This window comes from Lytechinus variegatus, chromosome 17 (assembly GCF_018143015.1).
Source record: "Lytechinus variegatus isolate NC3 chromosome 17, Lvar_3.0, whole genome shotgun sequence".
Taxonomy (NCBI): domain Eukaryota; kingdom Metazoa; phylum Echinodermata; class Echinoidea; order Temnopleuroida; family Toxopneustidae; genus Lytechinus; species Lytechinus variegatus.
Genome location: NC_054756.1, coordinates 20,639,411 through 20,707,939, shown reverse-complemented (window position 1 = coordinate 20,707,939; position 68,529 = coordinate 20,639,411). Strand labels below are relative to the sequence as shown.

Genomic DNA, 68,529 nt, shown 5'->3' with positions numbered 1-68,529 from the left:
GACGGTTAGGTAGAAAATGGATACTCCAAGTCACATTCCAGCGCCTCTCCGTGTGGTTCAATGTATTTCCCGAAAATACACACAAATACATGACAGTGGAGGGAGGAACCCGGTCTATAACTTATAAACCCCTATAGTTTCCAATAAGTAGAAATTGGTCGACAAAGAATATAGAAATGTGCCTACCTTAATCAAATTCCATTTCTGCTTGCCATAATTAGACATGATGCATTCCGCTAGACGCTAAAGACCTCAAATGCTTTAGCTCGTTGTGTTGATGAAAAAGGTCACTCATATCAAATAAAAGGGGAGCTGCAAGCTTGTTTGATGGATTATGATATTAGATGGGAGAAAAATTAATTTCATTGGAACGGAGAGAGACGAAATTAACGGGAGGTTTGAATATAAAAGCATAAGAGGGCGCTCTTTGAAGGTGAGCAGCTGGGTTTAGGTCGCTCATTGGCTTTTAGAGTCCATGACAAAAAATACAGTTAGTGTGAAACCCGGGTTTCACGTTAAACAAATTGAAATAGGACTCACCGAAACGCATTATCATGAAGTTCTCAAAATGATTCAGGAAAAGACCAGCAAAAGCCAAGAGGCTGAAAGACAGACCAGAGTTAAAAGAGAGGAGGCAGAAATCCGAAACTGCCATCTTGACGAATTTGCATGAAATGTCTATTAGAAGTAGTCCACACATTTGGCGTATATGTGTATCACCCGCATACATTTGTAATTCCGAAGCTTCGTTATTCCAAAGGTTCGTGTTTCCGAAGGTTCGTAATTCCGACGGTTCGTTAGTCCGAAAACGAAATGAGGTTCGTGTTTCCGAAGGTTCGTAATTCCGACGGTTCGTTAGTCCGAAAACGAAATGAGGTTCGTAATTCCGAAGGTACGTTAGTCCGAAAACGAAATGATTAACGAACCTTATTTCGTTATCGAACTAACGAACCTTCGGATCGAACAACGAATCTTATTTCGTTTTCGAATTAAAGAACCTTCGGATCGAACAACGAACCTAATTTCGTATTCGGATTAACGAACCTTCGGAACATCGAACCTTATTTCGTTTTCGGATTATCGAACCGTCGGAATAGCGAACCTTCGGAATAACGCCACAAATGTTCGGATTAAGGAACCCTTTTACGTTTTCGGATTTACGAACATCGAGGTATAGGCAATTTACGTGTTTCGGAATTAGGAACCTTCTGAATAAAAAAAACTTTCGGAATTACGTGTAACCGCATCACCAGTGGCATAATCAGTCAAAAGAATTGAGGGACTGGAAATGGCGTATTGGGTAGCACTTTTAAAAAGTTATGAGCAAAGCAAGCGAACAAAAAAATACATTCTTTCATGACAAAAATCAAATCTTGTGATAGATTCTAAAATAATATTAAGATTCAGTCAGTATATTTCACCCTTCTCTCTTTTTTATTTCCTTTCCTCTTTATTTTTTATTCGTATTTTATCAATGAATGAATTTTTTGTAGGTCCCATAATACTCCTGGGGGTTGTATCACAAATAGTTAAGTGTGACTTAGATCCGTGCTTAAATCCTGGGGGGAAATTGACCAAAAAAGTGGTGAGGATGTGCCGCGGGCGAGACAAAAAACGGGGGCCGTGGAGCGGGCTTATTGTAAAAATGAGGGTCCTCGCGCTCTCGCAGAGGCGATGGTCGGACAGTCGCCGCTTTTCACCAAAATTGCAGCTCATTGTAGCGGATCAACGCGAATGGAACGGCGTAACGAAAAATATGCAAAGCTCTGGAGTGGATTTCTTTCTTCTTTTTTCTCGATAAGAAGAAAATGCTATGCTTTGGAGCGGCTTTCTCTGTTCTTTTTCTCAATAAGACAAAGATGCTATGCCTTGGAACGGAAATTTGAGTGTAAAAATGGGGGTCCCCTCCGCGGCACATACCCACTATGCATTATATACTGAGTGCCCCCCCCCCCCCGGGCTTAAATGCCGATGCGCACATGACTTGTTTCTATTAAACGCGCAATCTTGCTGATTAATGTACAGTACCACGCGCCCTCTAAGCAAGATTTGACCAATGCGGTGATGCCTTTGATATACCACACACAACTTGAATGTGAGTGCGACTCCAATTAAGTTAGACTTAAATATTTGTTATTTACCCCCCTGTTTATATCCCCATGGTTGTTAGCTTTCATAGGCTTACTGTATATCCCGAACTTTTAAAATGGAAAAAAAAATGTTTTACAGGTAAAGATAAAATCATTCACATCAAGACTAAGAAAATATTCAAATTAATATTTTTTAATCTCATATCTAAATCACGCAAATAGTAACATTGGAAAGCAATGTTCAATATTGAGAGTCTCCTAGTACAATCAATGGTACTAAAACTAATGTATACATTTGTACATTATTACTGTTACACATAATGAATGTAGAATTACCTTGATAAAGGGATTTATTATTGATGTGTGGCAACTTTATATTGTTTTTCTAATTCCTTTACAAAACTATTTCTAGTCAAACATCGTAATCATGCAATAATAACTCTAAGAACGACTCACCAATCAAAATTTGTGAATTATATTATAAGAAGCTTATCAGCCTAGTTAACTATACCAGCTTGCTACATACTTCAGTAGATCTTTAAAATCACAACAAGGTGCAAAGTTTTTTTTACTTGCACAGTGTACATATAAACATCAACAATAAATATTAAATTGTAGTAAATCATTTGAAAATTTTGTGAAATAATTGCCAGAAAATCTGTATAGCAACTGGATAAAAATGGAAGTAAACATTAATTTGTAACTGATAATGAATGACATGAAATGACATTCTTTCAGTATGAAAAGTGTTTAATCATCGTACATCCAGAGCAAAGAAACAATCAATTATACTTGTATTGCAGACAGAACAATTACAATTGGCATATTCCTGAAAAGGTTTTGATTTTTTAATGAACCAAGTGAAATTTTCTTAGCAATAAACAGGGGGCGCGTAACGGTTTTCAAAGTGGGGGGGGGGCTGACCATGCAAACAATTACAATCATGAGTTAATTTTTACGTTTCTGTACACAGTTTTGGAAAAAAAAATGGGGGCTGAAGCTATTGATTGGTTAAAGATCAATAGCTCCAGCCACCACTTTTTTTCAAAACCGTGTTGCGATTGATTGCAACTCTTTCTGCACGCATACATTCGTAATTCCGAAGCTTCGTTATTCCGAAGGTTCGTATTGCCGAAGGTTTGTAATTCCGAAGGTTCGTAATTCCGAAGGTTTGTTAATCCGAAAACGAAATAAGTTTCGAAATTCTGAAGGATCGTTAGTCCGGAAACGAAATGAGGTTTGTAATTCCGAAGGTTCGTTAATCCGAAAACGAAATGAGGTTCGTAATTCCGAAGGTTCGTTAGTCCGAAAACGAAATGATTAACGAACCTTATTTCGTTTTCGGACTGACGAACCTTCGGAACAACGTACCTTATTTCGTTTTCGGATAAACGAACCATCGGAACAACGAACCTTATTTTGTTTTCGGATTAACGAACCTTCGGAACATCGAACCTTATTTCGTTTTCGGATTATCGAACCTTCGGAGTAACGCCACAAATGTTCGGATTAACGAACCCTTTACGTTTTCGGATTCACGAACATCGAAGTATAGGCAATTTACGTGTTTCGGAATTACGAACCTTCGGAATTACGAAGTGTAACTCTTTCTGCAACAGGCCCCTGATCATTATGATCGAGTCGATGTTGGAGTCTTTGATGTAAATCAATTACTTTTAGATGCCTATTTTAAAGGCTATTAATTTCATACTTGCACACGCTCTATCGCATTGCTCATGTAGTCAACTGAATATTAATGCAATGTTTTATGTAGAATATTTCACAATTCTTTATTTGATGAATCCTGAAGTGGATGGAAAGAGTTTATTGTTTATTGTTTTGTTGTTGTTTTTTAGTTCGTTTATTGTTTATTCAATAAGGGGTAGCCCATTCAACATCAGTTGATCTCCCACGGGGCCCCTATAAACAAGAATGCAATAACAGAAAATATCTACAGATACAAACATTCAAAATAACATATGCAAAAAAACAATAAAAGCTGAATTGCGAAGACATCAAAAATAAACATTGCAAAATCAGGGAGATTATTTCAATGGTATTCAAACATTCAAATACATGAATTTTACAAAGTAGCAAGTGCCAGTGTAAACCTTAATTGTCAATCGACTTGAGATAATTTTTTTAGATTATATTTAAATGAATTTGAATGTGACGATTCCCGTATGATGAGGAATATTGTGTTCTCCAAAAAAGCTTTATACATAAAAATATTTATTAAAAAAAATTATTCCTCAGAATAAATCATGATAATGTTCTGGGTGAATGTGCACGACAAAAACATTTAAATAAGTTATTTACAAAATATTGATTTTGCTTATTTTATTTATCTTTAATTTATGGTGATACGCTATAAACTTGAGGAAAACGCTATACATGTTATCGAACTTGTCCTGAACACAATTTTTCCCTAATTTACTTATTAATGAGTTGCAGTCTATAAGAAAAGAATGGTTTTAAAACGTGTGTATAAATCATAGACTATACTACATGAATACCACTATTTATACGAATAATAAGGATATGATTTCTCAGTCTCACTACATTACGGACAACAATGTAAGTATGTGTGTGTGTGTGTGTGTGTGTGTGTGCGTGTGTGTGTGTGTAAGTGTGTGTGCGTGGATGCGAGTAATGGGTTTGGCAGGGAGGGGAGTGAGCTTCAGGCGTGAATAAATTGTATTTTCTCAGGGGACGTCCGACAGGTACATGTAGGTCTGTCTCCTGTCCAGATAACCCTACCAGCCTCTACGCAGACCAACTCATAGCAGAGCTCTTACTTGATTGTGTTTTTGTGTGGCTTGTGGGGAAACGAACATTTCAACTATTATTATGATATAGTCCTTGGGCTCTGCTAGATGAGTTTCTGTCGATTACCTTACCATATTTCGGATGTTGATTGTTCATCATTTCCTACTAGACTGTGTTGTAATACAGAGCCTCCATTTCAGCTCACAGCAACTTACCATTGATTTCTACATGGGCTATACTCAGCTCTTTCACTGGATTCACTCAACCCTGCTCACCCATTAACTGTGACAATTGTAAGTGTTCAGTTCATGAGACAATTCTATTCATCATGTCATTGCAAGTGTTCCTTTATATGCTTACCTTGCTACGTAGACGTTCCAGAACATGAGATTGGTTGGACGCATATCTCCCATCTACGCTACCTCTTCCATCCCACAGCTTCAACACAGACAGTCAGCTGGATGCTTATCTGCTCTTGACATAACCCAAGAGGATGTACATCACAAACTTGATCTGCTTTCCAAATTCAAGAGTGCTGGACTGGATGGTATCCATCCTTGCATTTTACGGGAAACTGCACCTTCGGCGTGTACACCATTGGCCTCATCTGCACTAAGTCGGTCAAAGAAGGCAAGTTTCCCTTAGCATGGAAAACAAGTCACGTTGTTCCAGTTCACAAGAAGGGAAACAAGTCCGGAGCTACTAATTATCGATCAATATGTTTGACTTCAGTACCACGTAAGATCATGGAGTCGCTGATCAGAGACAAGATCGTCGAACATCTGATGGAGAATGGATTTATCGGCGATTCCCAACATGGATTTGTCTCAGGAAGATCAACTGTTACACAGCTGCTCCAGACACTAGAGGACTGGAGTCCTTACTGGATCAAGGAGAAAACGTTGATGATTTTAGAAAGGCCTTTGACAGTTTACCCCATCAACGACTTGTGACAAAACTAGATGCATACAACATCCAAGGGAGCTTCAAAACTTGGATTGCTGATTTTCTCAGTGGCCGAACCCAGAGGGTAGTAGTAAACAATGCCAGATCTTAGTGGTGCACGGTAAATAGTGGGGTGTCCCAGGTTAGCGGGCTCGGCCCGACATTGTTTGTGCTGTACATCAATGATCTTCCTGATGTTATGGAATCCACTGCAAGGATCTATGCAGATGACACTAAGGCCTTTTCTTCTGTCTCCACTCATAATCAATGCTAACTTTCCAAACAAGTTTGCACTCACTGATGGACTGGTCCTCAAAGTGGCAACTTTAGTTCAACGACGATTTGAAATTCCACAAGCAAGTGTCAAATGCTGTCATTAAGGCAAACATGATACTGATCAGCATCATACGTACTTTCAGTGTCTTGATTCGACCACTATCCCCAAACTACTTAAAGGATTAGTGCGGCCATTCCTGGAATATGAAAATGTCATCTAGTCACCACAGTACATTGCTGATGCTAAGGCTGTCGAGAGAGTTCAGAAGAGAGCAACAAAAGTAGTCTCCAGGATCAAACATCTTCCATACAAGGAAAGGCTTGAACACCTGAACTTACCATCCTAGGAGTACAGAAGAAAGGGAGGTGACATGGTTCAATTGAAGATCACTCATTAAGTCGACAGTCTTAGCCCAGACCACTTTTTCAACTAGCTGACAGTACTACAAGAGGTCACATGTTGAAACTTGTAAAGCCAAGATGCAGAACAAATGTGAGAAACCAAGCTTCTAGTCACCAAGTAGTCATGATTGGAACTCTCTCCCAGCTGAAGTAGTTGAAGCTTCCACGGTAGACACCTTCAAAATCAGGCTAGACCGACACTGGAAAGATAAGCATTATGATTCCCACTACTCTAATGAGATATGAGAAGTCAATTTTCACCAACTTGCCCCTCTGTCTCAGCATGAAGGAAGCTGACAAGCAGATAGACCTGGAAGCTCGACTGCTGATTCAGCATTCTTCCAGTATTTGCGGTAAGGTAAGGTAATACCCGACCAACAAGATGTATCTTCAGTATCCGTGGCATCAGTATACTCACCACCAACTAGTACTGATGTGGAAAGCCTTATCAGATATCTCACAAAGACTGTTGATGATATTCTTCTCAAGCACCCTTTGGCAGGTATTATTATCTCTGGTGATTGAGCTGATGGATCAGTGGGCGATCGATTTGCTAAGATGTTGCTCTCATATCAAAGATAGGATTCCGCTCTTACCATAAATATCGATTTTATTTTTTTTTGTAAACACGTATTTAATAATTGTGAAATCTGTCTATGAAAACAGGTTTTCCTCCAGGGGGACAGTCAAATATATTGCTGTACACACGCGTGACCAAAAAAACCGCGTTTAAAGGGGTGTTTTTTAGTTTTGGACGCGGTTCGCGCGTGGACTCGTCAAGGCCATCAAAAACACACATTTTTAAAGAAAAAGATGGTTTTGAAAGACTGGTCAATGGTCAATCGCGGGGTCAAACGTATTTAAAGAAGGGTTTTTTCCACAAAAAGCTTTTTTTTTAAGATTAGCCAAACTTGTTCAGGGTATGTTTTTCCCCGAGGTCATATTTTGGCGACAACTTGTATAGGGGCCAAAATGTGTAAATAAAGCCAGCGAAAAACTTGTTTAGGGGGTTAGTTTGCACACAGAGGAAAACTCGTTTAGGGGGGTGTTTGGAAATTACTTGGTCACGCGTGCGTATAGCAATATAGTTAACTGCCCCCCCCCCGGGGGGGTTTTCCTTTTTGTGTGACGCATTGTCTAATATATGCATAATACTTTTTTTAATATGGGCTCGGATTTCGGGAATGCTTACGTTTGTGTTTACTATGTCCAAAAATAAGCCCGGTTTGTGGATTAAATTCAGGATATCGCATTACGTGCACTCATTCCCACATTCGATGTCAAAGTTAAATGAGTCCCCCCCCCCCCCCCCCTATTGGCATATATGCGTGAGGGTGTATGTCTGTGTGTTGTTTCTGTGTATTTGCAGGTGTTTCTGCATTGAAGTGTGTGGGTACAGGCGTAGGGATGCGTCCATGAATATCCGGATGTGCCTGGAAAACAACAGAAAATACTATCAAAGAGCAAAAGGCAATGGAAACTTTAAATGAGTAGTTATGGTTGTTGACTAGATTAGTTGTTTATACCGAGTACTTCAAATCTCATAGACGGGTTCTTCCGATACTTCACAGGATGAAATCGGACAAAGCGTGCAGTAACGGGATGAGGGAATAATGTCGTCACATACGAGTTTCCATCAAAGTTTCCTGGATATGTCTGATGTAGAAAACACACGAGAAAACAATAACATACATGTATTATATTAGCATCATTGTTGATTTTATAGTAATGATAATCACACACTTCCTTAAAACAAAAATTCTATGGTTAGCATCATCAATTTTATTTTGAAAAATCGATATCCGTACCTTATTTCTTATTTCATTTAATTTTTTTTATCAACAGTAGTCCTGATAAAAATAGAATCTAAATTAATGCAAACTAAAAGAAGCATTCAACAAATCGAATGTATTAAAAGTGATTTAAGACCCCTGAAATCGATTTACAGCATACATTATTATCATACACATAGGCCTATTATCATTATTACTCACTTTCCTCACGCCACATTGGTCTTCCAGTGCAAAGATCCAATTGGTATTGTCCCTTGAGTATGAGATATGTAACGACGTGACCATTTGACCAGATGCTTCGCGAGCTCGTCCTTGACTGATTACACCAGTAACCAAAGTTTCATTGTTAAGTTCAACCTTTAGAAAATTCGGAATGTCGAAGAGAAGAGGATAAAATGTAAATACAACTAGAGAAAACCTCTTCACTGGTTCCCGAATGCACACATCGGCATTGTGTATACAGTGCGTATAAAAAATACACTTAGATAAAAATCCTGTAAAATTATACATTTGTAATATCCTGAAGATTTTTCCATGGTTTAACATTGGTACAGATCCATTTAAGCAGATGACGATATAACTGTCAAAAAATATTTCAGCTTGAGTGAGCACCACTTACTTTTGAAAAGTTAGTGAAAAATGATTTGCGCAGAACCTTGGAATAGTTATGCGAATAAAAGTAGACCTTAATCATGAAGAATACATGGAAATAAGCTAGTAAAATTGATTTGAAGATATCTTTTACCTTTTCTAATTGGTTTCTTTGCACAAAACACTTCGAAGAATGCCACTGCACCCCACCCCACTCCCTTACACACCGAGGCCATCGTGACGATAATTGCTTTACACTGAGCTGTGATTTACATGAAATGGCTTAGGTTTGTTTTGATTTTGTTAATCATTGTCAAGCTTGGGGAAAGTGTGGAGAAATGAGTGTTTAATGAAAAATGAAATGTAAACCCACTTTGAATACTAAAAACTAAATGAAAAATGCTGGAGATATCCGATATAATTTTTTTTGCAGATTCAGTTATGTCCTCAGATCCACCCGGCACAAAAAGGGTAAAGGTTGTGCTTGCTAAATGCTAAAAGTTTAATTTGGGTGGCAAAATTGTTACAAAATGCTTGAATGTATCTGTTTGATTTCAATTAATGAAAAGTGCAAGGGAATGTATGAGAAATGTTTCGCAGGGTAAGTTTGATTTCGCCTTTTCCAATCCACTCAGCGTGAAAACGAGCAATTCGGCGCAAACAGATTTCAGCAAGCTTTACAAAAATGGACAGTGCTCACTCAAGTGTAGCATTATGTCAAAACTTTTACTTTCATCGGAAAGGTGAGACCCAGACCCAAGATTGTATGTAAAAAAAAATTACCCACATGTTATATATTTTTTTAATTCCCAGGGCTTTTTCAAAGTGTAAACTTTTTTATACGCACTGTAGAAAAGCAATAGTCACTATACACTATGTGTGTGTATTATGAATGAAATATGACTTGAATCAATGTTGACAGCATCTTTGTCACTCATCGTCGAACTAGCTTGCATATTCATGTATAATATATAACCTTGTAATTCCAGTTTTTCATTGATTAAACGGAGGTCAGATAATCATATAAATTGGAATTGGAAGTATAAAAATGTTCATTATTACATATTACGTAATTGGTTCTCTAGATAGTTTAGTTAACATTGATCACCGATAGCATTTTTTTCATCAATTTAATTTTCAAAAAAAAATCTGTTTTTCGTTGTCAATCAATGATTCCGTATACTACACTAGCATCTGAGGAATGCAACAAATTTTAGTGCTTAATATATGCACAATTCAGTGATATGCAAATGAGAGAGTCGATGATGTCGATCACTATTTCCTTCATTTTTTTACTATAAGAAATATTTCAAGTTTCTCCATATTTCCATGTGAAAATAAGTGTTATTCCTCCCTGAACATGTGGATAATAATTGTTTCATAATTGCATATCATTGAGTTGTTCAAATAACTGTTTTGTGACAAAAAAATGAACAAAACTTTAAAATGTCATAACTTTCTTATTTTACATCCAATTTTGATAGAATTTTCAGCATTATGCTTGTCGATTGTTCTCTCGTCATTAAAATTGATTTCTGTTTAGGGTGGACTTGACCTTTAAACTGGTTTGCACTAAAATACGGTTTACGAACGTAGATAAGAGCGGGCTCTTATTTGGACTCTCGCAAAGACAAAGAATCGACTAAATACGTTACAAGTAGGAAAGTACTGAAGAACAATAAATACTAGAAAGGGGTTCAAATTATAACAGAACTGATCACCGAATCGTTTCCTTTCCCCTTATTTTTTTTCAATTACTGGGATAAAAGATTAGGGAGAGAGAAGGAAAACAGGGAAACCCAAGGATTCGGTTGTGTTACTCTATCAGGCTTACTCCCGTTATTTAGAAATGACGTCATCTTGATGTAATCTCCTCACCCCCCCCCCCCCACCCTGTCCGAATCATGAGAATAGTGAATTTTCTTTTAAGGATGTTCAGCGACGTGGGTGTATGGCCGCGTTGTTCGTGTTATCAGGAGTCATATCCAAAATTTACTTCTTGATGTCAATCAAGAAATACGATATTTTTTTCTTGGTATGAAGAATTCAATTTTCTTATGTCAAAAAGTGAACTTTGATGTCACGAATCCTTGTTCGTATTAATGAATGTTAAAGGTCTTGCAATAATAGAGTAACGAAGTGTGACGTCATCAATTTTCACTTTTTATGTATCAGCATTTTCGATAGCATATTTCGGTAGAGCATGATGAAAACACCCCACAACCAACATTTGGTGGGAATTGGTCCATCGGGCCCCAAGTAATGACCTCATGAATACATAATTACCCCCATTAAAGTCAAAGTATTTAGAACCATACAAATGATACACTGGCTTCAATGGGGCGAATTATGTATTCATGGAGTCATATCTAAGGCCCCCATGGACCAATTCCCACCACATTTTAACTGTGTGTGGGGGGGTTCATCATGTTATACACAAAAAATTGTTTCAAACACGCTTAAATGTTTAAAGAAAATTTATGACGTCATCACTTCGGTTCTCTATACCGTGTCTCTTAAAGCCTACATATCGCAGAGCGAACACAGGCTATCGACGAAGGAATACTACAACATGAGCTAAATTATATTCAGACACGTTGAAAAAAATTACTTTCACCCATTTGTTGCTATCTGCCTTAACGGCGACCCATGCTCCGACGGTTATGCCAAGATCTTCGGGTGTATTAAGTCTGCCCCTGTAAGGTTCATGGTCGGCTGCAAAGAACGATGAGGCAGTCAAACTGCTGTCTGGTATGCGACCGTCCTCTACTCCGAGCCCCTCTCCTAGCAAAGGAGGACGACATCCAGGTTTGCCTTCAACGTTCAGTGCCGCTGAAATGAATAACAGATCAGTATAAAAGTTGATAAGGAGTCTCCAATCTCGATGATCAAAATATATGGCAGTCATTTGAATAGAATTGTATCTTAATTATAATTCATAAATGAAAACCAATTTCAAATTGGCTAATTAGTTCTTGGTACCGCCGCGCCGGTAAATTTGACTTTCAAGTTGTGCAGCGCTGATGCTGCGCTAGCACTTGTCCTGCCTGGGGCGGCGGCCGCCCGCGCAAAGGTCAACACATCACATACAGTTCTGCGCTGGAGTGGCCGTACCTCAAGTGATGTTCGTGTACAGTGTAGGTTTCACTCCACTTCACTACACCTACCCGAACATCAAGGTACAAAACTCGCTCTGATACTCCGGAGTGACAAAGGTGGGATTTTATGGGGGAAATATAAAACTCATGTAACAACATGGCCTTTTAAAGAATATCAAGCCAATCAGAACTCTGGATTTCATGCAAGTACAAAATTTCAGAAATCTCGCCTTGTACCTTGGTGGGAAAAGTGTGTGATCTTGACCCGATTAAAAGGTGTTGCATATCCAGAATGCCATTGTAAGAAAGTGGAGAAGTTCAGCTTTATGGAAGAAAATTCAGTTTTGAGGCACATTTTCAGGCCAAAAAATTACTTATTTATCAAAATATTGTATACAAAATAAATGACCAATGTGAAAGAATAACATTTACTCTATCTGATCGTGCAATGATACTTCATTTAACTAGAGGTTACATGTAAAACAGGTAAATTCTCAAAGAAAGAAAATCTCACAAATCACGAGATTTTGCAAGGAGGAGGATTCATCCACGAGATGATCTGGATGAATCTGGCCCTTTTGCTCATTAGCACAGGGACCTGCGGTCTGACGTTAATCTATTGTAGGCCCTGCATTTCGAATATCTCCAGCCAGCTGTTATAGGAGAGGCTCGCCGGCGGCTCAGGGGGCATAAAACATGTATACGATGATGACCATCAGTCGTATTGTACATGCATGTATGGTGTGGGGTGTCGCGTGAAAGAATTTAGCACACGAAAAACAGATCTATCTACTAATATGACTGGCGAACCATTTCTATTATGAATAGCGAACCTCTTCTACTATTAAGACTGGCGAACCTCATCTACTATGATTAATGGCGACTCTCATCCACTATTATGACTGGCGACCCTTATGATCAACGAACCCTTTTCCTCCTTATTACTGGCGACACACTTCCTTGATTATGACTAGCGACCCTCTTGTTGGATTATGAATGGCGACCCCCCATCGTTGATTATGACTAGCGACCTCTATGAACAAAGACCCTTATGAATAGCGACCCTTATTGCTATCATGACTAGTGGTCCTTATGACTGGCGGGTGGACCCCTTCTGTACATACCTATGACATCTGTTACAGGTCCAAACCCATATAGTTCCATCCTCATAGCTATACGGCCGTAAAATGTCTTTGGATGAATCCGAAAAAATCGCCCAACGATTGGTCTAATGAACATATGAGTCACGTAGCTATTTCTATCATCATTTCCTGGAAATACCTAGAATAAAACAATTATTCAATAAAATATATAGTTTGAAAGAAAATTGGACGGTATAGATTTGTGACAGTTTCTCACACAATGTTGACAAAATTATTGTTTGGAATATTGCTTTATTTTTGCTATTTTTTAGACAACATGACTGAAAGTTTATCATCAGATTATTTTCTACGGTTGTACGGTCATATTTTCACCCCTTTTCTCATTACCTCGACTGATCCAGTGTACACATTTAGATAATCAGTCCAAGTAATGTTGTCCAAACTAGAAGAAACGACAAATGATGTGACCCAATGATTGTAGTTGTGTCTTCCCTGAACGGTTACAGCCGTTATTATATAACTGGACTCGAACTGGACCTGCATCCATTGATACTCATCGGAATTGAATGGAATCCAGGCACCATTAAGGTTCAACCGACCATAACGACCGCAGTGCAGGTTAGCTTCATAGCAATCCGACTCAGATATTGCCGAATGCGGTAACGCACCACTTTCAAGGCCAAGAGGTCTACCAGATACATTACACGAGTTCACTGTGGTAAATGGCAAGATACACGTTATTAAATCAGGGTGTGAAAAATATTGAATAAGATAATGAATAAACTAGAATTATTGGTAATACATTGCGTCCTAATTTTCTCATTTCATTTTAGTTCACATCGTCATATCTTTTCCCACATTATACTGCGAGGACACAACATTGCTTAAAATATAGCAAGGTATTATACCTTGTGGTGCCAGTGTAGTTGGCAAGGGATGGTCAAATCTCTAGGACCATTTTAATCATATTAGGCCTAGGATTTTTCCAATTAATGAAAAAAAATAATAACAGCGATGATTATTATTCTAATATTAAAACTGCAACTTATACTGTAGTATCATACCAAAATACCCTGAACACTGGTACATGTCTACTCCTCCCCTCCCTATTTACTTCTTATCATATTGGAGCATTTAAATACATAATTGACTTAAAGGTCAAGTCCAACACAGGAAAATGTTGATTTAAATAAATAGAGAAAAATCAAGCTAGCATAACGCAGAAAGTTTCATCAAAATCGAATATAAAATAAGAAAGTTATGACATTTGAAAGTTTCGCTTATTTTTCAAAAACAGTGATATGCATGACTCGGTGACATGCAAATGAGACAGTCGATGATGTCCCTCAGTCACTAATTGGTTTTGTTTTGTTTTTGTTTGAATTATACAATATTTCAATTTTTACAAATTTGACAATATGGACCAACTTGACTGAACCATATAGCATTAATAAATGCTAATTCCATATGTTCAGGGAGGAATTATTATTGTTTCACTTGACAATGAAAAGAAAATTAGAATATTTCATATTTCATATAATGAATTAAAAAAGTAATAGTGGATGATGTCATCAGTCTCCTCATTTTCATACCGACTAGGATGTGCATATAACTGCTTTGTGAATTTTAAGCGAAAGTTTAAAATGTCATAACTTTCTTATTTCACATCCGAATCTGAAGAAATTTTCAGTGTTATGTTGGTTGGATTTTTCTCTTTTTATTCACATAAATTTTGTGTTAGGGTGGACTTGTGCTTTAAGCTGTCTCGATGATGATGGTGATGATTATGTATTTGATAACAAAATTAGTGGTAGTAATAGTATTTCGGCAATAGTCGCGTAGCAGATATACTCACCAGGGCAACATATTAGGGCTATCGTCTCGCTTTCGTTGATTCCACCAACTCTAGTCTCGAACCAGCAGTCAGTTATGTTCATGACGTCATCAGGACACACCACTGATACAACCTCAGAAGGGGGGTCGATGAAATCATACAGCGCACCGCTTACAGTAGCAAATACTCCTTGTTTGAGATGAGGGAATGTAAAGAAAGCAAATCACAAGCTTTGTCGAACAAATATACGCATGCATTCGTATTTCCGAAGCTTCGTTATTCCGAAGGTTCGGATATTCCGAAGGTTCGTTATTCCGAAGATTCGTAAGTCCGAAAACGAAGTGAGGTTCGTAATTCCGAAGGTTCGATAATCCGAAAACTAAATGAGGTTCGTAATTCCGAAGGTTCATTAGACCGAAAATGAAATGATTAACGAACGTTATTTCGTTTTCGGACTAACGAACCTTATTTCGTTTTCAGATTAACGAACCTTCGGAACAACGAACCTTATTTCGTTTTCGTACTGTCGAACCTTCGGAATAATGCCACAAATGTTCGGATTAACGAACCCTTTTACGTTTTCGGATTAACGAACATCGAGGTATAGGCAATTTACGTGTTTCGGAATTACTAACCTTCGGAATAAAGAACCTTCGGAATTACGAACCTTCGGAATATATACATATACTACATATGTACACATATACTGTATTTACATATAGAACGAGTTACTGAACACGATGCTTCCCGTACATTGAATAAAAAAATGAACGATTGTATCGTGTAAACAGTTACTACAAGAACTAATCAGCCTTCCCTTTACCCTTGAAATCATAAAATCATATTTTGATAAGATACCAGAGTCTTCAAGCGTTGAAGTATTACAGTTGTACATTAATCTTGATATATAAAACGCTCCGATCAATTCCTTGCCATAGAAACCTACTTGTTAAAATTATACTTTAAATAAAATGAGCCACTACCTTTGATTCCACGAACCCGAACCTCTTTTTCCTATTCCCCATGAATATTTTAGTAAATAGGGGCACTTGAATGAAGAGTGAACCGGCAGGCCGTACATACAAATATCAAAATGTAATGATGAGGATTATCATGATGGTGATGATGTTGATGATGATGATGTACATGATAGTGATGATGATGATGATGATGATGATGACGATGGTAATGATGGCAATGACTAGGATAACATCGATGATCGGCAAATCATATAAAGTGTTAAGTACCTTCAAATCCTAGGTACTGACAAGCCAGCTGAGACAGATTCATGTTCCATTGGTGTTGATGTATCAGGAAATACGTGTTAGAGCGCAGACGGGATGTCAGAGCAAGTGGTCCCTCGGATATATTATCACCAAGAAGCTTTACAGACAGGACTTTCGTGTCTATACATATTGATACAAAACTACAAAAACTGAAAGATATGTTAATAATAGCACCTTTGACATTATGGTTAATGGATTGTTTGGTGTGAACGTAATATAGAAATCTAAAACCAAAATTCTTTTAAGAAAGTGGATTTTGTGTTTGCTATACCGAATGAGCGAAGGAAAATGACACCACATAAATCAGACAAAAAAAATCCTATATTGGGACACAATAAATCACCACGCCAAACTGAAGACGTTAATTGTGCCTCGTAGATTCAGTATTGAAATTGAATGGGATTTATTTATTATTTTTTATTATTAGCTCATGGACGACGAAGTGTATGATATAATATTGCAAGTAAATTGATTCACATCGTGGCAAAGGAAATAAAGGCTACAGTTATGGCTATGAATATGTTAGGATTAGGGTTGTGGTCACTTACCATTCTCGCATTTGTTACCATGGTAACCATCGAAGCAGAGACAGGAGAATCCAATTTCTGTTTCCTCGCAAGTTCCTCCATACTGGCAGGGATTCGAAAGGCATGCTGCAAAAGCAGAACGAAAGATAGAAAAGAATTATATTGTTTGTATGACATTTAAGAATTTGTGTGCTGAAAAATACACCATGCCCATAACAAGTAGCACAACGAACATTTAGATTAAACTGGTTAGAAATAATATCATATGAAAATCTTTTTCAATTGTTGTATGATCATATAGCAACCATGTCTCCGGACTCGACCATTACATTCGCTAACCTCCCTTGCATAACAGTTGACACTGATTTAATGCAGGAGGGGGACTGATTCATATGACTCCACTTAATGTCTTATCAGGAGTCTGATACCTCCATGCTACCCACGATATGACACTTCTTGTTTTGAAGTAAACGTCACATAATTTCCCCCCCCCTCCGAAAAACGACAATAATCATAATAAGTAAATGAACTTGAAACAAAAATAACAATAACATCAAATAAATACACTTATTGATTGACTGATTAATTCATTAATCACAAAATAAATAGACAATTATTCATTTGCAAACCGTGTCTTAGTATGCCATGTAAACACATTTCATAGTAAGTCTTCAAATTGATAACTAAAAAAATAATGGGCCTATCATTAATTATCGAATATTGCTGTCCCTAACATATTTACAAATTGTAACATTGACTTAAAGGTCAAGTCTACCCGCATACATTCGTAATATTCCGAAGGTTCGTTATTCCGAAGATTCGTATTTCCGAAGGTTCGTAATTCCGAAAGTTCGTTAGTCCCAAAAATAAATGAGGTTCGTATTTCCGAAGGTTTGTTAATCCGAAAAAGAAATGAGGTTCGTAATTCCGAAGGTTCATTAGTCCGAAAAAGAAGTGATTAACTAACCCTATTTCGTTTTCGGACTAACGAATCTTCGGAACATCGACCCTTATTTCGTTTTCGGATTATTGAACCTTCGGATTAACGCCACAAATGTTCGGATTAACGAACCCTTTTACGTTTTCGGATTAACGAACATCGAGGCATAGGCATTTTACGTGTTTCGGAATTACGAAGTGTAACCAAGTCTACCCCGGAAAATTTTATTTGAATAAATAGAGAATAACCAAACTTGCATAACGCTGAATAATCCATCAAAATCGGATTAAAAGGAGAGTTATGACATTTTTAGTTTTGATTTTTTTTTCACAATTCAGTGACATGCAATTTAGACAATCGATTATGTCCTTTAAACTAGTTCTTCATTTTTTATTATTTGAATTAAACAACATTTCATTTTTTACATATTTAACAATGAGGATAAAATTGACTGAACCATGTAGTATTGAACATTGCTAATTCCACATGTTGAGGGAGGAATTAATCGTTTTTCACTTGATAATGAGGAGGAAATTAGAATATTTCATATAATAAAATACAAAGGAAATAGTGAGTGTATGACGTAATGCTGTCTCAGGGTGACCAGATTTCACAAAATGAAATACGGGACAAACGACAAAAAAGATCAACAAAGAAGGCTATATACACAGTGATGTTAGCCTTGTGAAAAAAAATATAAAGAATTGGAATGGAGGGTGAACGAAAGAATGAAGGAGAGAAAGAAAAAAAACGAAAGGAGATGAATTGAGAAGAAAGAAAAAAATGAAGGGGAAAATGAAGGGAAAAAAGAATAAAAGAAATAGAATAAAAGAGTCAACGTCATTCTTTGAATTGATGTAGAAAGAAAGAAAGGGAAGATGAATAAATGTGTAAATTCAAAGACAAAATAAATGAGAAAAAAGGAAGAGGAAAGAAAAAATGAAGGAAAGTCATGTTTTCTTCATTCTTTGAAAGTAAGAAACAAAGAAAGAAGAAAAACAGGAAGGGAAGAAGGAAGGAAGAAGGGAAAAAAGGAATAAGGGAAAAGAATAAAAGGAATAAGGGAAAAGAATAAACGAAAAATAAACTAAAGAATGAAAGAAAGAAAGAAAGAAAGAAAGAAGAAAGAAAGAAAGAAAGAAAGAAAGAAAGGAGGAAAAAGAGAGAGGAAAGAATGAAGGGAGGAGAGAATGAAAAAAAAAGAAAAAAATGGAAGGAGAGAACGGACGAAAAGAAAACGGAGAAGGGGAGAAGGAAGCAAAAAAAAGTTTAAGGAAAAAAGAATGAAGGAAATAAAACTTTGAAAAAGAAGGCAGGTAAGAGAAATAAGGAAAGAAAGAAAAATGAACAGAGAGAGAGAGAGAGGAAGGATCATAAAAGAAAGATAGGAAATAAAGATAGATGGAACCAAACAGGGCAAGCAGGAAGGATATATAGAAGGATAGAAAAGAAAGAAAAGTTTAAACTTCAAGCAAACAAAAAAATCCAATCATCTCACAAAAATCATGATATTTGGTGCTTTTTAAATATATCTTTCAAATAAAAAATAAAATGTTTCAGAAATGAATACAATTTCAAAGTGAGACATTGTCAACTTAAAAATTAGATGAAACATCGCGGCATGATACACAACAAGACTCAAAACGAAAGCTGTAACAACTAGATCTAGTTATGAAAACTCATAAAACTTCTTTCTTCGATCACATCTCCAAATCAGTAACCTGAGAATCCATAATATAATACAATTTTCCGCCGATTTTGTGATTATTTTGGTGGAAAAACTGTTTATCATGTCATTGTTTGCACCATTGAGAATCTGCTCCGATCCTAATTGCCTATAGCCAGTACCTGCCGCACACAGGCGGGAGGCCAGTTTGCAATGTATTGGGTTAATTAGCAAGAAAATCACCGAAGAACTTGCAAAGGTTTAATTATCAATTTTAATGTTGCCTCTGTTTCGTTATCCGTTATCTGTTGGTTACTTGATGAAAATTCGTCAATTTTAAATGTATTTACTACATTTTGTTCAATATTCTGAAATACGGGACAAATAGGCGTCCCGGGAAGGGTTTGTCGGGACGCCGGGACACAGGAGCAAAATACGGGACGATCCCGGGAAATACGGGACATCTGGTCACCCTGTGCTGTCTCCTTATTTGCATACCGACCACGATGTACTAAATAACTGTTCTGTGAAATTAAGCAAAACTTTTAGATGTCTTAACTTTCCTATTTACATCCGAATTTAATTCAAAAGATAATAATAAGTGTTCTACTTGTTGGATTTTTCTGTTTTTATTCAACTCAACTTTTTGTTGGGGTGGACTTGTTATTTAAGCGACAAACGGGATATTTCTATCAGGTCAGTTACCATTATTACAATTATTTAAACGTCTTCTTATGTGGATAGGGCCCGAGTAAAATTAATGTTACCGTAGTATTGAAGTATTGGCGTATATGAATACTGGATGGTCAAAAAACCTTTTCAAGGTGTCGCAGGAAGTACATGGGATTGCCAAGAAAAACATCGACTTACTCTTCAATATTACCATTCGCAGTTTAAGTGGAGGGTAACGTTACAATAAAATATATAAAAGAAAGGCACGATTAAGAAAAGGTACAAATGACAAAAAATTTAAATTTAAGACTCTATTCAGTGTGTTTGATTGTAATTTGTGTTGCATTTTAACAAAAAAAAATAGAAATGAAAATTTACAGAACATAGGAGAAATAATAGGGCCTACAACCAAGGAGACAGGAAAGCACTATCATGAGTAACAATGCTTGAATGAATGTCATCTGTAAATATTGGTAAAGGAATGATCATTATTCTGGAAAGGTGTCCGTATGACATTAAGGGTAAAGAGCAAATCTATAAAATATTCACGTCCGACCCCATGTATGTGAGACCTTCATGAAATATTCTGTCTCTGATATCCGGTTTTTATGACAGTCTGCAATTTTCTCGAAGGACCATGACTTGGTAAGTCTACGGAGTGAATTAAGAAATGGGAACAATGGGGTGGAACGTGAAAAAGGGTTGAATATTTTATGGAATCACCTCAAACATAACATTATATCATCTGGTGAAGAGGCAAATGTACGAAAAAGTATTTGACATTGACTAATAATCAATTTAGTAATTATTCGTCTCGGGTTAACACAACCAGGTCTGATGACAATACAGACAACACTATACAAGATCAGACGATTCAGCTACACCCTGAATGAAAAAACGGCAGTAGTGGACCATGACCCGGAAGAGAAAAAGCATTGGAGGGCACAGCATTGTTTACAAATAATACAGTACCCCTCCAATCATTTTGTCTTCTTCGGGTGACGGTCCGCCACTGAAAAAAAAGGTGATTAATCATCACTCTTCGGGTCTCGTGTCAATTATATTGAATATCGACGTGTATCTTGTTAAAAACCTATACAATGCCGTAATCATATTAACGCATGAGACAAGTGATCTGCATCAGAGAACATTATCTTAATTAATCAATCATCCTTTCATGGCAAGTTGCGTCGTCTTGATGAAGAATGCATGAGTATACATACTAGAAAGAACAGTGTCATTCGACATCTCAATAGCATGAAAAATCGAAAAGGTGAAGTACAGATCTGAATATTCTATTGCTGCAAAACATAAGATCGTGCACCATTTTCAAAAGTTTTTTGTCATCTAACTTGTATAAATCCGTATTTACCTTGTAAATTAGTTTTGAGTACCCAACAAAAACATAAATTAAATACATAAATATATACAATTACAAATACATACATATATACAATTACAATGAGAGGATCAGCCTCGATGCTCCCATTTTACACAAAAATGTCATTTTAGTGCAAAAGAATCTTAACAGAAAGCTTTAAATAATTGTTCAAAGAGGGGTATATTTGATGTAAAAATTCTTTATCCAGCTATAATTATGTTTTATTTCACATCCTATACTTCCTTGAATCACTGTACTGTTCAGTGTAAGATGCAAGATATGCTTACGCTTATGTTCCTTTTTCAGTGTTTGGTCTCTCTCTCTCTCTCTTCCACTCTCTCCATCACTATGTTTTTTAAACTAATCATCATGGAAAATTGAGACATTTAAATTTGGTTTTCCATGTGTGATTATAAGAAAATAGAAGTAGAGTAGAGAACCCCGCTCATATAGCAAGTGTAGCTATCATATTTCCAAAAATGACTCTATTTCGTTTTCACGTTTCTGTTTTAACACCAATCTTAACTTCAAGTGCAAACGGAAATCGCATGAAGACGGGTAGGAAGCCTGGCAACATAATCACCTTTTCATTTAATAATATGTTGTTTTGAAATACAATTTACCCAGTTTTGTATGTTAATTCTCATTTCAATCAATTTTACTTTCAGTTTGCATATTAAACAATACGTCACATGAATAGCATTTATGATGCGCCGATTATCTAGTTGCCTTTTCTGTATTAGTCCGGCTTTAGCTCCCCCCATCTCACTAGGATGGCGATCATGGCGACCATGGCGACCATGGCGATCTGTCTAAATCCCGCAAAGCGTAGCAGAATCGTCCTCGAATTCTATTTTTAGCCTGCGAGGCGATTGCACTACAACTTCACTGCGACGGACCTGCGCTGAAGGCGATGATAATACGCTGGTAGTACGACGCTGCCACTCTCTTGCCACGATTTGAGGCAGATGTGATGCGCTGCTTCTGCGATCAAAGCGACCGTACAACGAGGCCCATACGCTAATTAGGACCTCGGTACGGTGGTGCTACGAATGGAACGATTGTGTTACGTTCATGATGGGTTCTTGAAACGATTTCAAGCAATCAGCATATTGATCGCGGCACATGAGACATTTTTCAGTCGATTGCCAACCTCCGACCAAGATGGATGTCCAGAATTTGGTTGGACTTATACATCTTAGCATTATACAACAACTTCAATTAGAAGTTGAATACGAGGACCTGATACGAGGACAGTACAAGGAGGAGGCCAAAAAGATACTGGGTCCGATCCTGGCTGTCACTTAAGTCATAATTATATTAAAATTTCACTCAAAAGATGTCGATGAGCCTAATAGTTAATATGAAGGATGCATCCAGAATTTCATAAAAGAGCATAAAAATGTTTTATATTTTGTTTATTTTTTTCCACAAAAGTGTGTCACTCAAAATTTTTAGGTAAATTCCTTTCAAATTTGCTTTCAAGAAGTAGTCTACTGATGTGAGAGCACTCATAAGGGGGGGGCACAATGCCAGAATCCCCATAAAGTGTGCTTTCCCAATCAATACATCAGTGATCGAATCATTAAAAATTTAATATTGTTTACTGTCACTGTAGTTAGAATTCATTCTATTTTTAAAACATATTCAATTTATATATTTTTGCGGAGGTAACCCATTTCGTCATCAAGACATGCGAGCGTCTTTTTTTTCTCTCTTTCAAGCTGGCTCAGCAGTTAGATTTTCATCCTCCTACTATACCTCCTCCTCCTCCTCCTCTTCCTCCTCCTCCTCTACCACCACCAACATCAGCCGCGCAGCAAAAGCGCAACGCGAATGCCTGCAGCGGGCTGAGAACGTGTGCCACATGCCACCCAAAGGGAAAGCGTCGTGGTGGAAACGGTGTGAAGCGTGTCGAGCGCAAGGCAGTCGCCTCGTAAACGGAAGCAGCGTAGCAGAATTGTCTTGGGAACGGGCCTGAAAAACACGGGCGATCGGTGCCGCTTTTAATGCGCTTCTACTACGCTTTGTGCGTTGGAGCTTCGTTACAGCTAGGAATATGTCGTTTGTAATACGCTCTTGACTCGATTATGATGCGCTTTAGCACCTCCGCGATCTCGCTACGTAAGTTTTGAACATGTTCAAAATTTTGTGGCGACCAGGAAGATGGTGGCGATCCTTGCCGCTTCAGAAAAGATCAAGGTACGACGGAGAAGATTGAAAAGATCAAGCCACGTTCAAGCTACGATATACCACGCTTTGTCGATTTTTGACGATCGCAGCGGAATCGCCATCTAGTGAGATGGGGGTATTCGAGGATTAATCTTGCCGGTTACCTATTCACCTCATCTGGGTTGAGTGCAAGACAATGTGAATAAATGAAGGAAAACACTCCATGAATGGGATTCGAACCTGCGTTCCTATGATTACAAGACGAGGGTCTTAACTACAAGATGACAACGCCTCCACAATAACAGAATATACTCTGATAATAGAATGATATTTTGCAATAACAGAAACATATGTTTATGAAGGGGGTGAACAATTCATACAACATTTTTTTTTCAATAATTAAATGTCCAAATTATATGTACCTGGTTCGGTGCAAAAATAATGACGAGCATCCTCAGAAATCTCATGATCTTTGGATATCTCTTGAGTTATCCAATCCAGATCAGGTGTTAGGGGTTTCGGTATGTATTGCACAGTTTCGCCATTCTCTCTAGTAATGATTGGACATGACGTCATGGTCACGTGAGGGCACACATCTTGGACGTCAAGCGATGCTACAATGAAATTATGAAGGGATAAACAGGTGAATTTTAAGATATGGTAGTTGTCATTTGCTTGACTTCAAAGTTAATTTTCAAATTTCCATTTTCCAATTTCTGGCCTTTCGGTTTTTATAAAGCCAGGTAATGGTTAGGGTACCCCCCCCCCCTTTAACGCATGTTGTGCATATCAATAAGGCCTATTAATCTATGGGGCGGTGTGAGTCTCTTGGACAAAATTTACCGATTCATCTATATATTTATTTATTTATCTTTATATTTGTTTACTTATTTACTCATTTATTTCTTTATTCATTTCCGTTCAATCATTTTCGTATTAAATGTCAAAGATGGTTTGAGTAAAAGTAAGGAATAATATTGATTTCGAATCATGTCACCGCAATTAAGATTATTGTCATCTAACCTCAATAGAAAGGCTGATGAACATCAATATTTAATGCCGAGTGAATAGATGACACTTGAAAAACGTAAATTATTGAATATCGGTTAAAACAGAGGTCTTGCGCGGCAAGCGAGTTTTATCGCGAGGTTAAGTTAATCAATGCGATATGCTTGCTGCACAATGTCATTAATTTAATAGCTTGTATCGATGTATTTCAAAGTAACTGTCAACCTATCAATTCTGGTTTCAGAAGTTTATTTAAATCCACCCCCCCCCCTGAAAAAGAAAATCCTGTGCAGCGAACCTTGAATTTAATTAAACTTAAATTGTGAGTATAACGGAAAATGCATTAAATTGTCAAGCTTACTGCTTACTAATTATGGAGTTCTTCATGAATCATTTGATCCAAATCAGTTGGAATTTACTTCAACCAACCCATTTTTTTGTCCTAGTAATTATATGTTTATTTCCCAATAGTTCAACTGTCCATGCACGAAACCACCTAAAGGTATTTACACTACCATGCACCAAAAACTTTGAAAATATGTTTAATGTTTAAAATGAATATAATAATTTTACCTATTCAATATTTGTCACGTGTTTATCACTTATATAAGAGAAATAAATATAAATTAAGCCTTTATAATAAGCATACTTGCTTATATAGCGCTTAACTTTAATCAGAAGTCCTTTAGCTCTCTATACACATTGTTTAAAAAAAACTGATTTTGCAGAAAAAAGAAGAATTTGCAGAAAGCAATAACAGAATCATTCTGTAAATTCATAAAATAGGGATTTTTCTGCAATTAAACAAAACAGGTCTGTTAAAAAAAGGGAAAAGTGTGTTTTATTAAAGGAAATGTGTAAGGCTCCATACACCAAATACCAATTTCCTGTAATTTTACATGATCTGGTAAGATTACAGGTGTTCTCGAGACTCTGCTGCAGGAACTTCTTTTATTTTAAAGGACAAGTCCACCCCAACAAAAACTTGATTTGAATAAAAAGAGAAAAATTCAACAAGAATAACACTGAAAATTTCATCAAAATCGGATGTAAAATAAGAAAGTTATGAAATTTTAAAGTTTTGCTCTATTTTGCACATCTCGGTCGGTATGCAAATGAGGGAACTGATGACATCACTCACTCACTATTTCTTTTGTATTTTATTATATGAAATATGACATATTTTGATTTTCTCGGCATTGTCATGTGAAATGAAGTTTCATTCCTCCCTGAACACGTGGAATTCCATTATCCTAGCATTTTGTGTTTCAGGCAAGGAGGTCCTAATCATCAAATTCGTAAAAATTTAAATATTGTATAATTCAAACAATAAAAAACACACGAAATAGTGCGTGAGTGACATCATCGACTCTCTCATTTGGATGTAAATGGCTCGTTCATATAACTATTTTGTTAAAAATAAGCGAAACTTTGAAATGTCATAACTTTCTTATTTTACATCCGATTTTGATGAAATTTTCAGCATTGTGCTTGTCTAATTTTTCTCTATTGATTCAAATCAACATTTTTTAGGTGGACTTGACCTTTAAGGATAAATTTTCTAACAGTGCAGTAATGCAACAAAAAATCGGCATTGATATTAACTTGACGTTACCACGGATCCAACATCATGCCTAGTTCAAATGAAATAGGGAATAGGTCTGATATAACCTGTTTAATATAGAAAGATTTTCAGTTATACCTGTTGCACAAAATGTGATCGCGGTCACGAGCATGATGAAGAAAGTAACTGTCCCTTGACCAGTTTCCTGAATATCACAAACATCAAATGATTTATTTATGAATGCATGTATACATCTAAATTATCATTCCAGTCAGGTATGTCTGAGAACGCTGTTGCACCACAAATTGTCACCCAGCACAAATTGTCACCCCGCGACAATTTCTGCAAAGTCTGACACCACAAATTGTCGCCTCGCGAAAATTTGGGCTGCACGTGCCAGACTCAATTTTAAGCATATTGCGCCAATAAGTGTCGGCAAAAAGAAACTTAGAACCACATACCGGGACCAGAACCACATACCGGGACCACATATTGTCGCCCAGCACACTAATTGTCTTCAACCACCAGTCTGGTGTGTAGTGTATGTGCGTCCTGGTGTGTGTCGTTATTTGTTATAAGGTTGTGTGCGTTATGTTAGAGGTAAGTGTTGTGTTTGGGTGAGGGTGGGTGTGTGTGTATGTGAGGGTGTGTGTTTGTGTGTGCTTGTATATGTGTGTATTATTATTATCATTATTATCATATATTATTTTTGTAGTTTCCACTTGGTCTAGCAGTTTCAGTTGGTCAAACTCTCTGATCGTCTATTATTAGCTAAACCCATTTGCTCTAGTAACAGTTTGTTCTTACTTCCACCTGTTCTTTTGTATAGGACTTGGTCGAATTCTTACTTGGTCCCATGACCACTCGGTTCGAGTAGCCAAATGGTCTAATCGCCTTTTCGTCTAAACCCCATATAAATCCTAATAACCATATCCCAAATAATGTAAATCTTAGACCAAATAGAAATTAGACCAAATGGAAATTAAACGGAATGGTAAATAGGCAAATGACAATTACACCAAAAGGTAAACTGGTCGTAGACGAAATGGAATTAGACAATGTATAGGATGAGGCTAAACTGCCATTAGTCAAATCGGGTTAAGACCAACTGGTAATTCACTTTTAGGGGATGCTGATATAGGGAACAGCAGCAGAGCCAGTGGAAAATTCGGTTTTACCCACTTGATCGTACAACAGTTGGACTAATTCTCCTTTTGTCTATTAACAAATGGGCTTAACCCATTTTGTTAACTAATAATTATATCTAATTTGCAATTGGTCTAATATATACCTGGGGCCCGTTTCATTAAGGACTTGCAACTATTGTAACTTTGGCATTGTGGCAACTACAACGGTAACAGGGCTCAGCAGCCAATTACAATCACGGTTGCCATGGTAGTTGCCATAATGGAAAAGTTACAACAGTTGTAAATTTTTATGAAACGGGCCCCTGGTCTAATTCTCATTTGGTCAAATGAAAGCACGTCTTGGTCAAGCTCCTGGCTATATTCCAGGATTTTTCAGTTGTAAATCCAGTCATCATCATGATCATGGTGGCAATATGGTGTAGTTTAATGGATTATCTGCTTTTACAGTTCCCATCCTTCTAAACAAAAGTAATGCTATCGAGCATAAATTTGCGTTTGCGTGACCCCCAAGACCTGAAATAGCTTAGCCCTGGAAGATAGGAAAGAACCATCTGTAAAATAACTTTGCATCAAAACTCACAAAACATCAACAAACATTTTATGAGTCGTGTGATGCAGTAAAGGCTTACTCTAGTGAATAGCTTCTGCACTCTATAATTCTGTACAGTACCTTACTATTAATCATTATCATCATTATTATTATTATTACTATTGTTAATCTTATTATTATTATCATCATCACCATCATCATTTACAGATAGAGTTTAGGTACTCAATCTTTGCAAATGTGTGGTGATTACGATTAGAGACTGAATCTTTCAAATCAGCATTCAATCGCCTGTACGATTGGTTAAGAAAGTCTCGCGGAAATACACGCAAATATAGACACTGGAGGCAGTGTCTATTGGTAACATTATTATATAATCTCTTTTAGTTTCCACTGGTTAGAAACTCTATTGGATTTGGTCGACAAATAATTTAGAAATCTGCTTACCTCGATTAAATTCCATTTCTGTGTCCCATGTTTAGACATGATGCTCCGCTGGATGCTTAAAGGCTTCTAATCCTCAAGCCTGTTGTGTTGGTAGTTACGGTAGCTCCTATCATGCATATGTTAGGCCTATACAATGGGAGCTCCAAACTTGATTGATGAATGATATTAGATTGGAGAAAATTAATTTTGGAGCTGATGCATGTGAGCAGATGTGTAGAGGTCGCTCATCATCTTTAAATTCCAGGAAAATTACCCATTTGGTGATTGAACCCCTGAATGACCTTAAAAAAGTGCAAAAGAATTTATTTTGTAAAGAATTTCTCAAAATGATCTACTGAAAGTCCCCAAAAAGTCGAAGGGTTGCATGGAAAGACGTCTAATTGTCAGAAATTCAAATAGCTGCCATCTTGACAATTATACACGATTTGTTAGTACAGGCACTGACCTGATCATATCCATTTTGCAAATTACTGCTGAAGCATGACACTATCACCGTTGTCATAGGATTCATTTTAAATAAATTAAGACATCAGTCTGATTATCTCTATAGAGGTCAATGACCTCAAAGCGTAAGAATGTTAATGCTTTGCATCATTATTTAATGGTAAAAATGGCTATGTTGTAAGAAGATACTGTTAGGATCTCTTCATATTCCAGCGATATACAAGGACACTTGGTGAGTATCCTAGGTTTTGTCCTTCGAGCAAACAGTCAAAAGGTAATCTACCTTAAAACATGAGGATATTGCTACTTGGCATCAAAGAGTTCGTTGTTTTACTAAAATGAAAAGCTGTTGTTTCTTTTCTTTGCCGATAGCCAGATAATTTGCGATATACTCTTAAAACTTATGCACCTTATCCGCCTACCATTCCTGTCAAAATGAATGAATTATGTTCTTTTATTGTTTTAATTTTACAGGAAATTTTTAATTTTTGTTATAGAAATTTATTTTACCCCTGACCTTCCAACAAGATATTATTTTGAAAATCAAGAATGCTTTTAACAGTGTCCCGTTAAAAATGAAATCTTCCTTGAGAGAGTGAAGTGATTGGTTGCAAAAACCCACGCTTCATTTTGTTCTCTTATACATGATATAGGTCAACATAATCGGAAGAACATAGGCCTAATTTTTATTTTGGTCAGTGATTTGTATGTTTCTCAGGAAAAGATATGGAAATTTGATTTTTTTTTCTCTCTCTTTCTCTTTTGCACTCATACAAAGGTGCATTCTAATTTTATTTTATTTTACTTTACTTTATTTTATTTCATTTGATTTGCTTTTGCTTTTATTTTATTTATGTATTCACATCAGTATCAGAACTTCAAAATATACAATATACAAAGGTAATATATAACAAACTAAAGTAATAGCCATAATAAAGGCAGTGAAATTAAATATCAATAAGATGCATAATACATTTTACAACATGATAATTTCTAAAGGAAGACCGCCATCGTTTAGGCTTGATGCAATACATGTACATCTTCAGGAACGTTATGTTGATCGGCAAAGGGGGCTACAAAATTCCGCACACATTCGTAATTCCGAAGCTTCGTTATTCCGAAGGTTCAGATATTCCGAAGATTCGGATATTCCGAAGATTCGTTATTCCGAAGATTCGTATTTCCGAAGGTTCGTAATTCCGAAGGTTCGCTAGTCCGAAAACGAAATGAGGTTCGTAATTCCGAAGAATCGTTTATCCGAAAACGGAGTGAGGTTCGTAATTCCGAAGGTTCGTTAATCCGAAAACGAAATGAGGTTCGTAATTCCGAAGGTTCGTTAGTCCGAAAACGAAATGATTAACGAACCCTATCTCGTTTTCGGACTAACGAACCTTCGGAACTTCAAACCTTATTTCTTTTTCGGATTAACGAACCTTCGGAACTTCGAACCTTATTTCGTTTTCTGATCAACGAACCTCACTTCGGAACTTCGAACCTCATTTCGTTTTCGGATTAACGAACATCGAGGTATAGGCAATTTACGTGTTTCGGAATTACGAACCTTCAGAATTACGAAGTGTAACCCATAATTCAACACCATCTCTCTAAATCTATTGCAATAAACTATACTAATACAGTTTTAAATGACCCTTTATTGCTGGGTGGATGTATGACTCTAACCGCATAAAATAACGCTTAATACAGATAAGACCACCGGGTACCCTGCGTGCACTTTTTTTTTAACAATTCAATTGTGGGCTAAGAATTGTTTTGCACTACCATGTTCAATGTCGGACTGACTTTAAAAAGAGTATCATGAGTAAAAGTAAAACATCTACATGCAATTAACCATTCAATAGCAGTGCAATTCTATTATGGGGTTATGTTAGCCTTGGAATATTGTCTATGATGGGTTCAAACCAATTTGTATTATACATGCATTAAGTCTACGTACTGCATGTACCAAAAGTAATTTTATTGACTTGACCTCGGTATAAAATTTGATTGCATGTTTGTCTCAGATGTCTCCTTTTTTCGCTATAGCGTCGAAGATGCTGATTGGTGTCATGGGGATTATTGTCTTAGGGAGAACTGAACTACTTTCTTGTGATTCAGGTGACATCATTAGACATACAGTCTATATATTTGGTTATGATGATACAATTTCAGTGTATATGCCCTCATCAAGATCAGCCTATATGATATTACTACTATTATTTTAATGGAAGTTGGGTATTAAGTAATGCAATACCCGCATAATTATTTGATCAATAAAGACTGATACCAACAATGCCCACATCGTATTTGTTGTCGTTATGTAGATAGTTAATTTTTATTCTTCTTTGAACAAACCAGAAGTCTGTTTAAGGTATGGCTAAAGGACTATACAATACAAGTTCACATTGTGTTAGCACTACAGTAATACAAATCATAGGGCTTTAACCTTGCGTGTGGCGATAACTTCGAAATTAATTTCTTTCTTTTCCAAAATTTATATTTACTCGGTGTGGGCAATATTTGTTTCGTTCAGCATTCTTGTACTCGTTACAAGCCTTGAGTTTTCATCGACTTATTCGGTCTGGACATTTGAGAAACTGCTTCATCTTTTCACCCTTCGTGTTTTAGGATGAACGAGTCTAACGCGAATGACTTATCCGGCGACGACGTGTCCAGAGACGCGAAAGAGATTCATTTTCGCAACGCAGCGCTGCCGCCGGATTCCGGAGCACGATTTAAAAAGAAACCTTCACGTAAAGATGTTGTAAGGAGTTGGTGGTTTGCATTATCGCGTAGTGCCCCGGAAGGAATAGGTGTTGCTGGACTGAAGTACATCCTTGTGTCAAGGGAGCGTCGAAGCAGAAGGTGGGGAAAAGGGAGTTTTCGCATCACGAAGCAGAACGAATTCAAAAACAAAGTAAATGTATTAAAAATGAAAGTCATATCACAATGAACAACTGAGAGGTCTTCGTCGAAAATTGCTGAACCGGGACAGCATTTTCGTCCTGTGGTAGATGACAAAATTGAAAACATATCATTTGTCCAGATTCCAGGATGAAACTGCTGTTTTGAATTCAGCAATTTCCGACCAAGACTTTTTGGTTGCCCTTTCTCATGAGGGGCACTGGATAATACATTTTATATGTTCTTGAAAGCGTTTGCGGTGTGAAAATTTATTCTAAAAAAGATGGAGGATATTGGCAATGTCAGTGGCCATGATGACGTTATTCATAAGTGTATGTATTAACTTTGCAAAATGGCCGTTGCGGAGAAAGTTACAAATAAAGGCAAATCCAAAACCAAACACGAGAAAGTTTTCAACAATTCAGAAATAATCTTATCCCAATTTCTGTCACTTTGGCAACAGACCCCAGATTTATCGCCTTGTGACCCAATATATATTGTTGTGAGTATATAAACTTAAAATGTTTTCAACAAATTCGAAGAATTTTTTTTTCTGCAACAAGGGTGACATGACCTCTATTTTTCGAGACTTTGCACCTTTTGACCTAATGTACTCGAAAATAAAAAAAAGGTCGAAAATAACAGGATTTAAAGAAATATCTAATGTCGCAGTCATCATGGTCATGTGAGCGGAATCGAGCCCAGACTGACCAAAGCTATAGGGGAAGGCGGGGTAAGTTGAGCATAGGGGCAAGTTGAGCCACCAGCCTCATGCCAATAATGAGTCAGACATTGTGGTGGTGTCATGTATTGATGACCCATAGCATAACCCCTAACCCCACCACAATGTTTCCAACTTTGAAACAAAAAGTAGTTTTTTAGAGGGAAAAATATGAATTTCAGCCAAAAAAGTAAAAAAGAGTGTGAAATAGATAAGTGCTTTATAAACACACACGTCTTTAAATATGATAAAGACATGATAACAGCATTATTGGTCCAGGTATGGATCTTAATTCTTGTCGTAGTCTTTTATATGATGGATGCATAATAAATGTGTGAATACAAAATTATCGCACTAAGTTCGGACTGGGGTAAGTTGAGCCAAACAGCATGGGGCAAGTTGAGCCATGGTAATTCCTACGGTAATGTGTCTTAAAAAACAAACAAACCATAAAAATCAATTGAAATGCAGGCTGAATGGAGCAAATTTACATGACTGCTCTTTTCCTTTTACAGGATGTTAGTATTTATAGAGAATTAGCAAGTGAAAAGACTTAAAACAAAAAATTGACATGCTGGTTCTCCCCCATACATTTCGTACATAGTTTTTGTGGCTCAACTTACCCCAGAAGGTGGCTCAAACTTACCCCATATATGGGGCAAGTTGAGCCATTTGACATCGTTTTTTCAAAGGTCACAATGACTTTCAGTGTGGGGATAGAAAGTTATATATAGGTGGAAAATATTTCAGAAGAATTAGATTTAAAGGGAAGGTACTTATTTCGACAAGATTATTAATCATATCAATTCTAACATGCAAAAAGCAAAAACTGTCACAACTTACCCCGCCTTCCCCTAGTCATTGCGTTGTTTCAAATGTCATACTTTCACTAGCGTATCCAGCATCAACTATGACAAAGAAATGTATGTGGGCCCATGCACGTTGGATCTGATGCTAGATACGCCCCTGCTTTCGGACGCTTTTCATTGGGAGAGGACTGCAACCTTATGCAAATAATGCGAATCTAAATAAGTTTCCAATCATAAAAATTATAGACTCTTGTTATAGATACTTGATTTGTATGCTTTGTATGAAAAATCCCGATTGCAAGAACAATAATTGTTTCCTTGAAGTGAATTAGCATACTAGGTATCAAGTGTGGATGAAAATATATAACCTTCATATTCAATCATTTCCTTGTTAATCTCTGTGTCTCTCTTGTATATTCAGGTTATGGTGGTTGTTAATCCTGTCTATCGCTATGGTGGGTTGCACATTTCAAATCATCGAGAGGATAATGTACTTCTCCACATTTCCCCTTTCAGTTGATAGCAGCATCAATGACACAGAAACCGAGCTCGTATTCCCAAAGGTTATCATCTGTAATTCCAATTCTTTCGTGTAAGTGAATACAACTGGATGCTCGCTTGATACAAAAGTTTCTAAACAATGTATACATGGTACCAAAGAAAAAAATGTATACATTGCCATTGGCTTATCTAGAATTGGTTTAGCGGGGCTTGTAAATTTTAGAAAGCACTGGAAATTGGTGCATATATCCATTTTAGAAAGCACTAGTAAATCAACAAAGTACACTCACGCGCACACCACAGCTACACCACACCCACGTTCAAGCATACACCAACCCACACTCTCTTCGTGCGTCTCGCTCGCCCTCCCCCTCTATCTCTTTTTCAATATCTCTTATTTAAGCAACAAATTGCTCTTTCATTTTGAATGACCGCCAGTTATCATACATATGCCCTCACGCACCCACACAAATGTCCATAATTCTGTTGAAAATGCTACCTGTTTTTCAATAATTACACGATGTTATTTCATTTCAATACAGGTCAAATAACTTTGATTTGTGGTTTGCAGACACACCCACACAATAAAAGCCGCTCTTCACATAACACACATCTCTCTCCCTTCCTCACTCACACACACACGCAAAAGCGCTCACACATGCACATATAGAACAATCACAGCCCCGTCGTGATGGATCTTCGGGATCTTATCTTACCATGTCTTACACAGACGAGTTCACTTATCCGATACTCTTCATGATGATGCCATGTGTTTGGCGCCGATTTTAAAATGCCCGTTTTCAGGAATAATTAAAATCCGAGACAAAACAAGTCGAGATTTACGGGAAACCTTCCCCATAAATTCTTGGGATATCTGGGGTAAAGTAATAATTTATCACCCGGTGGTGTATGATGCCTAGTTTCGCGAGGTATAAAAAGGCATGACCGCATTGGTCAGATCATGTCAAGAAGACCCGCACTACTGCGTATTATTTTAATTGCGCGTTGCTTCATGTACACGTCGCCATTAAAGGTATTGTTTAACTTTGTGAGCAGCCGATTTAAAAAATTCTCGAACCAATATGAAACATGTGTAAAGTGCATGTATTAGAACTAATAAACCCTGAAATCAACCATTATTGAAAATAAAAAGCTAAAACTACAAGGCAAACCCCGATTTTGTAAATAGGCGTCTTATAGACACCTAAATAGTACAATAAGTGTATGAGATGAAATTAAGATGGTGTTCCGGTCACTTTATATTTCAATTTTTGAAGCACTAAATAATTACTTTCGAACGCAATTTTTTCTGGGCTTCATTTTTGGAACATATCACAGACACAGGTTACAAGTGTGACCTTCTAGCTCAGATTTTTCAAAAGTCAAACCAATGTTAACTAATCACTGAAAGTACGACTCAAAGTCTTAGGATGGGGGTCGAGTGTCAGACACTTCATATTTTTGAAGCCTTCTTTTTGTCTGTACATTACACTAAATATATGAATTCAATAAGTTGTAATCATCTTCTATCTTGTTCTCTATAATATTTCCTAACATTTTGTACTAAAAATTGATGAAACTTCGCTTGAATTTTTTTTCAACTGACCCTCTAAAATTGATCGTCCGGACACACAATCTGTCCGGACACACAACAACTGGGTATACTTAAATATTTGGGAAACACCCCCTGCTTTAAGTAGCTCAAACAAAATATTATATATGTACCTTTGTAGGTCACAAGTACAAGCTGCTTTGACATGTTGATAATGTCCTGTATCTGTTTATTTCATTTTACTTTGTAACTTCTTGATTGCATTGGCGGCGGAAGCCAAAAATTTTAGGAGGGGACAACAAAAAAAATTTTGACAAGCAATAAAAAAAAAAGGTTCTCAACCCCAAAATTTTAGGGGGGACGTAGAAAAAAAATTTGACAAGCAAAAAAAAAAAAAAAAAAAAAAAGGTCATCAACAACAAATTTAGGGGGGGACCGTCCCCCCCTCCTCAAATTTAGGGGGGGACACGTCCCCCCCGCTTCCGCCGCCTATGTTGATTGTGTTAGTCTGCCAAATAAATTGAATTGAATTGAATCGTACTTGAGAAATACGTCGCTATTATACTAAAAGTATGTAAAAAAAAAAAAAAAAAGATTCATCGTATTTTCCCTTTGCCTGCTCTAGGAAATCGAAAACACAGGCATATCCTGCGATCGACAAGATTTTGAGGAATTACGAGAACAAAAACTACAACCTCGGTGAGATTATTCCACTAACACCTGAAGATGTGGAGCAACTTCTTAGCTTCAATACAACCGAAATATTCAATGAACTAAAACACCAAAAAGAGGATATGTTTATTAGGTAAGATTAAAATGTTTGATTAATTAATTTTGATCGATCTTTTACGTTAGGATGATGCATGTAGCTTTTAATTTTGACGATTGTCTGAAAGACAGACCTACGAATCAATAACAATAATAGTCAAAGTCACTGAATGGACAGTTCAAAATAATTCAAACAACGCTGTTTACTACGTGAATCGCACAGTAGTTGTTTAAAAAATTTTGAACAAGTGTTTAAAATCTTAAACAACAAAGTTTAAATTTAAATATTTAACTGTCAATAATCTAAGTTACTGTGCGATTCACATATTAAACAGCGTTGTTTAAATTATTTCTAACAGTGACTACTAGTAGTATTATATTTATTGAAACAAGAACAAGGAGAAAAAGCTTAAGAATGGGAAACCCAGTGTACATAAGACAAAGGCAGAGTACAATTAATAATCATAAGATAATTAAAAGCAAAATATGACATTGATTGAATTTATTATTAGACTTAAAAACAATATACCAGAAAAATCTAAAAAATAGTACGTTGATCAATGAAGCATGAACAAACGTTTAAAGATCAAGTCCACCCCCAGAAAATGTTGATTTGAATAAATAGACAAAATCAAACGAGCAAATCGCTGAAGATTTCTTCAAAATCCGATGTAAAATAAAAAAAAGTTATGACATTTTAAAGTTTTGCTTCTTTATCACAAAGCAGTGATATGCACAATCAGTGACATGCAAATGGGACAGTCGATGATGTCATTCACTCACTATTTCTTTTGTTTTATTGTTTGAATTGTACAATATTTCATTTTTTACATATTTGACAGTAAGGACCAACTTAACTGAACCATCGTAATAAACAATCTTAATTCCAGAGGTTCAGGTAAGAATTAACCGTAGTTTCCAGTGGCGTAACTACGGGGGGGCATGGGGGGCACGTGCCCCCCCCCCCTTCCCCCCCCCCCCAGCGGCTGGCCAAAAAAAAGAACGAGAAAAGGGAGAATAAGAGGAAGAAAGGAAGAGAAACGTAGTGGGAAAGAAGAAATTATTGTTCATTACAGATATTATATTAAATTAAGTTATGTTATATTACATAAGATTTTTTTCATAACTTAATGGAACATGATTTCATCATTTCCTATGTCTTCGTTGTTCGTGATGCTCGCATTGTCTGTTTAACGAGACATATAATCAGGTTGTACTAAAACCTCCCGTTTTCAAGTCAATATACACCAAATAAATTTCCTCGCACTTCGAGTTATTATATGGTTTCATGTGACATATGCTTCTTTTTCATGACTACCTTAAGTGATTGCCCCATTTTAAGGTCTTCATATAAAAAAATCTCCTGTCATTGCTTGCGTTCGCTTAAGTGGATTGATGAGATATGTCTGCTCTTCATGAATTCCTAAAATCAGTCCTTAAAATGTCCCCTTTTCTGATCTGAATATAAAAAGTTTTCAGCTCGCGCTTCGCGCTTGCATCATTTGGTTAGTGAAATACGTATGGTGTTCGTGAATTCCTACAAACAAGCTTTAAAATGCTCCTCTTCAGGTACAAATTTCCTAACTTTTCAACTCGCGCTGCGCGCTCGCAATATATTTGATTAATGAGATGCGTATGTTAATCATGATTACAATGACTACAATTGCTTCATTGTGTTTATATATAATTCTAACAAAATCAGCAAGCACTTGGCACTCGCATTTAATGCCTATGGTGAGATTTGTATACTCTTAATGGATTCTTCTAATATAATCCTTAAAATGTCCCTGTTTGGGGTCAATATATACAAAAATTTCATTACAAAAAATTGCTTATAATGTCCTTTTTGAGGTCTGAATATCAAATAATTTAAGCTCGCCCTTCGCGCTCGCAATATTTGATCAGTGAAATACATATTTGTTTAACATGTTTAATGGCACTCTTCTTAATATATTTCTATTCAGTCAGTATACCTGGCATGCCTGGCAACAGAACGCTCATGGCTCGAAATTTTTGTTGGTGCCCCCCCCCCATGCCGTGACCCACGGTACGCCACTGGTTTTTTCCCTTGACAATGAGGAGAAAACTAGAATATTTCATATTTCATATAATCAAATACAAAAGAAATAGTGAGTGGATGATGTCATCGGTCTCCTCATTTGTATACCGACCAGCTGCAGGACGTGCACTGTTTTGTGAGATTAGGCAACACCTTAAAATGTCATGAATTTCTTATTTTACAACCGATTTTGATTCAATTTTCAGTGTTATGCTTGTTGGATTTTTAATTTTTATTCGAATCTACTTTTTGTTCGGGTCGACTTGTCTTTTAAAGGTAAATGCCAATGAAATGACCACCAAAGTGTCTGTTTGTATAAATAAAGAATATGTGCCAAAGGATTCTGGAAGAAATTGTGTAATTGCTGAGAAATTAGCAAATAAGCACAGGATTCGGGTCAAGCGTTGGGCACGACATTCAAAGCAATAATAATACACTATCCCACGTGCGCATATCTGTGTTGGTGATTTCAGTGTGAATATTTTTCAGCGTATATTTCAGGATTTCACAAAGTTCAGTTTATGTGACTGTACCAGATCTAGATCCTCGATGATATACTGACAATTAAGCCTGGTTTTACAGACTTTGTCATGAAATCAGTGTTTACTGCAACTACTGGCATTTCTCTTTTATAATGTGATACTAGTCATTCGAAACGTTAAGCAAGGTGGGCACCTGTCCAGTCATGCCTGTGTTGTTAAGATATCTTCAGAAATAATGATTTCTATTTCGTCGTTGTTGTTGTCGGCGTTGTTTTTGTTGATCATTCTCTATATTTCCATTTCAGGGCGGTGTTTGCTGGTGTACCTATTAGCTTAGAGGATATTCAACCCGTTTTTACTTCATTCGGCCGATGCTATCAGATCAATGACGGTCAGAAAGACAAACGACTTCTCAGAGCTCGTGCTGCCGGTAGGTAAAGAGGAATAATAGCACGATAGAATTGATCTCCCGCTCTTGCATCAATATATTGTTTGACCCGGAACAAATTGCAACAAATGATTTTCAACTGTTTTTGGCAGTATTTGACCTCACGAATAACATACTAAAAATCTACCAAAATCCGCATACGGGAAAGTATAATTTTCAAGATGGCGTCCAAGATGGCCGCCATTCACTGACAATGGATATAACTCACTCATTATCCATCCTAGAATCCTACTTTGATTCACATTGCATGGTCCATTGGGTAAACTGCCGTAAACTAAAAACTTCACAATACATCCATCACTTACTGAAGTGGCTTTAATTTGATTTCTATTCAATCGTTCTAATGGTGAAGTAGATCGTGACAAGTTACAAGGACGGCCATTGGTCAGGTGTGTCCAAAAATCCAAGATGGCTTTCAAATATTGAGTTTAAAATGGCTGTTAATACTTAAAATAGACACAGCTCATATCATATCCACCTGGGAGGTATGATTTTGGTGTCTTGACCATGGTTTCAATGGTCAAATAATACATTGGGACAATTTACAAGGACAATCAGTGGTCCGGTATGTTAAAAAATCCAAGATGGCTTCAAAAAAATGGAGTAAAAAAATGATGCTACTACTTAAAAAAAAACATAGTTTGTTCAATATCAGGGAATGTTATCTTTGTGCCTATACCATGGTTAAATAGGTCAAATGATACATTGGGATAAATTACAAGGACGATGGGTGGTCAAGTATGTCCAAAAGTCCACGCTGACTTTAAAAAAATAGAATAAATTTGCCGCTGGTATTTACAAATGGACATAGTTCATGTTCGTCAAGGGCATGTGATTTCGATGTGTATACCATGGCTTTAAAAGTCAGAAAATTAGTTACAAAGACAGTCAGTAGTCCAGTATGTCGAAAATCCAAGCTGGCTTCCAAAATTCGGAGTCTAAAATGACTAAAAATGGACATAGTTCATTTAAAATCCACTAAAGAGATGTGATTTCGGTGTCCACACTGTGGTTTCATGGTTAAAATAATACGTTTGGACTGGTTACATTAAAATGCAGTTGTCCAATTTGCCTAAGAATCCAAGAGTTTTAGAAAAAAAAGCATCTTAAACGACTCATATCACTTAGCAATGGTCAGAGTTCTAAAATATCTATCTGTAAGAAATAATGTTGGTATCTAAATTGTGGTATAAAGGGTCAAATAATACATTCGGACATGTAACAGGGATGAATAGTAGTACATTTTGTCAGAAAAATCCATGGTGGATTCTAAACTTTCATCAAAATGGGTGCTAATACAAACTCATGAAACAGTATGATAACTTATCCCCATGCATTTAAGTGTAGGCACCAATATTTTTTCTCACAGGTGGATCTTGTTTGAACTGTGTCCATTTTTAAGTAATAGCAGTCACTTTGGAACCCATTTTTGAAGCCAAAATGGATTTTAAGGCAAAATGGTTATAACTGCATATCATGGTAACCAGTCCCAAAGTATTTATTGACCCTTGAAACGCTAATGTAGACACCAAAATAATATCCCCAAGTAGCAACAGTCATTCAAAACCCCAATTTTTAAAGCCAACTTCAATTTTCTGACATGCCTGATATCTGACTGTCCTTTCAACTTAACCCAATATATTACTTTACCCTGTAAACTCTAGTGTATACACCAAAATCATACCTCCAAGGTATACTTCTAATAAACTATGTATACTTTTAAGTAACAACAGTCAATTTACACCCCATTATATAAGTCACCGTGTATCTTTTAACATACAGACAACTGACTGGTCTTGTAACTTACCCTATATGTATTACTTAAACCATTTACTTAAACCGTTTAAACCATGATTTAGATACCAAAGTCATATACCCAGACATATATTAAACAAACTATGTCCTTTTATGAGTAATATTAGACATTATTTTACTCTTTTTTGGAAACCATCTTGGAATTTTTGACATACCAGACCACTGATTGTCATTGTAACTTGTCCTAATATACCATTTGACCCTTGAAACCATATTTTAGACACCGAAATCGCCGAAATTTTATATAATTAGCTATGTCACTTTTAAGTATCACCAGCCATTTTAGAATCAATTTTTGGAAGCCATATTGGATTTTGGTCATACCAGACCACTGACTGTCCTTAAAACTTGTCCTAGTGTATTATTTTATCCCTTGACTCCAGTGGTTTATACGCCAAAATCGCATCTCCCAGGCCGATATGAAATAAGCTATGTCCGATTTAAGTAACGGCAGGAAATTTAGAATCAATTTTTTGAAGCCAACATAGATTTTTTCTGAAATACCAGGCAACTGACTGTCCTTGTAACTTATCCTAATATATCGTTTGAATTTTGAAGCCAGTGGTTTAGACATCAAAATCACATCTCCCAGGCCAAAATGAAATGAGCTATGTCCGCTTTAAGTATTAGCAGCCATTTCAGAATCATTTTTGGAATCCATCGCTGATTTTTGCACATACCAGACCACTCACTTTCCTTTTATCTTGCCCTAATGTATTATTTGACCCATTTAACTATGGTATAGACACAAAAATCATATTTCTGGATATTGAGCAAACTATGTCGGGTTTTTTTTAAGTAGCAACAACAATTTTAGACTCCATTTTTTGAAGACATCTTGGGTTTTCTAACATACTGTCACTTGTACAAATGTCTTATTTGACCATTGAAAACATGGTCTAGACACCAAAATCATTATGTCCCATGAGGATATAATGAACTATGTCCATTTTCATTATCAACAGCCATTTTAAACTCCATTTTTGGAAGCCATTTTGGATTTTTGGACCCCATTTTGGATTTTGTTTTGACACACCAGACCACTGGCTGACCTTGTATCTTGTACTACCTCACCCTTAAAACCATTGAAAAAAAAAATTGAAGCCAGACGAGTTGTGGATTTTCAGCCTACGGCAGTCATTTTGGGCGCCATCTTGGATTTACCTGGTACACTGGAGGGCTTATAAGTGTAGAGCTCTAGCCTGTACTGTATTTACAATGTTACAATATTACCCCCTAGACCATGGAATGTGAATCTAAATAGGATTCTAGGGTGGATAATGAGTGAGTTGTATCCATTTTCAGTGAATGGCGGCCATCTTGGACGCCATCTAAAAAATAACCACTTTCCAGGATGCGGATTTTGGTAGATTCTTAATGTTATTCCTCAGGTCAAATAGTACAAAAACCCGTTGAAAAATCATTTGTTGCAATTTGTTCCGGTTAAGGGTATTTTTGGTCGTATATTGACCCGTCTATTATCACGGAGTAAGATAACCTATTAGTCATATTGTTGATATAGCTAAAGATTCACTACTACTACTACTTCTTCTTCTTCTACTTTTACTGTTTCTACTACTACCATTTTTCTACTACTTTTACTACTACTCCTATGGCCGACTATTTCTATCAGTACTACTATACGCGTACTAATACTGATAATGTAATGACTATTACTACTACTAATACTACTACTATTACTATTTGCAGTAGTGTTACTACTAGTAGTAGTACTACTGCTACTACTATTGCTGCTACTATTTTCTAAAGAACTTTATCCTATTCAGGGAGAGCATTTGGTCTGAGTCTGATGCTAAACGTCGAGCAAGAAAAGTATTATTACAATGTATTCTTGAAAGATGCCGCCGGTTTTAATATACACCTGTTAGACCAAGAGGAAGGCACGTACCCACATGATATAGGATTCCAAGTTGGGCCAGGTGCATCAACTGCTGTATCAATTACTAAAAGCCTGGTAAGTAATTCAAATTTATTTCCAAAATTCGTGCGTTTCATGATACAAGCGCACCAACGTTTGTGATCATGAGAGGCTTGTATGTCGACCACCTTTTCCTATAAAATGCATACAAATACTAATAATCACTTCTTAGATACATATAATGCCATATGAATAGTCCCTATGCGTGTGGAGGATTTGTTTTAATTTGGTATAGGTCCAATGTAGGTGCTTCCTGAAAAGTATGTCTTTAACACAGATTAGAATCTGTGGAATCCGTTGATTTAATATCATGAGGTTGGTTGTTCCAATATGTTTGTGTCATTTCCCCAAAAGAATCTATCACCAAAAGTAAAGGATCTATGTCTCTGAAATAGTTTAGGGACCTGCTGCCACATACTGTCCCTATAACAGTATACAGTCGGGGAAAAGAATATGTAGGTTTAGTTGATTTTTTTCCGTATTGATCTTTAGCAGAGCTTTTACGTTTGCCAGACATTTTTACGTTTGCCAGATGATGTGAGCCGTTTAAACATTAAAGGTACAAGTGCTCGCTATTCAAGGGGGCGTTATTGGGCATACGTGTACACGCCCTGCTGACGTCGCTAGCTGCATGGCCAATGTCACCAACCACTGAACTAGAAGATTACGCTCAGTGGCACCAACGTTATATGACGCTCACGCAGATCATGGTCTAAATGCCCAAACTCTGACAAGTTCCAGTTTGCGTATACTTCGGTTGCTGTTCGAAGATCTTGACAGGTTGGCGTCGCCTTGTTTTCCTGTGTGAAGTGACGTTAGGAAATGTTTGGGTTGTTGCCAATGTAGCCAAAGGCAGCGCATGGTAGGTGTTCTGTGAATGTGTGCATGTGCTGCGCGACTAGCTGATGGTTCCAACAACGCTCTCTTGAATCCCGAGAATGTACACTTTTGAAATATGTTCTATTTTAATTTGCGGTTTTCTTACCCAAACTATATGAGAAGATTGTTACACGGTACGGTACGCATATCCTCAGTTATGGTAACCGATAACTATTGACTTTCTTATACGCCTTTTTATCTTTGTGTAGCGTTACAATGCGAGGCCACCATACGGCGTTTGCGGAGAGAAAAAACTGCAATTTTACGACAAATACTCACGAATAAAGTGTTTAGCTGAATGCATGACTGATGCTGTTGTATCTACATGCGGGTGCAGGGCACCGGCTTTACCAGGTGAGTTCGAGGTCTCACAGGCCTAATTAATTCCCCATAGACTCATGTGTTAAATTGGCACTTTAAAAAATTCATAAAAAATAAGGATGAAATTCGGGGGTCGAATGTTTACTACCAGTGGATAGGATTTATATCTGGCAATCCATATCTGACCAGAAAAGGGTCCCTCGACCGGCTCATTTTAAAAATAAATTGCCGTGTTTGAAGACACCGTCGGGGGGAGCAGATTCATCAACTCAAACAGCAAAATAGCCGTAATCCTTCCGCCAGTCAAAATATAGTCCAAAATTGGTGATATTTCTTCCCAATTAGGGAAAAGGAAGTTCAGTAATTACCAAAAATAGAATCAGTGTTAGATGGACAATCATATGCATACACTTTGTCAATCAGCCATATCAAAATAAAAAAAAATAGCAATGGGTTGGCTCGAATGAATATCTAGGGCCTGCCACTAGTGTTTAGGCCCGTGAGACCTGTAATGTATGGCACATGAAGGTTCATTTTTAATTTACCTTCCTGGCTTTTCTTTAACATCTGTACACTCACTTTATCACAAAGAAATGCATGAAATATACAGATGTGTTATGTAATGACCATTTCTAATGTTACTTCTAATGTCTAGTGCCCTATGGATTTACATACATCCTACATGCCTATGTGTAGCTCAACAATGGATGCAATGTAGGGCCCAAATCCTATAATGCAAATTGTAGAAATGAATAGTGTGCATATCTGGATTCAAGATCTGCCCACAATATAAATACCAGATTCACATGAGTTTAATTAGATAACAAAAAAAAGAAATGAGAATCAACATACAAGCATACTATACATTCACATCTTCCTATGACAAGGGCCCAAGCCAGGGTGTAGAAAGAGACAGGGGGTTAGATGGCTTGTTGTATTCTAAATGGATGGGGGCTAGTCTGGCTAGAAGTCAGTAAAAGTTGAACAAGATAGCAGAAGAACTCATTCTCAGCCCCCCCCCCCCATACTAACTATGCTTTTCTCCCCCCCCCCCCTCCCTCTTGAATCCATCACTCTTCAGCCAAATTCTAAAGTTTTCTCTTCTCATTCCCTTCCCCATGAACCAATTTCACAAGCGCAATTGATGCAAGGCCTATCTTGTGATGGGTGCAATACACGATTTACAGCAGCGCTCGTCGGTATATGAAAACACACGACAACATGCAAGCAACCCAGTGCACAACACACGCACAGCCTACACAGCCTAGCCTAGGTACACAAACACAGAGTTAGTTACTAATAACAACTTGTTACATTGTACCTGTAGTACCCCCTATGTAGCCTTGTATAGCCATGAAGTTCAGTTTTTGGACCTCTTGATGATTGAAACATGTCTACTAGAAAAACAATCTGCTACTGAAGAGTTGGGCAGGTATTTCATCCACTAAGGAATTCCCCATGTAATAGGCTATGGTCAAGGTTACCTATAGGTCTCACAGGCCTAATTAATTCCCCATAGACTCATGTGTTAAATTGGCACTTTAAAAAATTCATAAAAAATAAGGATGAAATTCGGGGGTCGAATGTTTACTACCAGTGGATAGGATTTATATCTGGCAATCCATATCTGACCAGAAAAGGGTCCCTCGACCGGCTCATTTTAAAAATAAATTGCCGTGTTTGAAGACACCGTCGGGGGGAGCAGATTCATCAACTCAAACAGCAAAATAGCCGTAATCCTTCCGCCAGTCAAAATATAGTCCAAAATTGGTGATATTTCTTCCCAATTAGGGAAAAGGAAGTTCAGTAATTACCAAAAATAGAATCAGTGTTAGATGGACAATCATATGCATACACTTTGTCAATCAGCCATATCAAAATAAAAAAAATAGCAATGGGTTGGCTCGAATGAATATCTAGGGCCTGCCACTAGTGTTTAGGCCCGTGAGACCTCGAAGTACCATACGGACATTTACGGAAGCGAGCTATGTTACCTTACCAAGTCGACCGAATGGGTTTATCATGTCGACAGGATAAAATGCCTTACCAAGCCGACTTATAAAAGTGATGTGTCGTCATGGCGAGAGTGATCGATTTTAACATGTTTGTCGCAACTTAAAACGACATACATTTTATAAATCGACTTCGCAAGATAATGCATTTTACCAAGAAAACTTTAATAACTTCTAATATGTTGTCTTGGCAACACAATGTCTCTAGCCAGGTCGACATGTAATTTGTAATATTTCAACTTTGCAAGGAAACACATCTCTCCAAGTAGATAGCACTGTTGAGCTCCCGTAGTGTCTAGATTATGACCTATATTTCTTTTACATCACCTGCTACATGCTACTAAAGATGGCGCTAACTTATACCACTTTCCATCGAACCTTCTGCCAGTCAAAATAAAGTTCCAAAGTTGATGATATTTCTTCCCAATTTGGGAAGAAGTTCAGTAGTTACGCGTCATAGATTCAGTGTTACACGTTTTCAATCAACTATATCATTTTTTTAAATGATAATGGGTTGGCTCGAATGAATATTTATATCCTTCCCGTTACTAATAGGCCTATATAGCTTGTAAAAAATAATTCAAAATAATGATATTCAACTTGGAGATCACTGACTTGATGTAACTTTTCATAGTTGAGACCTTTCGTTTTCTGTGACGTGCCATGTGGACGTACGAGATTAAGGAATTTTGGGAGCACTGCGCATGCGCGAAGTAATCTGTGACGAGCCTTCTCGTCCACTGACCAAATCTGTGACTCGTATTTGAGGGTTTTGACGTTCGGTGTCATATTGCTCGAACGAGCGCTAGTTCGTATATGATGACGTCATCCCAGCTTGGAAAAAATGAATGAAGCCGCATCAACACTCGAGTTTCGTTGATTCAGCAGGGCTGGTAAACTGCAAATTACTGCTTGTTACCAGCTTTTCCATTACATTACATTTAGCGTGTCCTGTTTTCAGACACATATCCGATAGGTAATTGATGTTTTATTTCCAAACAACCGTGTTTTTCGGCTTTTTGCGCAAGAGTGCAAATGTTGCACCCACAGTCGCCCCACTGGTTCGTAGCGTGATGCTACGCCTGATTCTCCGGGCAAGCATCGGCCCACGGCCCGCTCGCTATCACGCTGGTATATGCTGTGGCGTGGTACGGGTACGTCGACTTAAATCGAAACTGTTTTCATCAATGTACGAACGTGATACTGAACGAGCGGTGTCACCACTTCCGGTGAACTAGGAATACGTTGCAGTCGCAGACAATCGAAATCTCTCTATTATATTCAAACAAGAACGAATCAATTCTGGAATACAAATGTACAGTCGTTTGGCCAGAGGTGTCCCAGTATGGAAGAATGCTTTTAGGAGGCGGCGTATAAGATAAAGACTGTTTCGGCTAATCTCCAATCGTTATTTCAATTTGTTTTTACATATTTAGGCAATGCCCCAGTATGTGATCTCATCACCACGAATACATGTGCGAACGCTTTCTTCTGTAAGTATGGTTCCCATATTATATTCTTCTTTATAAGTACAGGTCACCGTCTGGCGTATTGTCGTACTGTATTGGCGTATTCCCGCATTGTCAAGTGCTGATAGATTTTCGTATTAGACCAAGAACTCCGCCCCCCCCCCCAAATAGTTATACTATAACTATAATGAATGTGATGTTAACTGCTGAATGCGGGTGGGACACCGTAGGGGCAAGGGCAACCGCCCGTATGGTTTTTAATTTAGCGCGGAGAGAAGAGAGAAAGGAATTTGGGTCTAACCGGGGGTCTAACTCTATGATGCCACCATCATTCAATTAAGGAAAGGAACAGAAAACAGTAGACCATTTCAACATCCAGTGTATTTTGGAACCAAATATGAATAACGTATGTTGCGTTTGGTGAGCTGAAAGGGGGCTATTATAGCATGTGTAGGATGTAGAATTTGTGGCGCACATGGGGTGGGGGGTGATGGTTTTGAACATGTCCAATTCCTTTATGCGTGGAAATCTTATCAATCATTAAAGATGTCAATGGATACACAGGCTTTTTGGTTTTGTTTTGTGTTGAAATTGTGCTTATTTCATGGATTGTATTGTGGTTGATAATGGGCATTTTTTTAGAGAGAGGTAGTGGTTTGAAGCTATGTTAGGATGCTGAGGATAAGATCAGGTTTCACTGCCCGTGTTAATCATTAATTAAAGAGCAGAGAACGTTTGGCTGGAAAAAGGACAGTTGTTGATCAATAAATTTGGGTGGTGAGAGGATGCATTGCCCATACAAGGAATATATCCTCTCACCTTGTGTGTTTTAGATTGGAAGTGAATGTTGAGGTAGTTAATGTACTCAGTTTAGTTGCAGATGTTTATGTGTGGATGTGTCGGAAGTCCTATCCTGCCTGCTAAGTGCTAAGTTGGTGGTGGGCGCAGGGACGAGGATCGGCCGAGGCAGGTGCGCGCGCCTGCCCAATCGCCTAGCCCTATAGCTTAAACAAATTCTAATCTTATCAACTAGAAACAGGATAATTTTTGACCGCTTTTTCTGGTACGATATATAGTACTTTCTGAGATATACGACCTCCACGAAATATGGTCACGTGCGAAGTAAGGTCACACGACCATACTTTTCACTTACCCATCACCCTGAATAATACGGCGAACAATGTCAATGATGACCCACATATGCGATATGCAGTGTGCACATATGTGATGCACTAAATAATTGCGTTTTCTTTTCCGAATATTTCCGAATAAAAAACATGTACGATTATCAAACGAACAAGATAATTCTCAAATCGGAAATTATCCGAGAGCAACAAAACCTCTGTACCCGGGGGAGTTGTTTACACTAGAAACAACAACGCCTGAGTATCCATTGAAAATAAATAATAATAAATTAGTTGCTATTGATGCCCATTCTTTTGTACGGACAGATATCGCCCGACGATGACACTTAAACCGGCTTTACGAGTTTTCTTGGACAATCATGTTGTGCATCTTTAGAAGGAAGTAGCTCCACCCCCCCCCCCGAATTTGTTATGGTACAAGGGTAAAAAAAAACTTCATCAGTCACGTGACATATTATAAAAAACCGTATTTTCTTTGTAATCAGTTTCAACTTTTTTTAATTTCAAGTCAGTGATATGTAAGTTAAAGCATTAAGTGTTGTATCCATTTATTTCCCCCAAAAATGAAAAATGCCAATATAAAAAAACGAGCGTTATTTAGTGACGACAAAGATTCTGTTAACGAAAGTTAATGAAATGTTCCGAAAAAGCTTAAGATGTGAAGAGCGCCGCACACGGCATCCCAGGAACAAGGCGTCTATAGGGCACACATGAGTATTACAGACCCCCATTCACTCACGTGTTATATCATAGCTCATCAAAAAATCATTAAAAATCAATCCCTCGATAGATTTTGCTTTAATTCACTGACATTAGTCACAAATAACAGTACATTAAGATTTGATATGTTAATCAGGTACTTGCCCAGCTCAATCAATAGTTAAATGGCCTGAAATAAGACTAACCATAATTTCGGCCAGTTCATCGCCAGAAAAACCAGAACTGCATTGTGGGTAATAATGATTAAAATGAAATACAAAAATGCAGTCTAGCCTTCCCAAACGCCTTGATTATGAAAGAATATGAACAAAGCATTATGTCTATCGTTTTTCTTTTGATATACAAACATTTGATCTATTTTTAATGAATTATTTTAATCAATAAAGTCATGTGATCTTTACTTACGCCTGTCCGGCATGCTTTGCGCGCGGTTGAATTACTTTCATGTGCCCTATTATAGTGCACACATGAGTATTACAGACCCCCATTCACTCACGTGTTATATCATAGCTCATCAAAAAATCATTAAAAATCAATCCCTCGATAGATTTTGCTTTAATTCACTGACATTAGTCACAAATAACAGTACATTAAGATTTGATATGTTAATCAGGTACTTGCCCAACTGAATCAAAAGTAAAATGGTCTGAAATAAGACTAACCATAATTTCGGCCAGTTCATCGCCAGAAAAACCAGAACTGCATTGTGGGTAATAATGATTAAAATGAAATACAAAAATGCAGTCTAGCCTTCCAAAACGCCTTGATTATGAAAGAATGTGAACATAGCATTATGTCTATCGTTTTTCTTTTGATATACAAACATTTGATCTATTTTTAATGAATTATCTTAATCAATAAAGTCATGTGATCTTTACTTACGCCTGTCCGGCATGCTTTGCGCGCGGTTGAATTACTCTCATGTGCCCTATTATAGGGCACACATGAGTATTAATGACCCCCATTCACTCACGTGTTATATCATAGCTCATCAAAAAATCATTAAAAATCAATCCCTCGATAGATTTTGCTTTAATTCACTGACATTAGTCACAAATAACAGTACATTAAGATTTGATATGTTAATCAGGTACTTGCCCAACTGAATCAAAAGTAAAATGGTCTGAAATAAGACTAACCATAATTTCGGCCAGTTCATCGCCAGAAAAACCAGAACTGCATTGTGGGTAATAATGATTAAAATGAAATACAAAAATGCAGTCTAGCCTTCCCAAACGCCTTGATTATGAAAGAGTATGAACATAGCATTATGTCTATCGTTTTTCTTTTGATATACAAACGTTTGATCCATTTTTAATGAATTATTTTAATCAATAAAGTCATGTGATCTTTACTTACGCCTGTCCGGCATGCTTTGCGCGCGGTTGAATTACTCTCATGTGCCCTATACTGACAATATGAAGGGTATGGTATCCCATAATCAGTAACCATCTGGAATAAAATCATTGGAAATGGTTTTTGACTGATTTGAGCAGGTATGGGTGTCAGAAAAAGTTAGGAGGAATATGGGTTGGGGAAAGTGTTTTTTTCGAGGTCAAAGGTCAATGACCTTTTAAATATACTGTATCATGATAGTATCTATCAGATAAAATATTACAGGTTAGTGATCATGGTGTCAAAATGCAGAAATTCTTACAAGAAGATCAAATAAAATAAAATCAAGTACCTACAATGCTCATTCACCCATGAAATTCAAGGTCAAAGCTTTTCAAAGGTCAATTAGCTTTTTTTTTATATTATGTACCATATACGGTATATATCTCTGATATGAAAAGGCGCAGGTTGGTGATTTTGGTGTCAAAATGCAGAGGTTCTTACAGGAAGATTAAATAAAATAAAATTAAGTACCCAGAATGCACATTCAACAATGAAAATCAAGGTCAAAGCCTTTCAAAGGTCATTGACTTTTTTACATTATATACCATAGAGATGAAAAGGCGCAGGTTGGTGATCTTGGTGTCGAAATTCACAAATTCTTACAAGAAGATCAAACGAAATCAAATCAAGTACCTATAATGCTCATTCACCAATGAAATTCAAGGTCAAAGCCTTTCAAAGGTCAATGACCTTTTTACATCATATGCCATATATGGTATAGTGGTATCTGTGAGCTGAAAAGGTGCAGGTTGGTGATCTTGGTGTCAAAATGCAGAGGTACTTACAGGAAGATCAAATAAAATGAAATTACCCAGAAAGTACCCAGAATGCACATTAAACAATAACATTCAAGGTAAAAGCTTTTCAAAGGTCAATGACCTTTTTAAATTATGTATCATACTGTATAATAGTATCCCTGAGATGAAACGGCAAAGGATAGTGATCGTTGTGTCAAAATGCACAGATTCTTACAGGAAGGTCAAATAAGATTAATTTAATCACGTAGAATGCATATTAATCCATAGAGTTCAAGGTCAAAGGTCAGTGACCTTTTTACATAGGCTATATATCGTATAATGGTATCTCTGCGATAAAACGCTGCATGTTGGTGATTTTGGTGTCAAAAAGCAATTTTTGCAAGAAAATAAAAAGGCACAAAATAATCATAAAGAATATTCCTTCACCTTTAATATCCAAAGTCAAAAGTTGATGAATATTTATATATCCATGCATGATTCCGTCAAAAAGAAATTAATCCATTAATCACATTTTATTTGTGAATAATAGAAACAAAAAAATGGCTATTTGGAATGAAAACGTGGATGTTTGATAATTTCAATCTGAAATAAGGATTTTAAAAAATGGCCATGGAAAATATATTTAGGGGTAAGAGGTCAATCAACTATGTCAATAACATCAGGGAATTTAAGTAAATAGGTCGATATAACGTTATTGTGGCATGTAGGTATATTGATTCTGATCATGCTGATGGGAAAAAGACTAACCTGCGTGGAAAATGAACACAATTTAATAGTTGAATCCTTGACCAATGATGTTGTCAAAATACAAGTTAGAGGTGAAATTGAGATCAAATAGCACTTTTTAATATATATTGTAGTAATGCATTGACATAAGAGTAAAAAAAATCATGTATGATATCATTTGGAATGGTGAAGTTGTCTAAAGTAGCAGCATTTAGATATGCATTTTATAAATCTAAATCAAGGCATAATTTCTCTGTAGCAATAGGTCACTAACTTCAAATGCTACAATCAATACTATAAAACTATACCTTATCTGTAAATGGAAAGGATAGGCCTAACTCTTATGGCAAGCATCATCCGAGAACATTTTCATATAGCCAGGGACAATGGTGAATAATCAAAATAAGGCAATCATTAGAGCTGCAGCTTTTGTCATAGTAAATGAAGTTACGTGTCTCAACTTCAGCAAAGAGTAATTAAACTCTTGAAAACCTTCTGACATTTTTAGGACTTTGGTCTGGCCCATTCAATGAAAGCCTAACGTTATGTCAAGGAATATCAGACCAGGATCTATATTATTACTGATATGTTGCACTGCTTGATTCTCAAGAACTGGAAGTGGTGCTGTAGGAGTTCTTTTTTAGGTTGATGGATGTGTACTTCTATGCTATTATCTCCTTTTGAATTTCATTATTATTTGCCTTATTTGTGCATGATAACAATCAGTTGTTCTGGACCAAATACATGATCCTTGTACAAACTGATACCAAGTAGAAATACCATCATGGGTGACGTACGGCAGAGAGCAGATATGAAGTTTTACCCTGCAGCATTAGCATCTCAAGAGATTCTGGCAGCTCGCAATGAAAGGTAATAAATAATAAAATGTGAATTCATCTTCGTTGAAGTTGATATACATGCCATTTACTACATGTATGACAGACGCTGCAGCTCTAATGATGGCCCTCATGTCATCTTCATCATCATCCCTCTGCTGTTTGGAAATGCACTCAGATGATGCGAGCTTTGACATGAGAAGATTAAGCTAATAGTTTATAGCATTTATTGTAGCATTGAGGTGAGTGGCTTATCGCTGGAGAGAAAAAGACACGACAACCTTGATTTAGATATTATGATGCATTAAATGCTGCTAATTTAGATAAACATCATTTCAAATTATATACTTGATTTCATTTATTTTTTATTGCTTTTGGCAACGCATCGCAGTGTATGAAAAAGGGTTATTTGGTTATCAACTTTTTTTTACTTAGTTTCCACAAAATTTTTGGAAAGGGTTCATTGACATCTGACCCCTGAATACATTCTCCATGACCTTCATTATTTCGTACTGAAGTTATGAAACCTTGATGTTTTCATTACAAATTAGCCATCTTTATTTACATTATTCACAAATAAAATATGAACACAAAGGATACATTTTTTGTTATTTTTATGTCATACAGATTAAAAACTTTTTCAAGAATGATCAAAAGTGGATTTAGTCCCTTTTGCATAAAAGCTGTTCAATTTCAGATTGTTTTTATTGATAATTTTACTATTGATAGTACTACGGCCGGCATTATTATTAGTACCATGATTAAAATTATTACTATTAGTATTATCATTATCGTCGTCATCATCATTTTAACATAATGAATCATTGATGTTTTAGTTTATTTTCTTAATCTTGCCCGTGTTATCCTTATCATCCAGTCAACGTGTGCGATGCTAAAAAGGAAGGGTCTTGTAGCAATGCTTTTTCCGGTAAGTATTATCTCGTCTTTCATTCATACCTCCATTAACGGGGCATTGCAACTTTAAGGACGAGTCCACCCCAACAAAAAGTTGATTTGAATAAAAAGAGAAAAATGAAACGAGCATGACACTAAAAATTTCATAAAAATCGGATATAAAATAAGAAAGTTATGACATTTTAAATTTTCGCTTAAATTCACAAAACAGTTATATGCACATCCTGGTCGGTATGCAAATGAGGAAACTGATGACGTCATCCACTCACTATTTCGTTTGTATTTTATTAGTATGAAATATTCTAATTTTGCATTCATTGTTAAGTGAAAGGGTGATTAATTCCTCCCTGAACATTTGGGATTAGCTTTGTTCAATACCAGATGTTTCTGTCAATTTGGTCCTTATTGTCAAATCTGTAAAAAAAATGAAATATTGCATAATTCAAACAATGAAAAACAGAAGAAATGATGATTGATGGACATTATCTACTGCCTCATTTACATGTCACTGAGTTGTGCATATCACTGAAAAAAAAATTGAAATAAAATCTTTTAAATGTCTCAACTTTCTTACTGTACATCCGAATTTTATGAAATTTTCAACGTTATGCTTTTTTTTTTTGTTTAATAAAGATTTTACGCCGTCTAATCATATCTTATGTTTTTGTCTGGAAATGCTGTGTTTGTCATTAAACTTTGATCAGGGCCTTTCTTTCCAAACTGGAGAATCAAATAAACACTTCTTCGAATAAACAGTGATAAATTCACATGCTAGTCCAGGGGGAGATTTTCATCAACATATTTGCCCGACAAGATGTCTGACTTCCCTTTATTTTTATTGACTGAGTAGTGTTACTATGGTAACTGTCTGAGAAAACACATTTTGTCGTATAATTCGGATCGTCATGAAACTCTCCCATTCTTTGTCATGTTATATATTCTTTAAATAGAATTATTGTATTTTGCCGATTCGAAATATCCTCATTTTATTCTTACCATTAGTGTTCTGACCTGGATGGAGTTGGGAGGTTTGGGGAGGAAGACATGTGGGTCATGGCTATTAAGTTAGCCTTTTCCATACCCAGGCAGCCTCTCCAACGCTTATCCAGGTCTTATTTTCTCCATCATGTACAATTTTGATTGATCTTGTCTCTGATCTGTTTGTATTCTTTGATTTTCGAAATGCCAAATAAAATAAAAATAACAATTACAGTCGTACCTAAAATATCACGTCCCGCAGTCATAACGGGGGCCGCGGAACCGGGGAGAGGGGGCTGGGGGCTTCAGCCCCCCCCCCCCCACTTTTTCCAAAACCGTGTACAAACACGTAAAAAAATACCAAATGATTGTGTGGGTTTTTTTTTGGCATGGATAGCTCCCGTCCTCCCCCCCCCCAAAAAAAAAAATCCAAAACCGTTTCGCAGCCCCTGCATGGCTAGTAACCTATGAGCAAATTTGAAAGAGGATCGGTAAATCTCTTCTCAGATCCAAGTTCACAAAATGGAACGTTCAACATGAAGAACTGTAACTGTCCTCTAAACTGTGAAGAGACCAAGTTCTCGGTGTCTTTATCCACTGCTAAGTACCCATCTAACTTCCGAACCAACCTCCTAGCCAAATATCATAGAGAGGGCTTGCTGGACTATCATCACCAACAATCTAAGAATACAACTTTTATTGAGTGAGTACTTTTAAACACGAAAAAAATGTACACTGTTAAAAACATATTTTCTGAACAAATGTACGTAATTTACAGAAATTGGTATGAAATCTAAAATTATTTATATTTTTATTAGGCATGTTCTGTTAAATTTCAGAAAATTTATATCATAACAATTTCAGAATAATTCTTATCAAAATATAATTACAATATAATTATAATTCTTATCTTATTTCAGTATAACCTTCTTTATTATTTAGTTTGAAGTAAAATATTATTTTTTACAGTATAGGCCTCAGTGTGTTGCTCAAATTGGGTAATTAAAATAATTAACCAACTCAGGTACTCGTCGTTACTGGACTAAATAATAATGCTGATATTTAAAATAAAAAATTTACACGAAAATATGATTCTTATAGATGTATTTTTGTAAAATATCCACTAAACGAAAAGGGGACATTTGTCGCCTGAGAAAAAAGCGGTTAGTTTTCATATATGAAAATATCAAGTTTCGCAGATGAAAAGGGCGTCTTCCTCTACAATTCTAATTAGCGGCAATCCATTAACCAGTCAGTTTTGCTCATTGTTGCTTATCATCAGATCATTCCTATTTTTGTATACAGGCATAATATTGCGGCTGTAGATCTGTTTTTCGAGGACATCAGTACAGTGATTGTCAAACAGCAAGCAGCTTACACGATTTTCGCATTATTATGTGAGTGAATTTACATTGCTTTAATGGATCCTACACATTCATCATCAAAGAAAATCATCTACAAATTTTGGTTCAGTAAATCTACACTCCGTTGCAAAACTACTGCCTTGGCCTCACGTCGTTCTTGACTCGTCGTTCCCAATACTGACTAATGTTAGCTGAATGTCGACCGTTTAGATTTAGATTTAAATTTAGATTTATTTATTTCCGTTCAACAATTTTTTTTTTCAAAATATAATCAAGGTAACAATTCATAGGCCTATGCAATATAATACAAACAGATCAATGAAATTTCGTTTTAATAGGTTTTATAGTATTCTCGCAATTTATTATCCCCTACTTATTGTACACGTTTTATGGGGAAAAGTGGAGTGATTAAATAAATTCGATACAGATAAACAAAAAGAAAAATTTGGCTTGTCATCAAAACTTCAAAACATTGACTATAATGTTTCTTCATTCTCTCCAATCATACCAATGCCTTCGTATTCCGTTTCAATGCCTTTTTTTTCAAAATTGATAACTGAATGAGATGATAACAAATGAAATATTCGTCTTCTTTTTTGTAGCTGACATAGGTGGCGCACTGGGCCTGTGGCTTGGCGGGAGTCTTTTGACGATATTTGAAATACTGGATCTCTGCGGGCACTCGTTCGTCTCGAAGATATAATACAATGAGATTGATCTCAAGTCAAGTTCAATTCAACTCAGCGTGTTTATGTTTTTTAAGTAATTGCGGAGCTTTTACGCCGAGACGTTCGGAGAGTGTAAGAACAGAGAAAATGTATTGTTAAATGCCCTTCATGAACAAGAACAACCTAAAAGGCTTTGTCGAAAATTCGTCAATCAAAAACGCAGTTTTTCCCTTGATTCTGGACAAACGACGTGTCTGCAATCTTTCGTCAGCCCCGGAACTCGGGACGAAACTGCTGTTCCGGTTCAACAATTATCGACAAAGACCTCCAAGCTCTTTATCGTCATTTAAAGGGCATTTAATACATTTACTACGTTTTTGAATGCGTTGTGCGTCCCTTTGCAAAAACTCGCTATTGAATTTCAAAAACAAGCCATTGGTTCTGCATTATGATAGTCATATTACCGATTGAACATGTGTCTGATTTTTCCCATTGATCATACGCGATATCAATGCAATCTACACTCTCAAAAATGAAGTGCTAATTTAGCTCTTAAAGAGCGTGCATAGTGACTGCACTTCGGAGTGCTGATTTGTCTAGTTCAAATTTGAACGAGAAAAATCAGCACTCCGAAGTGCAGTCACTATACACGCTCTTTAAGAGCTGAATTAGCACTTCATTTTTTAGAGTGTACGAGATCACCCACATAACCAATCAAACATTGTATTCTATCTATACAACCGAGATTAAGATATCAACAAAGGGATTTTAAAAAAAAACTTAGCTCTTACGAAAATCAATTTTCTGATGATTTTTATTACTACTAGTATCATTACTGACAACAAAATGTTCATTATACATCCACGATCTATACGATGAAAGATATTGAATCATATTATTTTTATCAAGTAACTATCCTGATTAGATCATGTTAGATAATGTGTGTCTGTGATACTCTCTTATCGAAATTATTAGGTATATGGTTCATTCATGATGCGTCATACATTTTCATTATTTCTAAGAACCTAAAGTAAAATGTTCAGTTGATATGCCGTATATCAGATTTTTATTACTCAGGTACGCACTAAGGCCTGGTCCCACTGGCCGACGGACACAACACGTATTCATAACGCATACAGCGGACAAGCAAAATTTCGGGGTGGCTCGATATCCGTTTTCATCCGCTACAGAGAATTAACAAAATGGGCGAACAATGAAATCGTAAGCGACGGATATATAGCGTATGAAACACGTACATAACGTATATAATAACGAATACATAACGTTTTACAACTGACGGCATGATGCTTTTCTGTTTTACACCCTTTCTGCATCCGTTAGTGCAGTGGGACCAAGCCTTTACATCAGCTCATTCAAATATAGTATAATATATACAAAACATTGACATCAAGCAATTGAAAATTGAAATATAACATTACAACGTTACGCATATGTATTTCATAATATATATTAAGAGAGGGAAATGGTTTATACCTTGTGAAGTATATATATATATATCCAGCATTAAGATTCGGATAGATTTACTGTTTACGTATTAGTTTACATCAACAAAATATATAGAGGAATGAGAGGAGATCATAAGCCAGTTCACGGTTAGCTCATGATCAACATGATCAACTTTTCTCAAATGACCTTTGTGATTTTTCATTAAGATAAGCATTATCATTTTCAAATGTAGATGTTGTGTAAGCTTTACCGGTAGAGTATTCATTCTAAGAACAAAAGGCATTGTATAGACCAGGTGACTAGAATAGTACACCTGGGATAATGTTTGGAAATCTGTTTCATTGTCTTCGGCACATTTGACTATCGGTTAGGCTAATGTCAAATACCAGTGATTATGAAGGCTCTATTTATTACTCTTCAGCTTGGATGTGATAAAATGAATATTTTGAAATTAAGGAATACATGAATAATCAAATCACGAATGCCTATGTCAGTGAATTTGAAAGCCACCTTCATGGTTTATCTCAAATGACCTTTTTACTGCTCGTGCGCAGTTTAGAACCGTGAACACTGCAGGCTTGTATCACTCACAGCAGATTCCTACTCAGGTCACTGTCATCTCGTTTTGTTTATATATTAACTTTTAAAGGACCTTTTTGCTAGAAGTAAATGATGCAGTCTTCAATAATATATATACAGGGTTCTCGGCTTTTCAAGAAAACACAATTCCCTGATGAAGTTTAAAAATTCACCGATAATTATTTAAACCAATTTCCAGTTTCGCATGTTTTTCTAAGTTGTTGTAGTGAATAACGTGTATTTTCAATATGAAAATAATATGTAAAACTAATTAGTACCACCATAACCAGCCATTCAATGGAGGTTGTTTTGATAATGCCATGGTCACATTTGTTCTACGGCGGCCGTACGGCGAGTCGAAAACAGCCGTTTCAACAATTTTTGTCCAACTACATCTAGGTGGTTTGAATCAAAATTGACAAAACGGCTGTTTTCGACTCGCCGTACGGCCGCCGTAGAACAAATGTGACCATGGTATAAGCAACAAAATATAACAGAGTCTGACTGACTACCTTGCTTTCGACTTTTCGGCCGATCAAATTTCTCTGATTTTTTTTCTTTATTGGAGACATTTTCCCTGAGTTGAGGTATATCTTTAAAATCAAATTCCTTGATTTTTCCCTGACTGGAAAATGTTTTTTCATATTTCAATTAATTTACTTTAAAAATTGTAATTAATTGATCAATTACCTTATAATTGAGCCCAACCCTACTCATTGAAACACACGCATTCCAAACGTTCAAGAACATGTTTACACTTAATCGGCTTTTGCATCGGCTTTTTCATAGCGTGTAAACGCGATTAACTTGCATCGGCTCGCGGTTCGGAACCGGCAATTTGCACCACCAAAGTAGTAGGTTCTGAACCGCGAGCCGATGCAGAATCGGCTTTTTTTACTACGTGTAAACAGAAAGCCGATTCTGCATCGGCAATTAGTGGCATTTCATTTACTTTGCCAATGTGACGTAATTGTAAGCGCACGGATCCAGCGTTGTCGTTTTTATGACGTATGTTGTTGGTGTGTGTATCATTTCAGGTTTTCGCATCGGCTCGCGGTTCTGAACCGCGAGCTGTATATAACAACTTGTAAACGCAAACCAAAAGCCGATTCTCCATCGGCTTTTGGTTCAGAACCAAAAGCCGATCAAGTGTAGACACGGTATAAATTCCCCTCATGTCTTTGTCGAAAATTGACAAAGACATGAGGGGAATTACCAACAAATTTCCAAAATGCTCAATCCTTGCATGTTTTCAAGTTTGTGTACAAAAGATCTTAATTTAATGTGTCATGATCATCCAATCCCTGAACTTATATCATTTCTACAATTTTACATTACAATATTTTATCTGTCTATGATTATTCACAACTGTCGGCCCAACTTGTTTGCTATTGTTTATATACATGCATGTGCTAAGGTTATACTATCTATTCTTTCATTACAGGCCTATTTAATTTACGTTCGTTATATAAAGGCCTTCAATAAAATTGTCATGTTTTTATTACATTGATATTTCTTTATGTCTTACCCTGATTTTGAGTTAAAGGATTCATACCTTAATTTTAATTACTAGTAATTACTTTCAATTACTATTTTACTATGTTATCATACACCAGGACCAAGATGCAAAGCAGTAATTATAGATCTGATCTTGTGAACCTGTTTAAATATGTATGAATGAATGAATAAATAAATCTTGAATTTTCGAGATGGCAGTCGATCTAAATAGGATTCAACATAAAAATGAATATTCATCACAATGTCAGACAATTATCAACAATGTTCACAACCGGAAATTTATGTCAATATGCAATTCCCTACACTGTATAAAGCAGCCATTTCAAAATTCTAAACATACTAAATGGCATCCTAAAACGTGGCTGAAAGGAATTTCTAGACTCGGAAACTAAATTGAATTAGCTCCAAAAATTCAGTTTTTGAAAGATTGACCAACGTGATTTTTCGAACAGCTGCTCAGAAAAAAATATCCACATTTTTTCACCACGCATAATACAGGACCGACATCGAATAAACGTATAAACGTCGGATGAAACAGATAGGAGTTAACTTGTTAGTTTAGTTGTTGATGCCAAGTACTTCAAATCTCATAGACGCATGATGGTTGTATGTCGGAGTATGAATCCTGACGTATCGCGCAGTAACTGGCTTAGGAAATACTATGGTCACGTACGTATCCTGATCAAAGTTTGCTGGATATGTCTGTGGAAGCGAAAAGAAACAATCGAGTGAATGTATTGTAAAGAAAATAAATATGAGAGAATAAAAATAATTACATCGGTCACCCCAATCCTTGCCACCCCTCAAAAAAAAACTTTCTTAACGATACTTGCTGCTTCGTTTTGTTATTCTTTTTCATTTAATGCTCTGTTCTGTCGTTCTTCCTTTGTTGCAGAAGGGTTAATGAAAAAGTTTGCGAGGCGTGCCAGACTGTGGGTAGCACAGTACAGCCAGGATACACGCTTATATACCAAAATAGGCCTGAATGTCTTTTTATTGGGGGGGTTAAGTTTGCGAAGGTATGAAGTAAATGATAAAAATAGTGCCACATTTGCAGAGCCAGGATTGATTCGACCTATCCCCTAAAATACTGTCTACCTGTAAGTGATGCCGATCCATCTTTCAAGCTAAAGACTGCAATTATATCTATCAAAAGTATGAAATTGCAATTCATAACAAACGCGACCTCGGTCACATTTGCTCTTAGGCGGTCGTACGGCGAGTCGAAAAGAGCCGTTTTATTCATTTTTATTGAAACCTAGATACGTAGCTGGTACACACACAAAATGATTGAACAAGCTGTTTTCGACATGTCGTACCGCCGTAGAGCAAATGTGACCGAGGTATTACTTTGATGACATTCACTCACTATCACAGTGCCACAGAGCTGTCGTAGTGGATGAATCCATTCTGTATCGTCCGTTGAGTAAGTTATGGACACCGAGGTTACCTTTTCACCGAGCCCCATGTATCGTCCCTGTGTAATAACACCGGTTACCAGAGTGTCTTTGCTAAGATCAATCTATTAATGAGTTAAAAGATGTAAGATTTTTTATTTTAATTAAGTGGAACATATTTCATTTCACGTAAGGATCATATACACCTACCAAATAAAAACAATGCCGTATGTGAAGCTAATAGGGATACACCGGAACCGAACATGCCGAATCCCGGTGGGGGCACTCGACCAAAAAAGTGGTAGGGGTGTGCCGCGGGCGAGACAAAAAAACAGGGGCCTTGGAGCGGGCTTATTGTAAAACGGAGGGTCCTCGGAGCGGGTTTCGGACCTACAAATGTTTGTGAAAACGGGGGTCCTTGGAACGGATCGCCAGTGTGTGAGTGCGTATGCATCCCTATGGAACGGGCATGCGTGCATGATGCAGCTAGCCCGGCGGCACGGCCGCCGAGTGCGCTCACGCAGAGGCGATGATCGGACAGCGCTCTGCGGCCGCTTTTCACCAATTGCAGCTTATCGTAGCAGATCAATGCGACCGGAACGGCGTAACGAAAAAATAATGTGCGAAGCTTTGGAGCGGATTTCCTTCTTTTTTTCTCTCTCTCGATAAGAAGAAAATGCTGTGCTTTGGAGCGGATTTCTTTGTTCTTTTTCTAAATAAGACAAAAATGCTATGCTTTGGAACGGATATTTGGGTCTAAATATGGGGGTGTCCCCTCCGCGGCACATACCCACTATGCATTATATACTGAGTGCCGCCCCCCCCCCCCCCCGGTGCCAAATCAGCTGCAAATCCATACTCGGGTGGTTTCGGGAGTAGGCCTACTCTGTTCTCTATCCTCGAAATATTTCAGGAGGGGTTCGGGAACATTCGCGGAGGAATTCGGCTCGTTTTAAAAAAAAACGGAATACCCTCCAAAATACTCTCGAATGTGACCAAATTAAATTTAATTCTGGCCAAATTTTGGATGTATTCGGATGATATTCAGTTGGATTATGGGAGGCATTCGGAGTATTTTTCGGCAGATTCGGACGTATTCGTTTCATTCGGGGCGTAACGGTCCGAGCTTGGCGCATTTTACCATATTTCTTCCGATTCGGTTCAACATTCGGGTCATCATTCGGCTGTAAACGGAGCAATCGGGTCACATTCGGCCCAATTCTGAGTACCTTTGGCTCGATTCTTGCCACTATCCTGGTGGCATTGATCTTTATTCGGGATGGCCGAAATTGAAACAGGTCAATAATTCTTGGCGATTCTGCGCTGAATCGGGACATATTCCTGACCCATTCGTCTCTATTCGGGGAGCTCCCCGAATCAGATAGGAATAGGTTCCGAATCCATCAGAATCAGGCCATATCAAGTCAGAATCAATCCGATTTCATTCGGGGGAATTCGGTTTTGGTGTGACCCTAGCTTCGAGTATCTAGGAGAAGCATATGCACCGGGTGCCACGAAATAGGGAAGAAACAATTTACTTTTTATGTTAATGGTTGATTCTGATTACCAACTTTTGAAAAAACAGAAGTGGGATACTTGCGATTAAAACTCTCGTTTGAAGACCTGGTTGTTTATGTCACTTACGGAATCACATCCGACGTAAAATGTAAGGACTCTTTTTTTACAAAACGGGTCGGAAAGTGACCGGTAGATTCAAGTGAAATCGATTTTCTAGTGTTCGCTCTTTTTGGACAGTCATTAGCAGTACGAAAGTTTTTCTATTTTTCTTTTATCCAAAGACACTATCTCGCAACGACTTCATTTTTATTGTTGCAGTATAAGTATTCATGAAGTCTCCACGACAAAGGTCTAAGCGCTCACCGAAAGGCAATATTCATGAGACGGAGTCAAAATCTGCCAGGTTTCACTCAATTACCTTGGAAATCGCAAAGATATGTATCCAGGGTGTCTCGGAGACTAGCGGTAGTCCTATAGTCTAAAGAAATGGGGAACGTTTAAAATTCCCGGAGCTACTCGGAGAGAGCAACCAGGAATATATCGTTTTGCAAATTACTCACGAACATGTATTAAGCGAGAAATTTCCCCTTTTATCGTATTTTCTAGAGCTTGTGCAGATACCTAGCGGACATAGGTCATTGGCAATTTGGGAATATAGAATTTTCGGACGCAAATATAAAAGCAGGGCACGTAACACAAAGCTTAGTACCACATTTTCTACGATTGATTGCATTGACTATAATGTACAATCAATCGTGATAATCGAGCGTACGATCAACCACAACCTTTGTGTTCCGGGGACAATGGTGATTCAATTTTCCAGAAATACTCGAGAATATGTTACCTTCACCCACTTGTTGGTGTCCGAATCAAGTGGAATCCAGGCACTATTCGAATTGAGCCTTCCCTGACTGGGCACATGGTTACCGGCATTTATGACGGTTGATGAAGTCAGGCTACTGTCTGGTATACGACCATCTTCGACGCCAAGACCCTCACCAAGTACAGGGGGGCTGCATCCAGGTTTCATAGCCAAGTTTAGTGAAGCTTGAAACAAAAAGAAACAAGCAAACAATATTGGAATATAATTATAATAACGTAGCAGCACGACTGTTAGGTAACTCCAGCGAGTGTACTTTATACAATCAAAATATGTTTTTAAATTGAATTGATAAATACGCTTCCTAGCAGGCCTACGCGATGAGAAAAATACACAAATAAAAGGATAAAACGTTAAATAGGAAAATACATGACATTATCAGTATCATTATTATTAGGTATGGTCTGTCAGCAGTATGAAAATCACCTCCTCAAATCGTCAGAATTTTTTAGTTTTATGCTTTATCATTTTACCTAAAAGTTTTGTGCCCTCTATATCTGCATCGGTCCAGTCAATTCCATGTTACCCATGTAGTCTATCATAGCCATTCGAGGTCACTTTTATATCATGACGTCATCCAAACGCCATTTTGAAAAATTCTTAACTGTAAAAACTGGAGCGTTAAATATGACCCCAGTTGGTGTCCGTAGAGGACCACATCCCTAAGAGATGAAACACTCTTTTGAGTTTGTACATAACACAAACGAGTGTAAAAGCGTCATGAAATAACACTCATGGCTGTTGCACTTACACTGACAACACTAATTTAACACTGGAGTAAAATGACTGGTGTGGTGTACACCTGTAAACAACACAGCTTCTGCTGTGTGTCACCATAAATGATTATCATAATAGATTATGAAAAATCAACCAGATTCATATCACATTTCAGATCAATCATCACGCAGGTCATGCCATCAAGGGTCGTGCGGTCCAGTGGTTAGAGCATTAGAGCCATGATCGTAAGGTTGTTGGTTCGAATTCCCGCTTTGACATTGTTCCACTTTGATAAGAAGGCTCGAGAGTATTTTCTGCCGCCTAATAAGGTCAGCCAATTTGCCTGATCAACTATGACGATTTTTTTTCCCCTATATCATTAGTTATGCCGTATATATATCAGCTTGGCGTAATTTCGATCAGAATTACCATAACAGAAACAAAGAGTCTTCCAAAGGTCACGACGGGTGCGTCAAAATGTTAAACTCCTCAAAATCATCAAAAATTACCAAACTACAGTATGTTTCATGCCATTTAAGTATTCAACATACTAAAAAAAAGTAATAGCAATAATGAGACATTACCTTTAGGCCTACTGTTTGCATGTTATACTCTTGACCTACCTACAACATCCGTTAGAGGTCCATATCCGTAGAGTTCCATTCCGACAGCTATGTAGGTCTCAAAGGTCCTTGGATTAAGCCGAAAATATCGGCAAACGATTGGCCTAATGAACGTGTGAGTCACATGGCTACTCAAGTCATAATTTCCTGGAAATATCTTAAAATAATAGTTCAATCAAAAATGTTATCATTCGTGAAATGTATTTTTGTAAATACCTAATTTCATTTTCAAGAAGAAGTCTTGGGTCCATTTCATAGAGAGGAACAACTATGGTTACTTTACCAATATGATTGTCAACCACCATGGTAATAAATCTCAGCAGTCAATCGCAATTAAGTTTCCTATGGTAATGACAATAATGGAAAAGTTGCAGTAGTTGTATGCAACGGGCTCCAGATCACGTTGATTCTATTAAAGGCATAAAACTGAAAATGAGAAATAATAAGGGGTTAACGAAAATCAATCAAATGATACAACCAATTTCTTATATCTTAACTTTCTGTTTTATGACGTCACCGTCTCATGAAAGCCGCTCTTCCGATTTGTGACATGAAATAAAGTTCTATATCTTTCCATTTTTAAAACTTCAAGATGACTAAGAATACCGCTCGTGGTATTGGATAGCAACGTTATTTCTCATTAATAGCACACAAAGGACAATTCTTCTTTTCTTAACTCACCTCAGTTAATCCCGAGTATACGTTAACATAATCATTCCAATTTGCTCCGTCCAAACTAGAAGAAATGGTGAAGGATGTCATCCACTCATTGATACCAACAGAGGCATTACCTTGAATGGTTATGGCCGTCACGATACTATACTCCAGCTGAACTTGTATCCATTGCAAATCGTTAGACAGAGATGGCCTCCAAATCGAAGTACCGTCCAAACGGGCAGCAGAGCCGCAGTTGCTGGTAGAGGAGCAAGACGATTCGGAGTAAGCATCATCAGCGATGCCTAGTGCTTGACCAGATGGACTGCAGGGACTCACTGTCGTAATTTTGAATCGAAAGAGGATACCAAAAAACAAGAATGAATCATAAGCTTAATAATTATTGAGCAACTGCATTAGTTTCAGTTTAATCAGGGTTATAATTCATGGAATGGCATTAATTTTAATAAATTAAGTTTTATCCGAACGTTTTACCCGATAGTCGTGTATCCGTTCTATTTAGCCAATGATATTAAACCATAGTTATCAGGTATAACAAATTGCAAAACGACAATGTTGATGAAACGCACCCCATGGCATGAATATTTCTATAAACTATAGAGAGACAGCCATATCAAATCTTATTTATTCTTCATTGTGAACAAAACCATCTAATATCATTGCAATGGTGACGAATAATAGTAAAGATAAATTTCATTGTGAGGTGGTCATTCAGTATGTTTTTTTTTTAATGATCCGTAACGATGATATGAAGATGTACTTTTTACAAAATGGCGCCTGGCTGACGCCATTTTGACCTGGAAAAGTTTCGCACATTTCCATGAAATATATTGGTAAGATGATATTAAAGAAGATTGAATCCGCGGTTTTTAGACGTCCTGACTTAACAATATGACGACGAATAAGTAGATGAAAAATCAAGAAATCCTAAAGAAATTAATAGGTTATCTGTCAAACTGTCATACCATCTATTAATAAGATCCATGCTTATGTTAACAAGAATAATGATAGCAGTCCTATTACTATTTCAATGGGCCAAATTCATTTGCAAAAAAATTCAAAGCGGTGAGAGGCACAGAATAAAGGAGTATCAAAATATGTATAACCAAGCTTAGGGTCGAATGCCCTGTAACTTGGTCTCAAGGAAAAAAGTCGTAAGAAGCTATTATGCCAACAGACAAACAGCTATTTTCAAACATATAGGCCCGAATTGAAAACCAACGATTGAATCCATGGTTCATGATGGTTTATGCAGATTTCCTATATGAACTACGCTTAATTTAGCGCGCATCGGGCGCGTGCATAAAAAATGTATAAGAAATGTCCAATGCTGATGCGCGCTTTTGTCACATTGCGCCAAATTGATGCCTGTTACCATGGTTAGATACGCTATTTTATTCATGAGTAGACTGTTTGAAGAGTAGACTCATGAATAAAAACAATGGACTCATGAATAAAATAGCGTGGATAACAACGGCAACAGACGTCAATTTGGCGCAATGTGACAAAAGCGCGCATCAGCATTGGACATTTCTTATACACGCGCCCGATGCGCACTAAATTTAGCGTAATTTATATAGGAAATCTGCATAAACCATGGACTCGACTTTGGTGTTTTTTTTAAACCACCTTCGTGAATTCGGGCCTTAAGGATTCGCACTCAAAATATATATGATATGCAACGCGCAATCTTATTATAATTGTTGTTGTTATTATTATTATATTATTGTTATTATCATTTTATCATAATTATAATCAGCACCATTATTATTCTTGTTACTGTTGTTATGATTACTATCACAATCTTTATCATTATTACTTTTTATTGTCATTATTGTTGCAATGTGTTCTATGTATATATGTTATGAGTTAAATTTTCATTGTACACTGATACCCTGAGAGGGCCTTCAGTTTCAATATACTTTCAAATTTTAACTTATCGATCAATAGACAGTACAGTGTGCGTCCTCTTGGCACAATCCATGATCTGACCACTGCCTTTTATGTCGCGTGCAACTATGAATTTATGTGCGACTCTAAGTCATACTTAAATCTTTTTGAAACACCCCCTAGTTTGATAAGAGCACACAAGCCATAAATCCATTATTCCATGAGCCGAGCTTAAGCACCCTTTCTTTACAACTTGCAGTTACAACTATTTACAGCTTGAGGTTGTAGCTATGTCCCTATCTACAAGTTCTGCTTCTTCGGGCTTCCTAACCATTTACTTTTAATTTGTATTGTATTGTTCTTTGAATATTACTGCAT

General features: G+C 37.0%; 3 protein-coding genes and 1 pseudogene across 4 annotated transcripts in view; 1 reads left to right on the top strand and 3 right to left on the bottom strand.

Moving 5' to 3' along the window:
* LOC121431313 overlaps positions 1-5,272 on the bottom strand; it is a 30,562-nt pseudogene extending 25,290 nt beyond the window's left edge.
* A 2,576-nt stretch (positions 5,273-7,848) lies between these two features.
* LOC121431311 (EGF-like repeat and discoidin I-like domain-containing protein 3) lies at positions 7,849-28,275 on the bottom strand. The gene is made up of 12 exons (XM_041628822.1): positions 28,260-28,275; positions 26,925-27,037; positions 26,256-26,322; positions 23,968-24,159; positions 16,736-16,840; positions 16,149-16,307; positions 14,923-15,090; positions 13,455-13,780; positions 13,089-13,245; positions 11,478-11,698; positions 8,477-8,632; positions 7,849-8,138 (listed from the first exon to the last, which is right to left on the bottom strand). Exons 1-12 carry the CDS (start codon positions 28,273-28,275, stop codon positions 7,995-7,997), a joined length of 1,824 nt encoding a protein of 607 aa, XP_041484756.1. The 3' UTR covers positions 7,849-7,994.
* Positions 28,276-31,057: 2,782 nt separating this feature from the next.
* LOC121431053 (acid-sensing ion channel 1B-like) lies at positions 31,058-57,279 on the top strand. Of its 2 annotated transcripts, XM_041628523.1 has the most exons (11): positions 31,058-31,565; positions 33,556-33,726; positions 35,813-35,992; positions 38,802-38,926; positions 42,547-42,734; positions 43,787-43,931; positions 47,347-47,403; positions 53,840-53,890; positions 55,363-55,558; positions 56,161-56,252; positions 56,822-57,279. In XM_041628523.1, exons 1-11 carry the CDS (start codon positions 31,330-31,332, stop codon positions 56,920-56,922), a joined length of 1,542 nt encoding a protein of 513 aa, XP_041484457.1. In that variant the 5' UTR covers positions 31,058-31,329; the 3' UTR covers positions 56,923-57,279. The 2 variants fall into 2 exon arrangements, with proteins under 2 accessions (XP_041484457.1, XP_041484458.1); XM_041628524.1 differs by lacking the exon at positions 33,556-33,726.
* A 3,667-nt stretch (positions 57,280-60,946) lies between these two features.
* The window catches only part of LOC121431013 (coagulation factor VIII-like), a 15,938-nt gene continuing 8,355 nt past the window's right edge, over positions 60,947-68,529 (bottom strand). The window contains exons 5-8 of the mRNA XM_041628471.1: positions 66,268-66,578; positions 65,587-65,743; positions 64,211-64,413; positions 60,947-61,153 (exon numbers count right to left, since the gene is read on the bottom strand). Of these exons, the coding sequence (XP_041484405.1) occupies positions 61,010-61,153; positions 64,211-64,413; positions 65,587-65,743; positions 66,268-66,578 (815 nt within the window). The 3' untranslated portion in view covers positions 60,947-61,009. The remainder of the gene's footprint in view (positions 61,154-64,210; positions 64,414-65,586; positions 65,744-66,267; positions 66,579-68,529) is intronic.

Coding starts and splice junctions, on each gene's coding strand:
- LOC121431053 (XM_041628523.1), top strand. CDS start 31,330: ATGAACGAGTCTAACGCGAATGACTTATCCGGCGACGACGTGTCCAGA. Junction 38,927..42,546: donor TCTCAGAGCTCGTGCTGCCG/GTAGGTAAAGAG, acceptor TATCCTATTCAG/GGAGAGCATTTGGTCTGAGT. Junction 56,253..56,821: donor CACGATTTTCGCATTATTAT/GTGAGTGAATTT, acceptor TCTTTTTTGTAG/CTGACATAGGTGGCGCACTG.
- LOC121431311 (XM_041628822.1), bottom strand. Junction 26,323..26,924: donor ATACAAAAGAACAGGTGGAA/GTAAGAACAAAC, acceptor TGTGATATTCAG/GAAACTGGTCAAGGGACAGT. Junction 13,781..14,922: donor AGCCCTAATATGTTGCCCTG/GTGAGTATATCT, acceptor CATTTACCACAG/TGAACTCGTGTAATGTATCT.